This window comes from Lutra lutra, chromosome 16 (genome assembly GCF_902655055.1).
Source record: "Lutra lutra chromosome 16, mLutLut1.2, whole genome shotgun sequence".
Lineage (NCBI taxonomy): Eukaryota > Metazoa > Chordata > Mammalia > Carnivora > Mustelidae > Lutra > Lutra lutra.
Window position 1 is genome coordinate 25,568,303 of NC_062293.1, and position 67,064 is coordinate 25,635,366.

General features: G+C 57.4%; 3 protein-coding genes across 5 annotated transcripts; 1 reads left to right on the top strand and 2 right to left on the bottom strand.

The window, feature by feature from the left end:
• The first annotated feature begins 5,075 nt into the window (after positions 1-5,075).
• On the top strand, positions 5,076-20,971 carry PDK2 (pyruvate dehydrogenase kinase 2). 2 transcript variants are annotated; one of them, XM_047708083.1, is made up of 11 exons: positions 5,076-5,328; positions 7,204-7,345; positions 14,557-14,628; positions 15,010-15,194; positions 15,314-15,403; positions 15,598-15,675; positions 18,093-18,172; positions 18,262-18,360; positions 18,520-18,627; positions 19,198-19,311; positions 19,885-20,971. In XM_047708083.1, exons 1-11 carry the CDS (start codon positions 5,211-5,213, stop codon positions 20,023-20,025), a joined length of 1,227 nt encoding a protein of 408 aa, XP_047564039.1. In that variant the 5' UTR covers positions 5,076-5,210; the 3' UTR covers positions 20,026-20,971. The 2 variants fall into 2 exon arrangements, with proteins under 2 accessions (XP_047564039.1, XP_047564040.1); XM_047708084.1 differs by having other exon boundaries at positions 5,077-5,328; positions 18,096-18,172.
• A 292-nt stretch (positions 20,972-21,263) lies between these two features.
• Positions 21,264-37,765, bottom strand: SAMD14 (sterile alpha motif domain containing 14). 2 transcript variants are annotated; one of them, XM_047708081.1, is made up of 11 exons: positions 36,884-37,765; positions 33,519-33,573; positions 33,192-33,272; positions 27,586-27,752; positions 26,658-26,946; positions 25,815-25,902; positions 25,641-25,715; positions 25,399-25,558; positions 24,077-24,196; positions 23,838-23,993; positions 21,264-22,971 (listed from the first exon to the last, which is right to left on the bottom strand). In XM_047708081.1, exons 1-11 carry the CDS (start codon positions 36,890-36,892, stop codon positions 22,816-22,818), a joined length of 1,356 nt encoding a protein of 451 aa, XP_047564037.1. In that variant the 5' UTR covers positions 36,893-37,765; the 3' UTR covers positions 21,264-22,815. The 2 variants fall into 2 exon arrangements, with proteins under 2 accessions (XP_047564037.1, XP_047564038.1); XM_047708082.1 differs by lacking the exon at positions 33,192-33,272 and having other exon boundaries at positions 36,884-37,465.
• Positions 37,766-41,287: 3,522 nt separating this feature from the next.
• PPP1R9B (protein phosphatase 1 regulatory subunit 9B) lies at positions 41,288-56,801 on the bottom strand. The gene is made up of 10 exons (XM_047708079.1): positions 54,907-56,801; positions 50,891-51,023; positions 49,544-49,664; positions 47,638-47,742; positions 46,410-46,545; positions 45,650-45,802; positions 45,507-45,560; positions 42,921-43,150; positions 42,486-42,582; positions 41,288-42,285 (listed from the first exon to the last, which is right to left on the bottom strand). The coding sequence occupies exons 1-10, from the start codon at positions 56,281-56,283 to the stop codon at positions 42,232-42,234; spliced, it is 2,460 nt and encodes an 819-aa protein (XP_047564035.1). The 5' UTR covers positions 56,284-56,801; the 3' UTR covers positions 41,288-42,231.
• Between the last annotated feature and the right edge of the window lie 10,263 nt (positions 56,802-67,064).

The window sequence follows — 67,064 nt, forward strand, 5'->3', positions numbered from 1 at the left end:
TCCCAGGACAGCTTTCCTTCACAGATCTTTGCAAGGCCTCTCTCCTTGGAGGAGATGCCTTCTGGGGAGGAATGCTGTCTGAAGGAACAGAGATAGACAAGCCACGGCACAGCCCTGGGAGCACGGAGGGATGCTCAGTGGAGAAGGGGCCCGTCCTCTGCTAAGGAGCTGTTGGAAGAAGAGAGGAGACCCCACTTCTCACTGACCACTAGCATCCAGGCCTCTGAAGGCCTGGAGAGACCCCCACCCACCCATTCCCCCCACCAAGATCATGGAGGGAGCGACACTTGAATGTAGGACGGGGAGGGAGCCCTGTCCCTGCCCCATCGGCTGGACCTTGCTCTGCCCTCACCGACCATGGGTAGGGGGCCTAGAAGTGGGGTTCTTGGCTGTCCTTGGCTTTCAGAGCCAACTTAGCTCTGCCTCCTCCACCCATGGGCTAAGTAAGTCCTGAGGCCCATTCTAGAAGTTGAGGCTGGTTCCAGGAAATCTCTCCTGACCCCTGCCTTTTGCCAGTCCCCCTTTTCCAGTCCCTACCCACTTCCGTGGTACTGTAGCCGGGGAGCTCTCTCCCCCTCCTGTGCCTTCTTTGTATATAGGCTTCTCACGGCGACCAATAAACAGCTCCCGGTTTGTACGCTCTGCATCGCCCTCCCTTCACCACGCCCCCCACCCTCCCGTCCTAAACCCCTGTCCAGTCTGATGATGTCAAACAGCTGACCCCTAGGTGGAAAAAGGCAGGGGCAGAGATCTGAGAGGCTGGCGGGGTGAAGATGGATGCGGGACACACCAGTTCCTGCTCTCAGGGACATCCTGATCTAAAGGATGGTCATGGACATCTAGCTGAGATCCAGAACATAAAATCTGGGAAAACACCCAAGTAGACTGGATAGAATCCAAAATGGCTTCTTGGTGGACAGTGTGCTGGCCCTGGGGAGGGAGGTGGAGGTGGTGGCGTGCCAGGTCCAGAAGAGGCAGAAAGCTACTTGGCTGTAGAAGCAGGTGGTCCTGGATAATGGTGGAGGGAGGTTGGGTGCCGGGGTGGAGAGCCAAGAGCCCTCATCCAGTGGCTGGATTCAGATAAGAGCCTGCTTTTCTGCCTCAAGCCCACCCCTAGACACCATGATGAGTAGATCAGAGGGTGAACCAGTGACTCAAGACTAGAAAGACTGGAAGGTCATGGTATCCGCCAGTGTCTGGGCAGGAGTACCTGGCATTCTAGTCTTACAGCCTTTCCTCCAAGGGTGCTTCAGTCCCGAGCCCCCATAGCCCACAGCATTGGATCAAGCCCTCTGCTTCCCAAGGTCACTCTTCCCCACAGGCGGGAGAGAACAGAGCAGGGCTGTGCTCCCCGTGACTTCTTTGTCCTAAATTGTGGCATAGGTCCTTCTGTCAGTTGTCCTCAAAGCTATGACCTTTGGAAGACTTCACTGAAGGCTGAAAATTACTACTCAGAGAAGCCTAGCAGCAAATCCTCAATTTTAGCTGCTCCGAGAGCCCACAGACCCAGGCTATCCTCCCAGGAGCCCCTCCCAATGTCTGCCTCCGTGTCCCCCAACTTGCCTCCCTGCCCTCTGCTGCCCCCACCAGAGCCCACACCTCCCACCCCTCACTTTCCGTGCTGGGCCTGCCCTTTCGAGGGTGAATTAACAGCAGAAGGTCCAGTTCCTCCAGAAAAGCCCCAGCCCCTACCCAGAGGTCTCGGATCTAGAAATCAGAACCCCCAGGTCCTTTTCCAAAACCTGGGTTATTCACTCAGTCAGGAGTAATACTACACGTGGGGTTGGCAAAGCCCAGCTCAGGCTGAGCAGAGCTCAGGCCCACTCAGTCCTGTCCTTTGCGGACACTAACTGCTTAAGAAAAAGGTAGCATCTAGGGATCTACACATCCCTCTGACCAGTTCCACAGGCTCAGCCCCAAGGCGTGTGTGTGTGACACTGTTTATGCTTGGATGAGAACACAGTCCTCTCTCTCTCTCTCTCTCTCACACACACACACCCTGCAGTATAAATAGTCATTTTCAGGACTGGTGCTATACTTTTATAAAAGAAACATAATGGCAGGGGCACCTGGGTGGCTCAGTTGGCTAAGTATCTGCCTCTGGCTCAGGTCATGATCCCAGCGTCCTGGGTTCAAACCCCTTGACAGGCTCTCTGCTAAGCAGGGAGTCTGTTTCTCTTTCTCCCTCTGCCGTTCCCCCTGCTTGTGTTCTCTTGTGCTCTCTGTCAAACAAACTTTTTAAAAATCTTGCAAGATTTTATTTAAAAAAAAGGTAGAGAAGCAGCAATGCCCGCTTTATACAAAAAGGTCCTCGATAATGTCAAGCTTCTGGAGCTCCTTGGAGCTGTAGCACCTCCAAACTGTTCCCAAAGAGGGTCTTGGCTTTTGTGTCACTAAAAGGTGATTCTCCCCCTCTGGACACAGGTCTGGGTTGCACTTCCTCGTTCCCCTCCTTGTTGGATGAGATCATGTGACTAATTCTGGCCAATCAGTTGTGAGCAGGGACATGGCTCAATTCTGGGCTGAGACCGTTAAATGTTGGATGAGAGTCCCCACAGTTCTGCTTTCCTGATTCAGCTGCTGTAGAAGCCTGCCTTGAGATAAAATGTCTATCAGTCTGAGTTCCTGAGAATCTCCCTCCCACCACCAACCTGCCTTGTACATGTAATAGGAAATTTGGGCATGGTGGGATGGGGAGGAGCTGAACCTCAGCATCATCTAACTTAGCTTGACCAAGCCATGCCACTCCCATTATCACCCTGAGACAATCTCTGCAGAAGGAATTTTGCTCCAAGCACAGAGGCCACAATATAGAATTCCCCACTTAAGGAGAGGATCGTGGGCAATATCCTCTCCTACACCTAGTGTCAGAGTTCACAGCCTTTTCCTCATTACTTACATTTTTTAAAAGACTTATTTATTTATTTACTTATTTGAGAGAGAGCAGGGAGAGGGGCAGAGGGATAAGGAGAGACTCCTTAAGCAGATTCCCTACTAAGCCTGGCACAGGGTTCAGTCTCATGATCTTGAGATCATGACCTAAGCCCAAAACCAAGAGTCTGATACTCAACTGACTGAGCCACCCAGGCGCCCCTCCTTACTTAAATTTTGACAATAGTAATAGCTGTTAATGATTATTTATTACGTTTACATGCGAGGCACAGGGCTGGGTGTTTTTTGTTTGTTTGTTTGTTTGTTTTTAATCTAAGTACCTATATGCAACCTGAACATGGCACCCTCCAACCTCATGAGTGATTTAATCTAGCTGGAAGGATGTTTGGTGGTCCTCCCTGATGACTCTGTGGCATGTCTGCCTGGTGGTCCCCACTCTTTCTTCCTTTTTTATGTGCCTTGTGTTGTGCCCGGTGCTGGAGATAGAGCAGTGAATTATACAGACACAGCCCTGCCCTCCTGGAACTCAAAGTCTAGTGGAGGAAACAGATGAGTCAGCAGACGATTTCCACTCAGTCTGATAGGAGCCAAATGGTGCTAAGGTTGGGCAGGTCTCAAGAGCCCTTAGAGGTAGCCCAGAACCCAGCCTGGTAGGGCCGGAGACTTGAAGAATGGATAGGTGGCAAGAAGAACGAATGATCCCAGTAAAAGAGACAGCATTTGCAAGGGCTTGGAAACTGGAGGCTGGTTCAAGGCGGTAGATAAGTATGACTGGGAGTTGAGCAGGGGAATGTGGAGGGAGGAGGCTGGAGAGTTAAGCCAAAGCAGATCATGCAAGAGCTGGAAAGGCACCAGTAAGAAGCAAGAGAGCCACTGAAAGTCTGTGAGCAAGGGAAGTAACAAGTTCAGATTTGCTTTTGAGAATGATCCCTGAGCCTGTTTCCTCATCTATATGATGGGGATAATAATAGCACCAGAGAGCCGTCTGGAGAATTAAAGGAGATATTGATGCAGACAGTACCTGGCACATAGGTTATTATTCATTCAGGCTTCCCAATGGAAAGGAAGCCTGGCGCATAGCTCCTTGTTGACTGTAATCACATTCTATTACACAGTAACTACTTATTTACTTATGCAGTTACCTCCCAAACTAAGAAATGAAATGATCCGGGGAGAGGACTACCTCCTTATCCTTTCAGTGTTTCCTGTCCCCAAGACAACGCCCAGCACATATTGAGCACTCGGTCAGCGGCGCCCAGGGACTGAACAGTGAAAGAGCGAAAACATCAAAGGGACAAGACGGGACGGTGGCGGAAGGGGTTTGGAAGGGGGGTCAGGGCGTACGGCGTTTCACCACCAGAGCGCGCGCTCTGTTCCGCTGAGAGCTCAGGGCTGCTGGGGAAGGGCGGGCATCCTGGCACCCAGATCACCTGCCAGGACCTTTCTCTAAGGCAGCCCAATGCGAAGATCGTCGCTTTCTCAGGTCAAATGAGTAGCGAATAATCGAAGTGTTCTGAAAACTGCACTTGCAGCGCAGATGTTAAGGGCTGCCTCCATCACCGTCAGTCCTTAGGGTTTTGACTCCGGCCGTCTTTTCCCGAGCCGCTTGGATCTTTGTGGAAGGTGGGGGGGGGGGGGGGGGCGGGCACGTCTGTATGAGGGATTAGCATGGGCTTGCATCCTGATCCCGAAATTTGCAAACTTTCCCAGTCCGAGTCACTGTCATCCGGACTGGGAACCCAGCAGATCGCCCCCCTCAAGGAGCGCAAGTGGGGGTCAGGACAAGTGAAACAGGTCCCTTTGAGAGGGAAGCTATCCGGACAATTTCAGGGAAGGCGAGTGAAGGAGATCTGGGAGGGCGCGCGAGAGGAAGAAGTAAAAGGGAGGAGGAATGACGAAACCCTGGTGAGGCAGGGGTTAAGCCGGACTTGGCCCGGAGGAGGAAAGGGCGGAGCCAATGCTCGGGAGGCGGGCTCTCACCGCGGCCTAGCGAAAACAACAGGCCGCCCGGGGCAAGGACGGGGTTAAGGGGGCGGGTCCAGGGGGAAGCCACGTGCCGAAGCGAGAGACGATTGGCTCTGCCAGCGTTGTTTGTGAGCGGCCATTGGCGACGTCGGAGCACCGCGACGAACCGATTGGCCGGGGCTTGGAGGACTGCCCGCCCGGGGGCGGGGAGGAGGCTGCAGGTCCCAGTCGCTGGGCCGGGCTGGGCCGGGCTGGGCCGAGCTGGGCCGAGCTGAGCGCCGGTGCTGCCCGAGGGGGGACCGGAGGCCGAGCCCAAGCTGCGGCCGCCGCTGCTGCCGCCGCCGGCCGCCATCATGCGCTGGGTCCGCGCTCTGCTGAAGAATGCGTCGCTGGCAGGGGCGCCCAAGTACATCGAACACTTCAGCAAGTTCTCCCCGTCCCCGCTGTCCATAAAGCAGTTTCTGGACTTTGGTACGGAGTGGGTGGGGTGGGGGCGGCTGGCCGTGGGGGCCCGCGGAGCTCGGGGGGCGGTGAGGGAGGGGGCCCTGGCCTTGAAAATTAACGCCGAGAAGAGAGGCCCTGCGTGACAGGGAAAGGTTGCTGGGGTACAGGCAGGGAAGAGTTAAGGCGGTGGGGGGGAGGAGGGGCAGGGACTGGCCCTGAAAGGGTTAAGGTATCCTGGGGAAAAGCTCTATACTGGGCTGTCAGTGGGAAGTGGGGTCACTGAGAAGGAGGGGTCTAAGTATCTCCCTGGGCTTTGTGAAAGGTCTTGTCCAGTAAGGCACAGCAAGGAGGTGATGTTAGGGCAGGAAGGGAGTGGGGTATATCCAGACAGAAAGGGTTAATGGTGGTTATCCTAGTGACTCAGAGTGTTGGAGAAGAAATGGGGCAGGGATGCTGGTGGGAGTAACAAACAAGGCGGGATTAGGAGATGCAGACAGCTGGAAGGAGACCTGGGCTGGGGTGGGCACCCTGGGGTCAGGTTGGAACCCAGCTCTATAAGAAAAATGTCAACAGGAGGGAGGTGGTTGATGAGCACACCCCGACCCACCGAAGAAACCCCAGCTGGCCCAGTAGGCAAGGACACTTGAAGAGCAAATCTGTTTGGGCCTGGCTTCCTGTCCCCAACCCGGTGGAGGCCTGGAGCACCATGAAGTGGAGTCAGTCAGAAGGCTTGCAGCCTTGGCAGCCCCTAGGTTCCTGGGCCAGCTCACCCACCAGCAACGCCCTGGGGTTGCCTCTGGAGCAGAAGCAAGGCTGTGCCACTGTGGCCACTGAAACAGGCATTGTGTGGGCCCTGTCCCCTGTCTACGTGGCATTTCCCTGGTGCCAGCTGGGGATTAGGACAGGGTGCCCAGGTCTCTCCAGAGTTGAAGAGACAGTGCCTGGCTCAAGTTACAGCTGTCACTGAGGGGAGAGGGTGGGGAGGAGGCAACCAGGACATAGGGCCCCTGTTCTCCAGGACTTGTCTGCCTGTCCCCCTGCCCTGTTTGAGCTCCCCCCATGTAGAAAAGCCCCCTGGGCCTGTTGTCAGCCACCAGTAGCTGTCCAGTCCAAACTGGACCCCAATTATAGAAATGGGCTGGGTGGGGCTCACAGTAGAGTTTGGTCCACTTGTAGTGCAGTGGGGGAAACAGATCTTCAGAAGGGTAGTCACATGCCCTAGGTGGCAGACTTGGAAGCAGAACTTAGACTAGCATCTAGCTCTTCTGACTCTAGGCCATGGCCTTGGTCTACCACTCCCGTCTTCATCTTGAAGCCAGACTAAGGACCAAGACATTTGGGCTCCCATCCTTGGGCCCTGTGTGCCTCCCATGTGGGCATTAATGCAGGGACAGCTCTACAGTAGTCAACAAGACCAGCCTGGGTGAAGACAGACTGGGCCAGAAAGAATGCTGGGGCCCCACAGATGCCATGGGCCAGGCACAGTGCCCCTCAGCCAGGCCCAGACCTGGGAAGGCATGGTTTTCCCAGGTTCCTTTGCCCACTGATCCACCCCTCTCTACCCCTTCCACCTCTCAAAGCGAGTGTCTGCTAGGAGAGGCAGAAAGTGAAGAAGTGAGGTAACTGAGGCCAGAGCTGGCTCCAGATGGGCCTGGGAGTGGCACTGTCCCCTGTGGTTGAAGGCAAGCAGGCAGGGGGGACACAAGCTTAGAGAGGGTTGGGCAGGGTGGCGTGGCAGTGGGCGCACTGCAGGAGATCAAGAGAGCTGCTCTGCTCTGTGCCCTTGGTCACTTCTCTGAACCCTTAGGAAATGAAGGATTTAATCGACCTGACCCCTGAGATGACCTCTGGCTCCCGTGGTTTGCAGCTCTGTGGGCTCACCTCTCTCTCTCTCCCCCTCAGGGTCCAGCAATGCCTGTGAGAAAACCTCATTCACCTTCCTCAGGCAGGAGCTGCCTGTGCGCCTGGCCAACATCATGAAAGAGATCAACCTGCTTCCTGACCGAGTGCTGAGCACACCCTCGGTGCAGCTGGTCCAGAGCTGGTGAGACCCCCAGCCAGGTCCCTGTACCTCCCACTCTGCTGCCAGATGCCCCTGGGCTCCCAGAGTCTCTGTGCTTTCAGCAGCCTTGAGGGGGGTGGGGACAGAGGGGAAGCACAGGGGCTCCAAGAGGCTGGAGAGTTGCCCCAAGGTCAAGTGGAATACTAGGCCAGAGCAGGGAGTGAGCTAAAGCTCCTAGCCTCCATGTTTACCAGCCCTATGCTTACCACTCTTCCTTTCTCCAGAAACCCAGGGTCCACCCCGGGAATTGTTTTCACAGCCAAAACCCAAACCATGCCAGTATCAGCGTTTACCACCAGCTTTGGTTCTGAACACCCAGCACCTATTAGGTCCTATTTACCTGGGGACAGGCCACATTATAGGGAAACAGAAACAGGAAGAAACGAATTTTCAAATTATATAATCCAAGCTACAAGTCAGACTGTTTTGGATGTTGAGGAAACCCTCAGACGCAGGGATGGCATCGTACCCAGCCCCGAGAACTTTGGAGGGGCAAAGACCAAAAGTTGCTCTGGTAGCAGAAGGAAATCCTCAGTAAAGCTTCCTCTAGAAGTCTTTCCCAGATTAAGTAATTGGTTGACAGACACCAACGGCTGGTCACATGCGGAACAAACAAGAGTTTGCTGTGTGACTGGCACGCCGATGGCGAATCCTGGTTGGTCTTTGGTGGCACCTGTGCCAAAACGCTTTGCCGGTTCTCCTGGCTGTGGTGCAGCATGGCTGTGGTCCCCTGTTGGATTTGGGAGCAGGGGTCCGCACCTGCTGCGAGCCCAGCGCCGTGTCGGAGGCAGGAAAGCAGCATCAGGTGCCCTCCGGGAGCTACGGAGATCGTAGATGGTGGTGGGAGCAGGGAGCTGACAAAGAGTTACTTTTTTTTTTTTTTACTTTTTTTTTTTAAGATTTTATTTATTTATTTGACAGACAGAGGTCACAAGTAGGCAGAGAGGCAGGCAGAGAGAGAGAGAGAGAGGGAAGCAGGCTCTCCGCTGAGCAGAGAGCCCGACGCGGGGCTCGATCTCAGGACCCTGAGATCATGACCTGAGCCGAAGGCAAAGGCTTTAACCCACTGAGCCACCCAGGCGCCCCGACAAAGAGTTACTTTTACTGATGAACGAAAATGTTATTTAAAAAGTCACATGGGTTGGGGCTTCTTTCCTCCTCATGGTGAAAGTGTAACATGTCCGCCTGGACATTTGGAAGACACGGGAAAATAGACAGAAGAGAGTGCCTGCCACTACCCTCCACGCCATAACCGAACACTAGTCGGGTTTCAGAAGGTCCTAGCGGTGTGCTTCTAGCATCATTTCTATGCATGGATGTACGCAGAGGCAGGACTTACTCTGGTTTAATGAGATTCAGGAAGGACAGTGGCAGGTGCACAAGGCCAGGCTCCTAGCAGGCGCACACCGGGTGTCAGGTGAAGCAGAGAGTCGTGGGGACGTTGAAGTGGACGCACAGAGGAGGTGACATGTCACCAGGCCTTCCAGGGGACCGGAGTGAGCCTAGACCTAGAAAGACGGGAAGGGCATTCCAGGCCTCAGAGCTGCCTGTGCCTGGGCGTGGAGGCGGGCAGGGGCCCAGCGAGGGCCTCTGGGACCTGACTCTGTGCCAGCAGCACTGTTTGGTGCAAGCTGTGAAGGGGGACAGGGACAGAGGGCAGGGGCTGGCATTCCTATAGCCCAACCAGGTCACCCCTCACTGGGCCCTGGCCCTCGGAGGTGTGGGACATCTGAGCCAAGCAGCATCTCCCAGCGCGGGGTGGTGGGGAAGTCATGGGGTGGAGACAGAAGGTCCATCTGTTTGCTCGCTCATCCTCCAGCTCTGCCCGGTTGACTGTCCTGGCTACCTCTCCGGCGAGCCCCTGACGCCAGGACAGGCCCTTTCGCACCTCTCCCTGGACGCGGTGTTCCTAGGAGAGCTGGGGGATGTGTGTCGGGATGTGGGGGAGCAGGGAGCTGCTGAACTGCCCGTGACTCCCCCAGGAGAGGCCATTTCTGAAAACCAGTTACGCATGTATGGGCTGGGCCTGGCCTTTCTTCCCTTGAAGCTTCTAAGTCATGCCCAGCAACAGCAGGACAGAGCGAAGTTAGACAAGAGAGAGCACTTCCCAGTGGTTGATTCAGCTGAGAACAGGGCATGGGATTGCTAGAATGTCCTGATGCACGGACCAGAGCCTGCTGAGATTGTTTCCGGGGAATGGGCCTCATTGGCTGCAGCGAGAAAGCCTGAGGTCCGAGGGGAGGAGGGACTTTGTGCTGGGGACGAGGTGGCCGCCTGTGAGAGAGGGCAGACCCTCTCTAGGAGAACCCGCTGCCGGCTCGAATGCAGAAGTGGTGGTGGGCAGGTTGGCACGAGAGGAGGGGGACAGCATACCAAGGAGCCTGGCAAGAGGGCCTCTGCCCTCAGAGGCTGATGGGTAAGGAGTGAACGTTCCCTTTGGAAAATAGAAAAGTCCGGTATAAATGCTGTTCGTAGTGGAAGTGATACGAAGTAGGGAGGCTGATGGAGTTATTACTCAGCTGCAGAGAGGTTCTAGGCAAGAGTCACTGAGGACGAGTTGAGCATTCCTGCTTTTAAATAAACCTGGTGAATTGTTTCAACCAGACAGACCTGGTGCGGAGGGAGCCCATTTTGGAGGTGCCTGGAAGGCAGTAGGAAGCCATGGCCATTGGCCTCGGTGTCAGCATGCTCACCTTAGAGGCGTGGCTTCGCTGCTTGCTGGACCCTTAATCCTTGGCAGAGCCCCGGCCTCCCTGAGCCTCGGCTTCCTCACCTGTAAAAGGGGGATCTGCTCTGTTTCTAAGGGCGGACGCTACCGCTGGATGCAAAAGGGTGCAGAACTCTGTCAACACAAGCCGTGTCCCCGAGCTTCGCCACAGATGTGAGTGTGGCCAAGGTTCTCTGGGACAATGTGGTCCTCACAGCGATGGTGATGATGAAAGCAAACAGACCTGGAGGGCCTGCCATGCGTCAGGAACTGTTCTAGGCATGTCCACACGTTCCTTCAGTTAGCCTTCCTGACAGCCTTCTGCGGGAGGCCTTGTCGTTTCTCCCATTTCATAGATGAGCAGACTGAGGTTCAGAGAGGTTAGGACATGTGTGTGAGATCACTCAGGCAGCAGGTGGGAGAGCTGAGACTCCCGCCTAAGGCTGTGTGACCCGGCGGCCGCACTTGTGAGCAGAGAGGTCGAGTGCTGGGTTCTGGGGCCGTGACCTGGATCAGAGATCACCACACTCCCCGAGCGAGGCCTCAGGAGGGTAGGGTTCACCTTACTGGAATGCGCTTGCTGGCTTGGGATGTGAGAGCACGGAGCGGGCGAGAAAGGCCGTCTCAGGAGGGCGTGGAGCTGGTGGGAGCATGCTTCCAGAAAGCGGTGGGTTAAGTGAGAGTCGCAGGGTAGAATCAGATGACAGTGAGTCTTCTGTCACAGAGGTCTTGCAGGGGCTGTAGAGAAAGGGGCTGGAGGCAGTGTGGCCAGCAGCCTCTCGTGATCTCTCCCGCCAGTGGGCAAACCCAGCCTGTGGGAGACCTGCACCCACACCCTGTGGGAACCACAGCCCTTGAGAAGAACCAGTGCCATGGCGGTGGCCCCAGGGGCTGGTGCCGCGCCAGGCATGGAGTGGGGGCTGGAGTCTCACCCTCGCTGAACCCCTTGGCCTCTCTTTCCATAACCGGAGTCGAGACTGAGGATGTCAGAGTGGTACTGCTGTGAACCCCATTTTCGAGCCAGGGACTAGAGCGACTCCGTGGCCTCTGTGGGGCACAGCCGGCCATGGGACCCAAGTGTGCCTGGCTCAGGGTCTGCACTCAGCTCCCCCGCAGAAAACAGCTTCCAGACACGGGACAGGTCTGCCACCGCCCCCTCCTCACATGGCCACTGCCTTGTTCACGCTCCTGATCTGCCGCGGCTGTGGGCGCTAGTGCATGGTGTGCACACAAACACACACGCTTACACATGCTGCCGGTCACACGCCCCCTCCACCTCCCCACACAGTCCACCCCCTGCCTCCCAAATCCAGGACTCTGGGCAGGCTAGAAAGCCCCAGAAGGCAGGAGGCCTGGGCGGCCTGATTTGGGCCTGAGGTGGGCAGGCCCAGGCCTTTCCTGGGGCAGCTACATTGGGTCCCCACTGCCTGCTGGGCCTGCTCTGTCCGGCCGAGGGGGGAGGTCAGCACCACATCTGTCATTAGTCCAGGCTTCAGGCCTCCTAGGTCCAAGCCCTGTTCTTTCCCTTCAGGTTAGCGAGTTGGGCAGTCCAGCAGCCAGTGTTCCTCCTCAGTGTCTCCCCCTTTAGGACCAGATCTTGCCTGAGAGTGACATCTGGGGTACCAGGCCTCAGCGGGCTCCAGGCCAGGGCCAGCATCCTCTGGGAAGATCCTTCCCATCTTGTTGTCTCCCTGCCAAGAGCCCATGTGGAACTACTCCCCGGAAGGACCGGCCCTTCTGGCCCTTCGAGGGAGGCAGGCAGGGGTCCTCACTGTGCTTCATCGTCCAGGAGACAGAGGCCCGAGGCTGGCAGCCTTCCCCCTGCTGCGCTGGCGGGCACTGCCCATTGTCCATCCATCCTGCTGCCCTTTGCTCTACTTCCTGGCCGTGTGATCAGGCCCCGCTTCTGTTCTCTAGGGCCCTTTAGGCAGCCTCAGAGGGGTGGTGTCGACAGCTAGCCCGCTGTCCCCACCCCTGCACCTCCCGGCCCAGCAGGCAGGGCCTCCTAGCTCCCACCCCTCGTCGCTGTCTGCCCCCCCCAGCTCTTCCCCACCCCCCATCTTAGGAAGGGGTTCTGAGCCCCGCTGTCCAGCTGGTTTCCTCCTCTCCCTCTACCTACCCCAGCCTTACACACTTGCAGGTTTTCTCCCCAAATCCCCTCACCATCCCAGACTCAGGAGCCTGGAGATTGATTCTGGGCTTGGGGACAGGGGCAGGGCAGGGATTTGGAGGCACACTGCCTGCAAGAGAGAAAGAGAGAAGTCTGGCTCTGCACGGAGACCACCTCCTCTGTAGAATGGGGGCAGCACGAGCCCCCACCGCACAGGGTATCACAGAGGCACTAGGGCAGCGGCAGGCACAGAGCTGAGCGCTGTCCCAGGCCGGGGGCAACCAGGGGCAACCATTGCATATCGGCAGAGGCGCTGTTGGACCAGTGTGGATGGTGAACGGTTGGCCGTGAGGTGTGGGCGGGGAGTCAGACAGACATCGGTTTGAATCCCAGCGCCGCCCCTCACTGTGGGGCCTGGGCCATATCACCTGCTTTCTCTGAGCCGGTTTCTGGCTACAAAAAGGGGACTACCCCATGCTCCGCAAGGCTGCTGGGGGAGGGGAGACCCTGGGTAGACTCTGGGCACAGGCAGGCACTAGCAGACACCTACTCTCCAGGAAGCTTGAGGCCCTGCCTTTGGGGCGCCTCTCTGATTGTCTGCTCTGGCTGCAGGGATGGGGGGAGACTGGTCTCTCCTGCCGGGTGGGGAGGGCAGTCAGGGAGCACCAGGGCTGGGACGGCCCCATTCCTACCATCCACAGCATGAAGGCTGTCCAGCGCAGGACTTGGAGCCTACAGCCAGTACGACCAGGAGGAAGGTGTTGGGTACCCTGATGCTGGGGGCTCAGAGGACATGCTCAGCAGTGGCCGGTGTGTAAACCACCACACGTAACGGGCGCACGCATCCAGAGAGTGCTTGCTGCGCGGCAGGCACGGGGCTAAGTATCACCTTTGGCCCTCACCGCAAGATAGTGATGGAAGGAGCTAGGAAACCTCCACTTTCCTGAGGCAGAAACTCAGGCCCAGAGAGGCTTCACGACTTACCCAGGTCACACAGCCCCTAGGGACAAGCCAGGACTGGGACTCAGCAGAGCCAGCGCCCCCCCACCTTCTCCTCTAGTGTCCAAAGTGAGAGCAGCGGGGGAGAGGTGAAGGGGAATGGGTACTCTGGGCAGGGGAGCCCTCAGGGACGCTGAGGTGAGCATTCTGAGCAGACACGGCATGGGGCAGTGACAAGAGTGTGGGGGACTGAGTCTTACCACACCACCTCCCAGCCTGATGACTACTTTGGGCCTCAGTTTAGGGGCCTCTGAAATGGGGCTAATTCCTGCCTTTCTGACCTGTCAAGGTCAAAGCACTGTTGTACACAGGAATGCAGGTACCATCAAAGGCCCTTTTCTAGAGAGACCCTTAGGCCACAGAGCTCTCTGTCCCAGGGCTCTTGGCAGCCCCCGCCTCCTGCTGGCTGCAAATGTTTCTGCCACAGGGTGGCCATCTCCAGAACAACCTGTGGACTGGGCATGGTAGCAGGGGAACAGTGGGGGTCCTGGCTTACAGAGGCAGGGGGACAGTAGCTCTAGGTTGGCACTGTCTGCTGCCACAGGTGAGCCTTGCACAGGCTGGCCCCCTGCTTCCCAGCACTCCCCTAGTTCCCCAGCTCTTCTAGGTCCTGGGGAAATCGGCCTCCCACCAGGCCTGCAGATGGGGGGCGGTGGGGGGCCACACACTCCTGCTGGGCGTTTGGAGTAGAGTGAACTGTCTTGGCTCTCCGTGGGCTCTGCCCACCCCCCCCCCCCGCCGCCATGGTCAGAGCTGGGCATGCCTTTCCCCACTTCTTTGTCCTTCCCACCCCCCATTTGAAATCCACTTCCCTAGGCAGACCACACGGCCCCTGAGCAGGTGCCCAGAACGGTAGGCACTAATCTTCACTGAGCCCCTGCTCTGTGAAGTGCCCTGGGCCAGCCACTCTGCCAGGTGTGCCCCAGGAGATGCAGCAGGAACCCTGGGGGACAAATGCTAGGATCAGTTTCCATGAAGGGGCTCCGGGAGGTTAAGTGACTTGCCCCAGCCTTCTCTCTTGGCCAATAATCCACGAGACCCCGGGGACGGGCTGATCCCCAGTGCCCTCCGAAGACTGCTATTCTTAGATTGCACAGCAAAGGTGCTAGGAGGGGGACCGGCAAATGAGAGATGTTCTTGCATAACTTACTGTGTTGTCAGGGAGACTCGCATGCAGATGAAATGAATTGAGAAAAAGTGTGGTGTAGCCTGTCGGGCAGGGTGGCTCTGTGTGGGTAGGGGTGAGGCAGGTGCCGGGCAGCTCTGTGTGCCACTGCCCATGGTGGGGGGTGGGATAGGCACGGGGGCAGCTGAGTCTCTTGGGAAGGGAGCCTGGCTTGGCCTGGAGCTGAATGGCGCCCCCTCCAATGCACACAGGTATGTCCAAAGCCTCCTGGACATCATGGTGTTCCTAGATAAGGACCCGGAGGACCATCGTACACTGAGCCAGTGAGTGAAGGCCCCAGTGGGGGGTCAGGAGGGCATGGGCAGGCAAAGGGCCCTGGGTCACAGCCCTGAGGCAGAAATGTGCAGGAGGATGGGAGAAATGATCCCTGTCCTCAAGGATATCTAGTCTGAGGGTGAATTAGCCCCTGGCCTCCATGGCCCTGGGTCTGATTAGGGAGATCCAAGCTCCTGCCCCCGAGGGGATCCCCTGGCCATCGGGCAGGTGGTGGGACACTCAGGGCGGGCTCGGGAAGCAGCAGGGAGGACACTGTGTCTGTCAGGTTGGGAGGGGTTCTATGAACAAAGACTGGTGGAGAGGAGGTCAGAAGTGGGGGAGAGTCTGGGGGAGCCCCCAGTTTGGGACTAAGCCGCCATGCCCTGCAGGTTCACGGACGCCCTGGTCACCATCCGGAACCGCCACAACGACGTGGTGCCCACCATGGCACAGGGTGTGCTGGAGTACAAGGACACGTACGGCGATGACCCGGTCTCCAACCAGAATATCCAGTACTTTCTGGATCGCTTCTACCTCAGCCGCATCTCCATCCGCATGCTCATCAACCAGCACAGTGAGTGGGGCCAGGGTGCTCGGGACCGAGCGCGCCTCCCTGGCTTCATGGTGGCCGGAGTGGGGGGGGGGGGGTAGGAGGGGAACCCCACCAACAGCTCCCTGCCTTCTCGCCCACAGCCCTGATTTTTGATGGCAGCACCAACCCAGCCCACCCCAAACACATTGGCAGCATCGACCCAAACTGCAATGTCTCCGAGGTGGTAAAGGGTAAGATGTCCCCACCATGCCCAGAGACCCCCTCTGGCTGCCTTGCCAGAAGATGTGCCGTTCCCTCGTGGGTAGGGCCTCGTCTGCTTGGGTTTTTTTTTTAATGTTGGGGATGCCTTGTACCAGTGCAAGGCAGGAGGACTGCCTGCTGGGTGGACCATCCCGTTCCCTGAATGGCCATTGTCTTCTCTCAGATGCATACGATATGGCCAAGCTCCTGTGTGACAAGTATTACATGGCCTCGCCTGACTTGGAGATCCAGGAGATCAACAGTGAGTGAGGGAGGCTCTGTGTGTGTGTGTGTGTGTGTCTGTGTGTGTCTGTGTGTGTGTGTGTGTGTCTGTCTAAGGGCTCTGGAGAGAAAGATGAGATGGGGAGTCAGGAAAAGAACGGGGGGAGGGGAAAAAAAAGGAAAAGAACTGGTTGGGACAGAAGCAGAGCTATTATTGACTTATTATTAGCAGTATTATTACTAATATATTTGCTAAGTAAACATTATTAAACAGTAAACATGCCATGGAAGGTCGCTCTTCTCACGGAGGTCACGTTCTTGATGCTGGGGAGGCTGGGGAAGGGGGCCATTAGCCAGTGAGCAGATAACCAACCCACAAGCTAATCTCAGATGGTGACAAGTGACAGGGAGGAGACAAGATGAGGTCACGTGACAACGATGAGGAGGAGCAGTGTATTTACTAAGGTGTGGTTTGGGTGCCTTTTCAGAATCCAGGTGACAGTGGCATAATTAAGAGAGAGGTTTCCCTCTTTGAAGCCCCTGGGGTGGGACAGTGAAAGTTGGCTCCCCACCCTTATGTCTCGGCTCCAGCTGGAGAAGGGGAAGAGGATGGAGAAGACAGGACCCAGGGGCTGGACAGTCACTCCCCTAGGTCACCTGGCCAGGGAGGCCGGGAGTTCAGTCTCTAGCTGGGCAGCCAGGAGCCCGTTAGAACTTGGGGGAGGGAATATCTGTGACAAGAGGAGGGGAAGAAGGGATACAAGAGGATGGCTATGGGGGTCTTAACTTTGGGTGGGGTGGGTGGTCAGGGACCAGCAGGACCAGGAGGGGGGCTGGGAGATGAGTGGGGAGGGGTTGGAGACAGAGGTGAAGGCATGCAGGGCCCGTGGGCCACAGACAGGAGCTGGGATGTTGTGTGCAGCAGGGAAGCCCATTGAAGGGTTCGAAGCACAGTGATGCCAGCGTCTGATGTTTGTTTTAAGATACTTAGAGGTTGGAGGGGGTGAGCAAGATCTCAGGAAGACCAGTTAGGAGGTCACTGCAGTTATCCAGGGGATGGAAAGGCAGCAGAGATGGAAAGAAGGAAGTAGATTTGATAAATATTTTGGAGGTAGAGAGGATAGGACTTGCTGAGGAACCAGGGTCATAGGGGAAAGGAGGATCAGGGATCTGGAGGTTTCTCTACTCTTCCCCTCCCCCACCTGTTCCTCAGCCACCCTCTGCCTGTGCACTACAAACCTGAGGGCTTTTTTGCCTGGAAGTCACACTGCCCACATCTTTAAGGCCCAGTTCAAGTCCAGGTCCTCCAAAAAGCCTTCCTGGACTTTCCAGAAAACATGATTAGGCACCCAGCCCCCTGGGGCGTACCTCTGTCACGCACTGTCACTGTCTGAATCACTTGGAGGCATGGGGCACCCACGTGGCTCAGTCGGTTGGGCATCTGCCTTCAGCTTGGGTCATGATCCCAGGATCCCGGGATGGAACTCCACATCAGGCTCCCTGCTCAGTGGGGGCAGGTTGGGGAGGGGGTCTGCTACTCCCTTTCCCCCCGTTTTTGGTGTCTCTCTTTCTCTCTGTTAAATAAATAAAATCTCTTAAAATAAGTGAATAAAATAAATGAAACTTGGGGGCAGAGATGGAAGGACAGAGACAGGCTACATTCCTTCAGTATCCCTAGGGTCAAGCGCAGGGCCTGGCACATAGCTCTGGGTACAATACCCAACGTTAAAGTCACTCGTGCCTTTGTCTAGACTTGAATTTCCGAGGGCGTAGGGCTGAATTTTATTCATCTTTATGCCCCACTGCCCAGCATGGGGCTCGAGATTCCTTCGTTCGCTAATCCATGCCCAGTCATTGAGCTCCTGCTGCAAACAGAGCTCTGTGCCAGGCACCAGGAGAAGACCCGCATCCCCTCACACAAGAAGCTCTCGAGGCTAGAGCGATTCTAGAGGCAGAGTGCTGGAGTCAGAACTGTGTGCGGCAGCCCTCCCCTCTCCCCACTGGATTAAAAAGCTCTCCAGGGCCTCTGGGGTCCAGGTGAATGCTAGTAGACTGGATATAGGCTGGATAGATACTTTTTGAATGGATGAAGGGGCTAGATGAACAGTGGGTGAGTGGAAGGCTGAATCTGGACTCCGAATTCATGGGTAGATGGGATGGATGGATGTTGGGACAGATGCGTAGTTGAGGGACAGTCGGATGGTTGAATGGACACTGAAAGAGTAGCTAGAGGAATTAGTGGATGTTGCACGGATACAATGGTTGGATGGATGGACGAATGGGTGGATGGACAGACACCGTGTGATGGATGGATACCGTATGGATAGACAGGTGGGTGAACAAATGCTAGAGGATAAATGGGTGATTGGTTGAGTGCTGGGTGCTAGGTGCTGCGTCAGTGAATGCTGAATGGTGACCTCTTGACAATTTACTGATCCTTGGTCTTGACTTCCCCAGCAGCGTCCAACTCTGAACAGCCAATTCACATGGTCTATGTCCCATCTCACCTCTACCATATGCTTTTTGAACTCTTCAAGGTAAGGGGGCGGGGATGGTTCTCTGCAGCCTTGGGGGATGGTTAGGGCTAGGCCACTCTCACTCATCTCTTCTGCCTCTCCCTTCACAGAATGCCATGCGTGCCACTGTGGAAAGCCACGAGTCCAGCCTTGTCCTCCCACCTATCAAGGTCATGGTGGCCTTGGGTGAGGAAGATCTGTCCATCAAAGTATGTGGCCCTTGATTTGGGGGCCGGAGAGCACTGGGATGGGGACTTGCGCCTCTGCCAGGAGATGGGCTCAGAGGAGACCCTGGGGATGGGGACTACCAAGAGGTCAGGGGTGTCGGGGCGGGGCGTGAGCACTGAAGCCATGTCCGTCTCCCCCAGATGAGTGACCGAGGTGGGGGAGTCCCCCTGCGGAAGATTGAGCGACTCTTTAGCTACATGTACTCCACGGCGCCCACCCCCCAGCCTGGCACCGGAGGGACCCCACTGGTGAGATGGTTTCCCTCCAGTGCCCCCTGCCTCCTAAGGCCTCTTGTCTTTTCTCCTCTTCTCATCAAACTGTCACTCTCCCCATCTCTCACCTCCTCACCTCGCATGGTCTTTGTTCTTGTGTAGCTGTATGAGCATCGGTCACCGCTCCCAGTCTGGGCCCCCCTGCTCCTCCCACTCCCCCTAGACTGCAGCAAACCCCCCACCTGAGCTGCGGGTTTCTATCTGTCTCTCCTCATTTCTCCCAGTGGCACCCCACAGAGTTCAGTCATCAGCAGCTCTGTCATTCCCAGTAGAGCAGGTGGGGCTGGGTTTGGGAACTTGAGACCCAGGAGCCCCGAGACCTGTCCACACCCGCTGGCTCCCAGGGCTGAGCTCCTCCGCTACCCCCGTTGACTACCACCCGTGGCTGGGACTGCTCAGCCTTTCTGGGTCCACCAGACTGACTACCCCGACCCCTGAGGAATTCTGGGAATCCTCAGGCCCCACCCCAACTCAGCACATTGGTCCTTTTGCTCCGGGAGGCCCAGACCTGCCTCCTGGTCACTCTCCCTTCCCGCCCCCTTGTAGGCTGGCTTTGGGTACGGGCTCCCCATCTCCCGCCTCTATGCCAAGTACTTCCAGGGAGACCTGCAGCTCTTCTCCATGGAGGGCTTTGGGACCGACGCGGTCATCTATCTCAAGGTGAGGGTCCTGGTGCGGGGACCAGCTTGCGGGCTGTGCTGGCAGGTCAGCCTGCTGCTAGGTTCCATCTCCACCCCTCTACTCCTTCCAGACTGAGAATCAGAGCAAAGCTACAGTTCCCAGCCTGCAGACATCCCCACCTCGGCAGGCAGTTTAAGGAAGTCCTTGGTCCATGACTAGGACCCCTGTTTTGGGGACCTTTGACTTCTTATATGCAGAAGGAAAGAGGGCTGCCATAGAGAGCTTGTCATTCAGCTCAGGACCAGACTGAGACCCAGAGTTTGTGACCTTCTTCAAGGTCACAGTCCACCTTACCTCTGACTCCCTGACTCTTTGAGTGAATAGTCTTCTGGAATGGGCAGGAGCAAGGCACAGAAGGGACAGGTCCTTTCCTGGGTCTTTCTGGGCCAGGGTTCGTTGTCTCAGCCAGTGTCTGGCACCTAGCTGGGCTGACTCAGACATGGGGCAGCTCGTGGTCTGACACCCCCACAATCCACCCTGGGGAAAGGGTGATTGACTGAGACATGGGTGAGGCATTGGGAAGGGGGATGGGCTGACCCCGGTGCTCTCCAGGCCCTGTCCACGGACTCAGTGGAACGCCTGCCCGTCTACAACAAGTCAGCCTGGCGCCACTACCAGACCATCCAGGAGGCCGGCGACTGGTGTGTGCCCAGCACAGAGCCGAAGAACACGTCCACGTACCGGGTCAGCTAAGGGCTGCCCTGCTCCCCTGCACCTAAGAGGACAGACTGTTGTCTCTGGGATTGGCCACCACGGTGACCCTCCTTTCCCCCCACCAGGTGGGGGGAGGGCTCTCCCTAATGACCAGCTTCTGTCTCTGTGGAAGTCACTGCGGTGACCAGTCTGTGGTCTAAGTGCCAATCTCCATCTCCGCGGAGACCCCTCGGTGGTCTCCCTGGTGTTTGGTCTCTGTGGGCGGTGCCTAAGGATGGGGGGACGTCTCCATCATGATGTGGGGGGGTGGTCCCAGAGTCATGTTTCCATGACAGTGCTCCTTCTGAGACCAGAGCTGCCACTTTTCTTCCAGGGGTCCTGGGTCCCCCTCACTGCCGTCCATAGCCCTGGCCTTCCAAGCGGACACCCTGCTTGCCTTATCCCCCACCCCGGCCCATGCGGGGACTCCAGCCCTGGCCCAGGGTCAGCGCTAGCCAGGGGCCAGTGTCCCTGGGTAGAGAAAGGGGTTGCCCCCTCGGGCCCCTGTTTGGGGACATGGTCCTGCAGCCTCTCCCTCTACCCTAGGCTTAAAGGTGAAGGTTAGGAGGGGACAGTTCTCACCCAGAGCACACCCTTAAAGTGGAGGACCTGGGGAGGACCCAGAGATCAGCTGTTTAGCCAAACTGCTCAGAGCCCCTCAGGCACCTCCCGAGCCCCTCCCCGGCATGTCCTCACCCGTACACGGCCCCTTGCCCACCCCACACCCACACAGTCCCCCCTGAGCTCCAGACCCCCGTTCCCACTGTGCCTGGACATGCACGTGCTTGGGGTGGCTTTCTCCCTAGAATGCTCTATGTACATAGTTAGTTTTGTAGCTCCAAAAAGTCCCCACCCTTCCCCTTAGCACACGGGGGTTAAAGTGGTGTGCTCCTCCCAGTGGCTGTGACGATGACCGTGACATCTGCAGTAAAGAGATTGAATGAGACCGTGGCCCAGCTGCTTTCCTGGGGTGGGAGGGGGAGGGGAGAGAGCCACAGGCACAGAGGCACGCAGACCAGACCGCAGACCCTGTGACTGCCATATGACGCACTCGGGATACCCAGCCCAGGGCATGACTCAGTGCATCCCATGAGCACACCGCCAGGCAGAGCCATCCCTTCAGGACACCTGACACAGCAGCCCTGGGGGGCAGATGTGTCACCCCTCCACGCTCAGGGCCCGGCGCTGCCTCCTGCCCCAGCCCAGCTTCCCAGCGGGGGCAGACAAAGGTCACTGGCACATGGTAAGTGTTTATTGAAATAAATGGAGTACCACCCTCCCTTCACATGCAGGTGGGTGCCCATACAGCTCCTGATCGTTTCAAAGGCCTGGGTGCCTTCCGCCCTCCCCACCAGCCTCTCCAGCAGACCCTGATGGTGCCAGTGCCCCCATAGCTCAGTTTCCTGTGTGGATCCTCTCCCCATACAGATGGCAGAGAGAAGTAAAGGGCTGAGTCCCTGGGACCAGACCGTGGCCAGAGCAGGGATGGCCTTGGAGCCACAGCCCCAGAGCAGGAACGAGGAGAGGTGGCATGCACTGGGTCCTGTCCACCGCTCCGGGCAGGTGAAGGGGGAGGTGGACTCCTAACCAGAGGGCCCCCAGCCCCGCTGGTCACTGGCCAGTGCTGTACCTGAATGCTTCCTCCTCACAGGATAGATCCCAGCCCCACCCAGGGGCCTGGCCCAACCCTTCGTCATGGCCCAGAGAACCAGAGCCTGCACAGCGTGCCAGTTTTGGAACCCACTGAGACCCTGACAGGGACCAGAGCAGATGGGGGACGGCTGATGAACCCTTCCAGTAGATTCCAGGGGAACTCCTACTAGAGTTTGCCTCTCTACCTGGCTGGGGTGAGGGCTCACCTGTTCAGTGTGACCTAAGCATTGGTTAGGGGTGTTAGGGGTTCCTCTGTCACACATACCCCCAGCTCCCAAGTTGGCTCTGTCCCCAGAGAGGGCTCAGCCGTTCTTTGAGGGAGCAATAGAAGTGGGCCCTGTGTCAGGGAGTAGGTCAAAGACCAGGCCTTGAGTGGGCCCCAGGAGGGGCAGACCTGTATGGATGTCATCTCACCACTGGGACCCACAGGACCAGGAAGGGGAAAGAGAAGGACGTTTTCATCGTCCCTTCCTACTCCCAAAGTCCTGGCCAAGGTTGTGTGGGCTACCCTTGCTGCTCTCTGTGCTCTCCCGCCATGTGGAGGCTGGGAGTCTACCCTGAGTGCGGGCTGCCGCAGCACCTACCAGCCTCCCCTGGGAGCATAAGAGAGCTCTTCCAGCACACAGCCACCTTGGAGGGCTGGAGAGGAGTGACTGTCCACTCGCTCCTGCTGAGAGGTTTCCTGCCTCTCTGAGCCCTGGGACCTAGGCCTTATCTCAGAGCCTCTAGAAGGCAGACAGGCCAGCTGGCAGGCAGGTGCCCTAGCTCACGGCCGGCCAGCATGGCCATGGCCTGAGGGTAGATGATCAGACTGACCCATGTGCCTCAGGGTTCCCCGACTTGCGTCAGCCCTGGCCTCTCGGTCCTCTGCCCATAACCTGCCAGCTCCCCTAGGAACTCTGTGCCAAACAAGTCCTTAAAACTGGATTTATTACTGGGCCCTCTCCTGGGGTCTCCCTTTCTGGGGGATCTGGGTCCAGACAGTGACAGGGTGAGAGAGGGCGTGTACCCCCTGAGAGTGTGGGGCCCGGCCAGCCCAAGCTTGGCGCCCAGGCCCCGCCTCCCCGCTGAGGCCTGTGCCCACCGAGCCCGGCGGCCACCAGCGCCTGGGTGCCAGTGCCTGCCCCCCGCCCTCCCCTAGCTCTTCTTGGCCTCCTGCTCCCGGCGCCGGAGCTTCTCCCGCTGCCGTGCGGCCTTCTCCCGGGCCTTGCGCTCCTTCTCAGCGGCGGCTGCCAGCTCCTTTACCTTCCGCTTCACTAGCGTCCGGTCATGCGAGTTGCTGAGCCCCAGGCTCTGGGGAGGAATTCAAGGGTGAGGGAAAGAGCCCCAGAATCCCTTGCCAACTCTGGCCCCCAGTTCGCGGTGCCCCAGGTGGGTGTACTCTGCCTGGAGCTCAGTAGGTCCTCCCAGAAGTGTGGCCTCTGCCTCCCAGACGGGCCCATGGATCAGAACCAGGGCAGGAATTCCGAAGGGGAGCGTTTCGGAAAGAGGATGATGGAGGGTACCAGACCTTTTGCCCCCTGCCCCGACCCCTGGCAATCCTCGGCTCCCATTCCTCCACTCGGGAGTTCAGTCTTGGCACCATCCTGCCCAGCCCTCAGAGGCCCACAGATGTGGAATGACTTGCCCAGTGTCACACTGCTAGTCAGTGGCCGAGGCCCCTCCCTACTGCAGAGACTCCCTGGGGGCCTCTCCTCACCACCTCTTGCCTAAGCAATGTAGCAGAGGGTGGGGAACAGGCTAGAAACCTCTCAGTGCAGAGATCTGAGCCCACCCCCCCTCCCCGACCTCCCCTGACTACCAGCAGCCTCCAAGACTGAGAATCAGGCAAGGTGATCAGGCAGAGGCCTGCTTTCTTATGACGGCAAGGGACTCAGAGTCAAGAGTCAGGTAATCTGACTCTTGATGGTCCTAGAGGTCAATGTTAACCTGGAGCCTTGAGCTGGGGCTTGAAGGTCAAACTGAAGGACGGGGCTGGAGTTTCAAGTCTGACAGCGGACCCGTGCTAGAGTACAAAGATCAGGCCAAGGACCTTGCCCAGGTCAGAGGTCAGGGCAGTGGCCTTAGAGGCAATGAAAGATCAGGGTTTGGGGGGGATCCCAATCCTGGAAGGTTGCCTTGGGCTCCAGTTGGGTCACCGCTCTCCTCCCCTGACACACCTTCAGTTTGCTTCCATCCAGCTGCAGGAGCTGGGGCCCGTCCACCTGCCGCGCAGCGAACTCGGCGACATACTGCTCCAGGTTGAGGCTGTGCAGCCATTGGCCCACCTGCTGGCTGGTCCAGTGGTGGACCGTGGGGAGAGGTTCGTCCAGGAACTGGGGTAGAGACCAAGGATGGTGAGGGGGAAGACCTGGCCCGTGGCCTGCGCCCCAACACTCAGAGCCCAGGGCTTGCTTACCTCATCTGAAGACTGGGACAGTGTGTGGTAGGGGTAGGAGCACTTGGTCTCCTGCCGGGGACCACTGGGGATCTTGGGGCTGCTGCTAGGGGGCGTGGAGTCATCACTCAGGGTGGATTCCTAGAGAGGAAGGGTATAAGCTGCTGAGGAAACAGCTCACCCTCAAGCCCAAGGGAGTCCCCCAACCCACTGCTTGCATTTGGATGGAGCTAAGTTGGGGGCTGGGCACCAGGAGTTGCTCAGTGCCTCCTAGTCTCTGAAGCACTCACGGGAAGCATCAGGATGTAAGACCTCTCGGAGGTCGTGGGGCCAGAAATGAGGCAGAATAGTTAGCAGGAATGGCAGAAGTCTCAGACCAGGTGTCGCTTCCTGCAGGCAGCCGACCAGGATTCCCCCAGGCTAGGTCGGGGGTCCTCCCTTTGTGCCTCCCCATCATAGCCCCTAGCACCCTGGCTTCTAAGTGCCTGCCTGGGTAGAGATCAGAAGCTCTATGAAGCCCTGGGCTGTCCGTTTATCCTGCTATCCCAGGGCCCAGCACGAGGCAAGGACGAGACGGAGGGAGTCTGTGCAGATACGAAATCAGGAAGTCTCAAGTTAGACGGAACTCTTTCTCCCCTGAATTCCCAGCTTTCTGATCTCCTCAGCCCCAGTAGCACATAAGGAACAACCACAGAACAGGCATGGAGCCCGCATTGAACCCACATGGCAAGTCCCTTCTCTCTGGGCCATCAGTCGTTCATCCGGACAACTGGGATAAGCACACCTGCGCTTTGTGAAAGGAAAGCCAAAGCAGCCCTTGGAGTCTTGTCTAGAGTAGAGCGTGGCATGAGCAGAAGCAGACACTTGTGGCTGCTTCTGTCCCTGACTTCTCCCTGCTTCCTGAGCACTAGCTAGTTTGGGTCCCCTTCATCCCGATTTCCTCCAAGCCTCACCCCACCACACAGGTTGCCCGGCGCTGGGACGACTGGGATGACTGGGAGGACTGGGACGACTGGGATGGGACGTGGGGAGCCAGGCAGAAGAGCGCAAATGGGGGCGGCCTCAGGCTGGGTGGCTAACGAGGGAAGCCTGGTGCTCAGTGGGTTGAATATGGTGAATGACTCAGGGGAGGAACTACTCAGAATGTGAATGAGTGAAGAAACTGATGAATGAACTCAGAGAATGGATGAACTAGTGAATCACAGAATGGCTCCATGGATAGACAAACTGGATAGACAAACAGATAGACAAACGGACCCCAGGAATGCCTGGATCCCAGCCCCACCCCCTCACATCACCTGAGTCTGGGGCCCATATGGGGGGCAGGGAAGCCATGGACTCACCTGAGAAGCTGACTTCTTAGGGCTGAAGCCCTCATGTTTAGGGGAGCAGGTGGGCGAGGTGGTGCTGCCAGAGGATGCCGAGCCCTTGCCACTGTCTGTGAACCAGGAAAAGGGCAGGAACGGGGAGCCCCCTGACCTGCTGGACCCCTCCACTGATTCCCTGTGGAGAGAGCACCCAGCATGGGTGTGGGCACCGTGGGGTGGGCGCCCCACCCCCCCCGGAACTATGAGCGGAAGCTTACCTGCTGCCCATGGACAAGCGGTTGCTGCCCTTGTCCTTCCGGCTCTTGCTAGTGGATGCTCGACGTAAGGTGACCCTGTGAGGGAGGGTGGGGGGGAGTGGGGCAGTGCTGCCCGCTGTGCTACCCTGCACCCCAAGGCTCCAAGCCTTTGCTTCTGGCCCCTCCTCCACTCACCCCAGGTCCAGGAACTTTCGGCGAGTCTTCTTATCCAGACCGATGGTGGGGCTGGCAGGCTCAGGTGGGCTGGCATCCCGGCTGTCATCTTTTGGGGAAGAGAGGGAAGAAAATAGCCTGTGGAGTGGCTTGCCTGCCTCCTTCAGCTGCCTCTTTTGACTTAGAAGCAGGCAAGTTGGCTCGGGTGCCCTTCACTAGCTGTGTGACTTTGAAGGAATCACTCTACCTCTCTGAGCTTCTTTCGTCCCAAATATGAGGCTAACCCCTGACCCACAGGAAACAAACCTGCCTATTTCATGGAATAGCTATGAAAGCCATAAGCAAACCATGAGAAAGTAGGGACCGCTACTATTCACTGCTCATTTATCCTGACTGACTTCTAACCCAATCTTGGCTCACATGTCACTTCCTCAGAGAAGCCTTACAGGAGGCTCCCCGCAAGGTCATTTCACCCCGCTATGTGCTGCCCCCTCCCCCGCCGCAACCGTGCACTTATTACAACTTGTAACTACATATTTAATTAAGGGGTGGTTTGATCACTTCTCCCTTAAACTATAAGGAATTATTAGAATGTTTCTCCCCCAAACTGCAAGCCTCTTGAGGGCAAAGAGTGCCTCTGTTTCCCTGTGTGTCCCAGTGCCCAACAGTGACATAGTAGGCGCTGGGTAAGCGATGGAGGAAGCCACAGTGTGTTGTCCCCCCAACCCCACCCCTTCCTCGTCCCTCACCGCCCTGCCCAACTTGGTCCAACCCTCTGCTTGGCGCGGGTGCGCGGAACGACCGGAGGGGCCGCTGCAGTCCCAGGGCTCTCCAGCAGGGGACGCCGCACCGGCTGCCACTCACCTTCGCTGTGGGGCTCTGCGCGCGGGTGGCGGCGCACGAAGCTGGGCGAGCTGTCGGAGGAGGGCGCCGAGCGGGGCGGCGAGCAGGAGGCGGCGGCCAGGCCCTCGTGCGAGGCGGCGTTGTGCAGGGGCCGGTAGCGTGTGAGCGGCGAGGGCGGGGGCTCGTCTTCGTCCAGGCTGCGCCGCAACCCCGGAGGCTCCAGGCAGAAAGAGCCCCCGGCCGGGGAACCTGGGCCCGAGTGCAGAGGCGAGCGCAGCCGGTGCAGGGGGCTCCCGCATCCGTCGGTCACCTGGGGGAAGGGGCGGCCGCTCACTGCCAACCTTCTTCCCCGCTTCCCCAGGGGCTGGGAGTTGGTTTCACTCTGCAAACTGCGAGGGAGCCTCTGGGGCGAGGAGCCCGGACTGGGGTCTTGGGAAGGGAGGCTTGTCCTCGTGCCCACGGGCCATGGGGGTGGCTGGGCAGTGAGGAGTGGGGGGGGGGATTTGGCGGCGCGGGGGGGGGGGGGGGGGGGCGGGCTTCAGTCCCATAGCCTGGGGTCTAATCCCATTTCCCTCACTCCCTAACTGTGTGAGTTTGTTACTGAACCTTTCGGAGCCTCAGTCTCCCCACATGTAAGATGGGAATGATAATACCTTCCTTAAAAGTTTCAGGAGAGGGGTGGGGGGTGGGAGGTTGGGGGCACCAGGTGGTGGGTATTGTAGAGGGCACGGATTGCATGGAGCACTGGGTGTGGTGCAAAAATAATGAATATTGTTATGCTGAAAAAATAAAAAAAATTAAAAAAAAAAAAGTTTCAGGAGAGCCAGAATGAATGCGGGTAATCCCTGTTCGCCTTACTATGCCAGAAGTCTGGGACTGTGGTTTCCCTGGAAAAGGGTTTGGAGGGATTTTCGGGGTGGGGGGCAATGATTGGGTGGGTTGTCCCCACCTTGCCTCCTGGCCCATCAGAGCCTTCACCATCCTCTGCAGAGCTGGCGCTGTCCCGAAGCCTGGAGCGAGAGGGCCGGTGTCTCCGGCCCTTGGCCAGTAGTTGGGCTCGGGCCTTGTGTAAACTGCTGTCCAGTCTGACGGTCTCTGGAACAGCCAAGTCCAGGTCTGTGAACCAGGTGAAGGGGACAGAGACCAGACACGTGAGGACAGCAAGCCCAGAGGCCCCCCGCCCTCGGGCCTCCAGCATTCACACCCCCAGACATTCCACAAAGGTTTGAGTGCCCAGCACAGGGAGTACCAATGAGAGGGAGAGTGCGGTCCCTCACAGTCTCGGAGAAAGCCAGACACGTCAGCACAGAAATTAGCAGTGTGGTGGGACCTCTCACAGGCACAGAGGAGGACAGGACAGTCCTCTTTGGATGGGTCAGGGGAGGGAGCACCAAAGCCAGTCTAAGGCTGGGTGGGAGTTTGCAAGAGAGGAGGCTGGTGAGTATGCAATGCTGGGCAGTAGGGAAGTGCAGGGGCGGGGCGGGGGGGCGCCCCTTCCAGGGCCCCTGGAGGGTAGGTTTGTGGAGAGGAGGGCTGGGGATGAGACCAGACCAATGATGGTAATAACAGCTACCACTTAAGAAGAGCCTACTGTGTGCCAGAATGTTCATACATCACCTTATCTACTCAGGGAGCTAGGGACCGCGGTTACGTACAATTTACAGCTGAGCCAACTAAGGCTCAGAGAGGTTCAGTCTCTCGCCTGCAGCCACCAGCTAGCAGTGGTCTGGGCTCTGAGCCTGACTGGCCACACTGGAACTCTGGCCTGCTGTGCCATACCCAGATCTGCACTCAGACCCAGCCGGGCTGAATGGGAGCACAGTAGTGGCATCAAGGAAAACCCAGTCCCCACGCGGCCGGCCTGCCTCTCCCATCCTGGGGTCAGTGGTGCGGGGCTGGGTCCTGGATGAAGACAAGGAAGAGTAGGCAAAGCCAATGGACCGTGCGTAAACCTGACTGCTCCTAGTTTCTCTTCCTACTTGCTCCCCCTGGGGAATGAAGCCTTTGCTCTGCAGTGTCCCCAAGCTTAGGGCCTCCAGGCAGAAGAGTTTCTTTCCAAATCCAGCACGGGTTAAGACCTTTCTTCCCCATTCCCCTGCCCCACGATCTCAGGGTTCCGCCATCCCATCACTCATGCTGACCCAGCTTTGCCTGCTCCTCTTTCTCTTGTCTGCAGATACCCCCTAAGCCACCCCAGTTGCTGGCCTGGTTTCACTATCACCTACTGGTTCAGCCCTGAGCCCCCCTGAATTCCAAGCTTGGGCACCTCATCACCCACCAGGGAACTTAACGGGTCAAACACACCCGAGTCCTCAAATAATCCATCGGAATGAACCCACCACCTTGCTTCAGACTGGCTTCCCCTTTGCTCCTTGGCTCCATGAAAGGCCCATCCACCCGATGCAAACAGCCCCGAGCTACGCTTTTCCCTCAGTCCCAGCTCCAGCCAGGAGTTCCCCAGGCCCTCTGCCTCCTGGCCCCCCTCCCCTTGGATGTGCCACGGGCAGCTTCAGTGTCTGTGTCCGGCTATGACTGGCAGCTCCATCTCCCTGATGGCTCAGGCCAAGTGCTGGAGTCGCCCTTGACTCTCTTTCCCTCCCACTCTCCAAACTCATCTAGCCGCAATTCCTGTTAGCTCTACTTTCGAAATACATCTCGACATACTGAAATATTTATGGCGAAATGGTATGATGTTTTGGATTAGATTCAAATTAATCCAGGGCAATGGCAGCGGGTAGAGGTGGAAGGCCGGCCACGACCCGATGAGCCTTGAGTGACAGTCCCAGAACGCATGATGGGATGCATTTGGCTCCTCTCTGTAATTCTCACTTCCCGCAATAAAACTGCTATTTCCCTGTGTTTGTGTGTGCGCATATGCACATGTGCGCATAAACACGGAGAGGAAGAGGAGAGAGAGCAGGGAAAGAAGGGAGAAGAGGAGAGGAAGGGAAGGGAGAGAAGGGGGGTAGGAGGAGAAATCAGGGGAAGAGAGAGGAGAGGGGGACACACAGCCTCCCTGGTCTAGATCACTATCACCTCCTGCCTCAGTTATTACAGAAGCCTCCCAGCTGGTCTTCCCTTTTGCTCCCTTTCCCACTTACAGTCTATTTTCAACACCACAGCAACCAGAGTGATCCTGATAAAACATGTCAGCCCTTGTCACTACTGTGCTCAGAACCCCCCGGGGACTTCCATCTTGCAGAGTAACTGCCAAGTTCTCCCAGGGGCCTTCCGGATTCAGTCTGTGCTCCTCTTACCACTCTGAGCTTCTATTTCTCCCTCTTGTTCCCTCTACTCTGGCTATCCTAGCCTCCTGGGTCTTCCTCACACAAGCCTCACTGTACCTCAGGGCCTTTGCACTTCCTCTTCCCTTTTCCTGCAAGGCTCTTGCCACAGATTTCTACAGGGTTCTGTCCTTTGCCTCCTTCAGGCCTTTGCTTAAATGCTTTCTCTCACTGACGACTTTACTGACCACTCATTGTACAATTCCCCCCAAATCCCCAACCTGGTTTTCCCCTGCATCATGTGTCATTCTCTGGTATGCTGTCTATTTTACTGACTTAGTTCACTGTCTCTCTGCGTGTTAGAATGTCAGCTCTGTGAGGGCAGACATTCCTCTATTTTGTTCATGGCTCTCATCCAGAATTGGTATCTGGCATGTAGGAGGTGCTTAGAAAATGGGATTTTAATGAAGGAAAAAAAAAAAAAACCCACATAGTTCTGTTGATTTGCTTCCTCACAGCCCTGGAACCTGGCCTCTCCTCTCCCTGGGGACTGAACTGCCTTACTCAGGTCTTCACCGGTCCCTTCCCCAAGCCTGGCCTCAGCCTCCAGGTATCCTGTTCTCCCTGCCTTGGGCCTCCAGTCGGCCTCCCCCCCCCCACTTCCCATAGGCTAGAGGAAACCTTCTAAAGCACTTTTCTGACTTGTCCTATAACTGTTTGCTTTTGAAACCCAGGGTAAGGCTGAGGAGTGGTGAGGGGGTCCCAAAGTCAATAACATAAAATCCATGCCTCTCAGCCCTCCAGTCGGGCACCGGTGGGGAGGGGGGGTTCCAGCTCACCCCTTCAGTGTTCCCCACGTTTCCTCCTCTGTACAGCAGAGGAGGAGCCGGCTGGCCGGGGCTGAATCCAGTTCTGCCATTTGCTGCCTGGGTGACTCTGGGCAAGTTCCTTTCATTTAGGGATTGGCTTCCTCATCAGTGAAATGGGGTCATAAGAGGAGTATCTCCGTTCCAGGGTTGTGTGAGTGTCAAATAAGATGACCCAGGTAAAGTGCACAATGCAGAGGGGCGAGCTGGGGACGCAGAGAGCCTGGGGTTGGGCCTGGGGGAGAGCAGGGGCTCAGTCAGTGTTGAGGAAACCAAGTTATACTTCGGGGCCAGTGCACTGCCCCGCAGAGATGGCCTCAAGGCACAGGGAAGCACTGATGCCCACATCCGTCACATCCGTCACATCTGTCACATCCCTATCCAGTGCTCCTCTGCGGGGCACTCCTCCCCAGGACACACTCCTCATCCTGGAAGCCAGGCCCTGTGAGGGCAGTGACTGTCTCCCTGGGGCCTTGCACGCACAGAGCCTGACACACGATGGGGTCCCCGGAGTATTTGTGGAGGGGAAGAAAGAGACAGGCAGGGGCTGGGGGCTCTGTCTTAGATGAGGCAGCCTGGCTGAGGTCTGGGAGACGAGAAAGAGCCAAGGCTGTAGGAAGAGCAAGGAGCTTTCTAAGGAGAAGGGATGGTGTGGGCCAGAGGAGCCTGCAAGGAGAGGGGACTGGCCTGGCCGCTGGGGAGTGTGGACCCCCGCAGGGCCTGCTGCAGGTGTCCAGGGGTGGCAGTGGGGGCTTGGCGAGAGGCGAGGTCCTGTCAAAGGACTGCTGTTTGGGACCCCAGCCTTGACACCACTCCTCCGGCTCCTTCCAGGCCCCTGGTTTGCTTCTGGCCTTTCCAGGCCCTGGGGCTGAGCTGAGGGAGGAAGCCTTCTGTTCCCTGTTCCCCAGTGACACATGGCATCTCCAAGCACTATCAGCAAGCAGCAAGGACTGAGGACAGAACAGAATAATAAAGGCTAATACTGACTGAGCTCTCGCTGTGCTAGGCACCGGTTCTAAGAGCTTAACAATTACTAGCTCATTTAAACTCCCCACAACCCTAGGAGGAAGAGACTCCAGGATCCCCAGGGCAGCCTTAATCTGCCCCAGGGAAGGGAGGAGCCAGGGTTCCAGGTAGGCTGACTCCAGAGGCTCAGGGTGTAAGGACCAAGCCTGCTACACCTCTTCTGAGGCAGAGATGGGAGCAGCTCGTGAGTCCAACCCCTCATTTTACAGGTGGGGGAACTGAGGCTTGAAGAGGAAAGGTTTGGCCAGAGGTGCAGAGGGAGTTAAGGAAGCATCCAGTCCTCCTGGCTCCCTGTTCTTCCCGCTCTGGGCGGTGGGGCAGGGAGCTGCCCACCATCCTCTCCACGGTGCCCAGACTCCCGGGGCTGGGGAGAGGGGCCCTTCTCCCGACTCTGGGCCACATCTGGACTGCAGGCGGCTCATCTTGGAGGGTCTAGGGAGCAAAGGGGGCTGAGGCATTTCTGAAGCAAGGTGGGGGCCTGCCTCACCTCTGGACCCCTGCTCCACCTGCCTGTCTGGCCTTCCTCCATCTCAGGGTGGGTGGGTCTCTCTCGGTCTTTCTCTTTCCAGCCCTGGGCAGTGGGGAGTCGTGAATATTTAATTGCCTTGCCCGTCAGGAAGCAGGCCAGGCAGCCAGCTACCTCAGCAGGTCCGGGAGAAGGAAAACAGGAAGAGTTGGGGCTGGGGGTGGGAATGGAGGCCCAGAAGCCTAGGAGAGGGGGAGCTCGCTTCTGTTGGGCCAGGCCTGGTGCAGATGGTGAGACCCAAGAGTCTGAGGCCCAGAGCTGGCTGGAGGCTGGAGGAGTCCGTGGCCCCAGGGAGGCCAGGGAAAACAGCGTTCCTGGGAGCTGGGAGGCATGTGGCTGCACAGGGGAGAAGGTGGTGAGCTGGGGAGGGGGAGGAGGAGAGGGAAGGAAAGGGAGAGATGAGAAGCCGGGGAGCCCCTTGAGGCCGTGCACACTAACATGAGTCCCAAGGGCTATACACATGCTACAGGCATCAGGCAAGGGCTTCTGTCTCAACCTCTCCCTCCATGCTCCTCGTGGTCCTCCAAGTTCCTTATTCCCTGACTCCTCCGCCAAATCCAGCTGGGAACCAGCCTTTCCGCCCCAGTGCATGCTGGGAACCAGCCCTTCCGCCCCAGTGCATGCTGGGAACTCTGCCCTGCCTGGGCTTTGCACCACCCCCCACCCACAACGGAAAGATGGCAGGGGTACACGATGGAGCAGGCAGGTGTGCTGTGTGCACACCACCCCCCATGTGTCTAGAGCAGGCTGGCCTGGGGGCACTGCGACTCTGTTCTGTGCATTTGATTTCCACACATATCCTGTAGGCCAAGGGCCATTGCCATGAGATATGGCTGTAATGGCTGTCACTTGGGCTGGGATACAGGTGTACGGCCACCCAGTCTGGACTTCTAGTCCCAGCTCTGCCACTAACCTGCCACATGATCTTTAAAGAAGCCACTTGGGTACTCTGTGCTCTCGGCTCCTCGTCTGTACAATGGGCACTCCTCTTGGCCTTATTGCGGGGCATAAACGACATTGTGAGTTGGGGGTTTGGCCTAGCACCTGGCATGAGGCAGCACTTCATAAATGGAGACCCTTAATCGTCGTGGTTGTCCTTAGCATAGAGTGTCATGGCAGAGACTCAGGCAGCCAGGCCACAATACACACACACAAAGGCACAAAGACACACACTGAAGTCCCAGAGGGAATCCCCCCAGTGCCGGTGGCCTTGGCTAGAGTTAGAGCAAACAGAACTTACCAAAAACCTCATCCGCAGGTTCTCGTAGCTTTGAAGAAGCCATGACTCGAGAGAGCTGAGGGAAGAGAGAAAGAAAGATGATGGATAAGAGGTTCAGGTTGGTGGAGGGCAACAAGGGGGTTGCCCCTGGCTGCCTATTCCTGGCCTTCTGGCCCCTCACCTTCCCCTAGAACTCCTGCTCCAGCCCCTTGGAGAAGAAGTCATCGGAACCACAACCCAGAGGATGGGAGTTGGGGCAGAAAGCAGACATGGCAGAGTAGGGGTAGAAGCAAATTCAGAGTGTAGACACAGGCTGAGTCCTGTGGTTTTGGTCCAGGCTGATTTACTGTGTGCATTCACATGGCTCACTGAACCTTCCCTCCCCCACAATGTCTTGGGTCTTTCCATCATCAGCATTCCTTCAAAACGTTTGATCATCATAAACTGTCCAACAGCAAACCTGGGAGAGATCTTGGGAGATGATTAAATGCAATCCTCTCATTTTCCAAATAAAGAAACAGAGGGAAGAATGACTGGCTTAAGGTCACATAACAAGGCGATGGCAAACTCAGGAGCAGAATCCAGGTCCTTCCATCCATCTACCCACCCACCTACTCAGCCATCCATTTGTCCGTCTATCCATCCATCCATCCACCCTCCCATCTCTGCATCCATCAGCTCATACTAGCCCCCCCATCCATCATGCCATCCGTCACCCAGTCCTGCCTGCTCCCCGCCCCCCATCACTGGTGTGCTCACCACCTGCCTTTGAATACGAGCTGTTTGGGAACCTGGCACCATCAGCAGGGCCCCTGTTCTTGACAGACTCGCAGTTCTCCCCGTTCCAGACAGACTCACAGATGCAGAAGGGTATGAGGAGTACTCACAGCACCACAGTGGACAAATCTTTGTGCTGCAAGTATGTTCAGGCAGGAAGTGAGACGGCTTGGGACTTGGTTTGGTTTTGCTTTTTGGTGGGAAGCAAGAAGGGAGGCAGGTGGGGAAGCGGGACAGATGCAGCTGAAACAATCTGGGCAGGCTTCCCAGCAGAGGCAGGATGGCAGCAGCCCTAAACCAAGGCCTGGGAGTGAGAGGGGAAGGGGAATACCAAGCAAGGGGGGGACAAGGGGACGGGGGTTGGAGGTGGGGGAAGCTCAGCAGCAGGGGCACGCTGCAGGGCTGGGACATGATTTCCAGTTACTGCTGACACTCAGGTGCCCGTGAGCAGGGCAGGGCGCTGGGCTAGACATGCAATTGACAGGCATGGGAAGGCTAGGCCTCATGCTTGCTGGGGTCTTTTCCAACATTTCTCTCCTGATAGTACATACACACCATCTCACGGTGAGCCGTGTGGGCTTGAGATTCTTAGTATGCCCACTTTACAGATGGGAAAACTGAGGTGCAAGAGAGAAGAGGCGGAATTCAAACTCCACCTGTCTCCTGCCCTCCAGCCTTATCCTGGGGGATGGTCTGCAATTTTGGAGGGGTGCACATGAGGAGAGGACCCTGCAGGGAGAAGGGAGAAAGGGAGAGGAAGGGGAGCTGGCCAACCTGTCTAGGACTGGAAAAAGCTTCTAAACTATCTCCACCCCAAGCCCTGTGGATGATGTTTGGGGCTGAAAGCAGGAAATGAGGTGTGAGAAAGGGCCAGGGGACATGGGCCCTCCAAGAACTCTCTTGCCATTCTTGGACTCTGGGTGCTAGTAGCAAAGAAATTCTAGAACCTCTCTTCCTGCCTGAAGGGCCGTCTTGGAAAGAGGTTGCCCCTAAGAATGAGCAAAATTGCCTTGTTCAATCACAAAGCCTCAGCTGACCAGGACCCGGCTGCCCCCTCCTCCAGAAAGCTATCCTAGACAGCCCACTCTCTTCCCATTTGTCCACACAATTTCTAAATTCACCCTTTCCCAGCCACTGGAAAATAGGGGTTTTTCATACTTCACGGATTCCCTGATATGGGTCAGATCTCCTCTGCATCAGATGAGAGCTCCCTGGGGAGAAGGGAGGGTATTCCCATCAGATTAGGGACCCTCTCGAGATAAGAACGGCCTCTCCCATCAGAAAGAGGCTCTCTGAGGCCAGTAGTGGTGCCTCCTCTCTTACATTAGCTGAGAATGGAGATCCCATGTGTTCTTTATTAAAAGTCCCAGTCCAGGGTGAAGACCCCCTTGTGGACAGAGTCTTTCGGGTATCATCTGGGGTTAGGCTGGGCCTTCCAGCCCACACCTGTGTCTAATCCATCCTGATTCAGCACAAATGGCTTTCTTTCCCTCCGTCAGCTATCTGGGGTGTGTTTGGGGGATCCATCCTACACTGTTCCATGGGGAACCCTGGAAAGCAGGCCATCCAAGAGGTCACCAGGCCCCTCTCACCAAAATGGAGCTTTGGAGAAGCTCCCCTCCACCTTCACCCTCCTACACATAAACACACACACACACACACACACACATTTAACCAGGAACTGCCACGAGGTGGAAACAAACCTGTCCCTCAGGACACAGTCTGGGCACCAGGGCTACCAGGCCACTCTTTCTTACAAAAGCTTCCAGTTTCCAGAGGAGTAGCACCTGTGACCTTTGACTCTTCTCTGGGAGCACAGGAGGCTTCCTGAGAGCCAGGGAAGGAGAAAGAGAAAAGGATGCGCAAGCCCCAGAGGGGAGTGGGAACTAGGAACAGAGACAGACAGGTTGGTGGAGACTGTCCACCCGAGCTGCAGAGAGAGCCAAGAAAGGGCAGGAAAGAGATGTATTGGGCAGAGGAAGCAGTGCTGGAGGCCGGGATCCCTTGGCCCGGTTCGGACTGAGGCTCCAGGGAGGGCTTTGAGGAGAGAGCCAAGGGGCGGTTGTAGGGAGAGGCACGGGCCCCAGCGGGGCAGGGAAGAGGAAGGGGGCCCTGGAAGAGGAGAAAGAGACCGAGACAGAAGTGCAACTGGGAAAGACCGGGAAGGAAAGGCCGGGAGGGGAGGCTGGGGGTTGGGGGGCAGTAGGAGCTGGAGAAAGCGGCGCCCCCTCCCTTAGGCCTGGGATGCGGCGATGGGCGAGTGGGACAGCGCTCCCCGCACCGCGGAGGCCAGGGCACCTACCGCACTCCCAGTTGGGGCCGGGCAGGTAGTTTCTCTCCCGTCCAGCCGTCCAACTCCGCGCCGAGCAAGAAGGAGTTAAGCCCTCTCCCCCTCCCCCCACACCAGTTTTTTAAAATTAATTTCTCCGGGAGGGAGAGGATTAGGGACACAAATCCTATCTCCGCCCCCTCCCCCGACTGCCCAGCACCCCAGCTCCGCGCAGCCCCCCAGGGATGGGGAAGAAAGGCCCTATCTGACCCCACTCAGGGTCCCGCCGCGAGCCCCGGTGACCCTGGCTCTGCTAACCAGTCCACGTCGGGGTCCTCACCTCCAGCATCAATCATCTTCAGCGTCCTGCGCCGCGGGAGCCCCTCAGGCCCATGGTGCTCGGGGCGCGGGCCAGGCGGGGAGGGGCGGGGGGCCGTCACCCCGGCCGCGGGGGACTGCGGGCGGGCTCGAGCCGCTCCATCCCGGGAGAGGGGCGGGCGCGGGAGCGGGCGCCGAGGGTCCGGGAGCCGTAAGGGATGGGGGGAGCGAGAGAGGAGGAGAGGGTTTGCGGGGAGCGGGAGGCGCGGGCGGGGCTGGACCAGAGCCCTGACGGGAGGATGCTCCGTGCGCGCGCGCGTGTACGCGTGTGTGCGCGCGTGTGTGTGCGCGTGTTTGTGTGAGTGCGTGTGAGCGAGGGAGGGGGGAGGGAGAGAGGGAAGGAACCACCTCCCCGACCCGCCACCCGCCTAACGCAGGCCCCCCGCCGGGCAGGCCCACACGCGTCGCGTCGCGTCCGTTGGGGTCCGCTGGGGTCTCCCGGGAAGGGGCGGTGCGGGGGGCGCGTGGCGGGGAGGCCGGCGCCGGGAGACAAAGAGCGGGAGGGAGGGAGGGAGAAGGGGCGGAGGCGGCAGCAGGGGAGGGAAGAGGCGGCCCCGCGCGGCGGCAGGGCTAGGGGATTCCGAGTTGCCGCTACTACTCCGGCCGCGGAAGTCCGGGGCGGGGGGTGGGGGGGGGAGCAGCCCCGCCTCCGGACCCACCCGGCTTCCGCCTCTTCTGAGAGGTCTGTGCAGGCTCCCGATTCATCCAATTTTTGGACGTCCATCGAGCAATCGTGTGCGCCAAGGCCTGAGGCCATCGCGGGAAACAGGACCACCCGGGCCCAGGAGTCGGGGGCTCCTCGGGAGGGGGGGCGGGCACAGACCAGTGGGGAGGCCGTCACAGGCCCGGGTGCCCTGAGCCCCGGTTCACAGAGGACACTTCGGCGACGCCGAGACAGCGCACCGGAGGACGCCGGCGCGGCCTGGGGGTGGGTGAGGGTGAAAGTGGAGGTGATCCGGGAGCCTCCCGGGTGGAGGTGCTGTTGGCTACCAGGCAGGCCAGGACTGGGTAGAAGTGTTAGTGGGGCTGGGCGGTGGAGGGCAAGGTAGGAAGAGGAGTGAGGCTGCGAAGGTGCGGGGGTGGAGGGAATGCTTGCCATTTATCCTGGGAGCCATAGGGGAAAGTAACAGAGGAGTGAGGGGGCTCCGATTTATTTGCCTTTTAGGGAGAACTCTTTGGCTCCTCTGTGAAGAGTGGATTGGAGAGGGCAGGCCGAGGCAGGGGGAGCCTTGGTGAGGCTGATGAGAGATGAGGGCAGTAGGCGTGAAGATTGCAGATCAAGCTGAGCACTATTCAGGATACAGAGTGGAAGAAATTGATCAGATTTGGGGACCACGGGCCACCGAGGGAGGAGGGCTTGGCTTGAGGCTGGAGTCCTGGAGGGAGGGTGGGCAGGGATGAGATCACACTTGGAGTGGTGAGCTGGAGGTGGTGGCAGGCCAACCCCGGGGAGACAGTGTAATAATCAAGCTGCCATACAGTGCTGGAATCGCCCTAAGCACTTTTCCCTGATTGTCGATGTCACTCTCACAATAAACCTAGTTGTTTCTATCACCCCAGTTTGAAGAGGGGGTTAAACAGAAACTTTGAAGAATGAAAGCGATCTGTCCAAGAGCAAATGGTGAGGTTGGATAGAGGGGTCCAGAGCTCAGCAGGGCGGTACAGCCTGTAGGGACAGTTCCCTAAGGACCCTCTGGACTCTCTGTAGTCACAGATCTCCGAGGGGCTGTGGGAGGTGGTGTGTTGAGCCAGGATGGTCTTGAGGCTATGGGTGAAGACAGAATTATTAAGCTTTGAGGGCTGAAGGTAGCCTAGGATACCTGGGGGAGTTTGGGAGTCTCTGCGTGTCTTCAGAATCTGCTGGCAGCCGTGGAGTGCTGTGGAGATCTGGGGAGGCGGTGGGGACTCTGGGTGACATCCTACAGGGTTAAGTCTGGGGTTTTGAAAGAGGACATGGTTTTCAGGCCTCTGGTAAGATCTGAGTGTGTGAGGGAGTGTTATATAGGCCTGTAGGAAATAGGGAGATCATGGGTGTGTAACATCAGTGCTGGGAGGCGGGGGCGGGTTCTGTGGGAGGGTGTCTTCTAGGCCATAGGATCTGAGAGGAACCCCTGTTCCTAGTGATGCTCAAGCTTCAGGGAATTCAGAAAATGTTCCTCATTTGATTTCCCCCCCCCACCCCATGGCAAATGTTGGGGTTGTGGCAAAGCTGCTCAAACTCCTGAGAATGGAGCAGATGACAGGGCAGGGCTGAGGCCACAAGCCTCCCATGGGCCTGCCCATGGCCACTTGACATAGCCCCAAACGTGGACATAGCTCATGGTCATGTCACATCCTAGGCCTGAGAAACTCAAAGCAAACCGCACCCCGCCCCCGCCTCAGCCGTACAACACACTCGGGCTTAGAAACAGGGGACCACGTGGCCGACCATTTGGAACATACAATGTGCGGGCCCCTCATGTGATACACAGGAAAGATGGGCAGGGAGGGGGGCAGTGCGGGCAGCAGGACCTCAACCTAGAAAGAGCTCCAGTCAGACCAGCAGGAGCCATCACCACCCCACGTCGACCTTCCCACCCAGGTTGGTCAAGCCACTTCACATCTTGGAATTTCTTGGCTGGAGCCATGATCTGGATCTTTCTTCCCAGAAGCGTCCCAAAGATGAGCCACCCAGAGAAGATGCCTTGAGAGGCATGGTCACCATCCCCAGGTTTCCAGATGCCCCCCAAAGGGGGTAGCAGGCTGGATGGTCACTCTCTGGCCCTGCGGGGTAGGATTTTTGAGAGGAAGGAGTGGGAAGTCTGAATTTGGCTTGACATGAGAATTGGGTGAGAAAACTGTCCTCAAGGGAGTGGCTGCCTCAGGTACTGACTGCCAATGGAGTTCTGGTAGTGATCAGTCACCTCAGGTGCTCTCAGGGACCCATCAGAGTAACCTTGAAGAGCCTTGATGTTGGGACTTCATTCCTTCAGGCAAAAGGGAATGTTAGAATCCCCTTGGGGGCCAGGCCACTGAGCGCAAGTGCCTTATGCTTCTGTTTTCTCACACATACACACTCCAGCACCCAGAGCAAGCAAGGCAAGGCTGGTGTTGGAGACTGAGCCTTGGCCCTACCTCCCACCTGCTCTCTGCGCTCTCTGGGACTTCACCAAATCTTGTCCTTAGGACCCTGGCATCTATCTGGACTGCCAGACCCATTCTATTAGAGCTGGTGAGTTGTGCTGGCACAGAGCAGGGGCCTGGGGCTATTTACATTCTCTAGGACAGAAAGATCCTCTAGGACCCTGGGCACAAAACTGCTCTGACATTTCACCTCCCACCCACCCCCAGGTGACCTTGAATCCTTCAGGACCTTAGGCAGGGTGCCTTGTGAGAGTAGAGGCTGCTTATCCCCATGAGGTTAGACTTCTCAGGTAAGGGATCTGCGGTTCACCTTACCGTCTCACATCTAACCCAGCCTCCGAATTTTGCCAGAGGCCTCCTAAAAAGAGGCAATGCAATGGGGCTAAGGGACGCTCTAGAAACCCCAGCCCTAACCAAGAGGAATAGATAAAAAGCATGGGTGCTGATGGGGGAAATGGTGGCAAAGAGGGAGTTTGCTGAAAGCGGGAAATACAGGCTCCCCATGAGAAGGATCTTCACAGCGAAGAAGTCACCTGTAGCAGGGTACCTGGGGCACCGACAGACGACCCTATCCTTCCCCCTGCCGCCCCCACCCACGAATCAAGAAACCAGGCAGCGAGGCTCTGGGGGCTGCTTTTATGGGGACGACCTGACAGAGGGCATGGTCCGTACAAAACCGGGAACAATACATACATATATATATTATATACAGAGACGCAGTCCTGCGGGGGGGGCGGGGGCAGGGGCGGTGCCGGCCCGAGAGGCCGGAAGCGCCCCACGGCCCCGCCCACCTAGCCCCGCCCCCTCCCTCTGCCTCGGCAGGGGACGTGAAGCGCAGGGGCCCGGGTACTGAGACAGCCAGCTCTTTCAGGGGGTAGGGGCACGTCTGGGGGCGGGGGGCGGTGGGGAGGGGGCCGAGAAATACTGATAGATGGCTTGGTCTATTTACAGGGGACGAGAAGCCCAAACGGATGTGATGGGGGCTGTCTGTTTTTAAAAAATGAACAAAAATCCAGTCTGGGGCAAGGGCAGGAGGAAGAGGCAATATGAGAGATGGATCCTGAATGGGGAGGGGACCTGGGGGGGGGTGTCTCACCTCCCTTGGTCCAAGCCCCAATTTGGGGTTAAAGTGGGGAAACGGAGCGGATTTCACTTAGAAAGCAGGCTGCCAGTAGGGCAGCCCTGGTCTCCAAAAAGATGAGTAGTAGTAAAATTTTGCCCTCCAGTCAAAACCTTGGAAAATTGTGGGTGTGGGCTCAGTGAGGCTGAATTTGCGATGTTAGTACAAGGCTTCCAGGTGTGGCCCTGGGCAGGGCAGGGCCTGGCTCTCCAGTGGGAAATATTCCCCTTGCCTACGACCAAGGGCTCTGTAGCCAGGCCCCCTAAGCTGACCTCTCCTCCCTAGCCTTCCCAGGCTTGGCCAGGAAACCTGGAGCCCAGGGAGGCCACAGAACAGTTCCAGGAGGAGGAGGAGGTTATGGCTATTTGGCACCTGGGGGTGGGGAGGCACAAGGAAAAATTGAGGGCTGCTGCCCCAAGAAAGGGGGAGCTGGGAACCAGGTGTCCTGGACTCTCCCCTTTTCCTGAAGGGTGCATGAGAAATCAGTGCAGGGCCAGGCCCAGCCTCCAGGCTCAAGGGTGGGCTCTATCCCTCCTGGGTGGGGGGACCAGGATTGGGGGAGGTGTGGAGGCAGCCCCTCCCAGCGGGAGGGTCAGAATGCAACAGAGACAGCACAATGATGGGGGACAGGGAAAGGGCCAAGAAGGTAGAATCTCAAGTCAAGAGACCCAGGGGCCACCTAGGAGCCCCGTGGGCAGGGAGCAGCCTCCAGGTGGTGAGATGCTGGGAGAGCCCCCAGCCCCATTCCAGTCCAGAGACAAAGGCTGGAGGTTGTAAAGTCTGGCAGTATGGTCTGCAGGTCCTTGTGTCCATCCACCACCCAGGCCAACCCTCACGTCCCTTGGCCTCTGTGCCTCAGCCCCATAGGGCAAGAAGGAGGCCGTCCTTCCAGCCACCTCTGTCTGCCCAGGCCCTCTGGTCCCTGAAGCTGGGGGAGGTGGGGTGGAGGGTGGGGAAGTCGGGGCACCTGTCCCCAGGCTGGTAGGGGGCGGGGTGAAGTATTGAGGACAGGGGAGGGTGGACAACAGGAGGGGATTAATTATTGTCCGGTCAAGGAATGATTCCTGTTAAGTAGAATTGGAATTCCTCAGTGTTTGCAGGTTTCCTTCCAGTTCTGAGATCTGGCAAACAAAAGGGAGAGGGGGTCAGGCCTGGATACCAGGCAGGGGCCCTGCCCGTTCTGACCCCCTAATAGGGACATGACCCTGAGCCAACAGCATGACTCCCTCTCTCCCCCCAGGATGCACAGAGAAGGGACTAAAGGGGGGCTTCTCTGCTGCACCCTCCATAGGCCTCTGCCCCCAGGGCACCCTGAGCCTACCTTATCCAGGAGCTTGTCCATCTCCTCCTTCCTAGCCAGCTCTGACTCTTCCAGAACCCGGCGCTGTGCGGTCTCCTTTTTCAGGAACTCGATCTCCCTAGAGATTAGGAAGGGACACACTGTTGGTAACAGTGTAGAGTCTGACTTCCATCCAAGGAGTCTCAGGATCCTCAGCCCTGTCCTCAGCCCCACCTGGGCAGCTCTGTCCCTCTTATTTAGGTGGGGAGGCCCCAGCTCTTCCCAAAGCCTCTTGGGCCTGACTGTGCTGGCTTCCCTGCTGTCGTTCTGGGCCCAGGTACCCCCACCACGGGGCCCTCTAACTTCTGTGCTCCTTGCCTCCCTAACTCAGCTGGAGGTGGGGAGGGGCTGCCACTAATGGCCTCTCAGTCCTCCCAGGGCCAGGACCCCCCCACTCCCAGCCCCCTGACCACGTACTTCTGCTGGTAGTCCTTGATGAGGCGCTTGGCCTTGCTGTACTTGCGCTCCAGGGCCTGGTACTGGGCCTGGGTCTCCCGCAGGTGCTCGTCCACAGCTTGGCACAGGCTCTGGGCCTCGCCCCAGTAGCCCTCCAGCTTTTCCATGCGTTCCTTGTTCTCCTCCACGCTCTGCTCCAGCTGGGCCTTTTCCACCCGCCACCGTCCCTTCTCCTGCTCTAGGCTCTGCAGCTGAGGGAGGAAGGAGAGGCTATGGACTGGAGGTGGCCACAGGGAGCTGAGGAGCGCCCCCATCTGGATGACTCCCACTGATGGGGAGCCCACTCCCCCTCCAACAGCTAACTCTCCTTGGCTGAGCCTAAGAGCTAAAAGCTGGAGAGGGAAGAAGTGGGGGCTCAGCCGCAGAGCCCCCAGCCAGGACCCCCACACTGTAGCACACTCTATCGGGCAAGAGGCCCAGATTAGTCACTGACTCTGTGACCTGGGGCAAGGCAACTTCTGTCTTAAGCCTCAGTCTTCCCATCTGTGAAATGGGACCTATCCCTGCCTTGCCAAGCTCACAGGGCTCCAGGAAGATGGTACAGGCGAAAGGGCAGGCCAGAGGAGGGTCACCATTGCCCTCTGTCCCCTCTGCTGCTCTGGCTCTGCTGACCAGTCCCTGTCTCTGTGGCTTCCTCCACAATCCTGGCTCCTCTCCCACCTTGTCTCCCAGCTCCTCACAGGCACCATGCCCCAAACCCAACCCCACCTGCACAAACCTAGTCCTCCTTTCCATGATCTCACTGCCACACTGGCACTCAGCTTGTCATCCAACCTCATGGGCTGCAAATGCCACTTGCTGTCTGTGCCCCAGACACTTGGGCCTTCCCGCAGACCCTGAGAACTGCCCGGTTCCCTCTGGCCATAGGGCCTTTGCCCATGCCATTCCCTCTACCTGTAATGTCCCCACCGTCCTCCCTTCCCACCCCATGCTCAATAGTTCCCACCAGCTCAGCCCTCCACTCTCGGTTCAGTGCATCACTTCCCCGGAGAAGTCTCCTGTGATGTCCTCCAGCACCATCCCCTTCCGCACATAGCCCGCTGGCTGGATCAGCCCCTCCTCCCCTGCTCTAGGAGCTCAGCAGCTCTGTGCTCTCCTGCAGAGCCCCATGTCCACTGATAAGGGTCCGGACAGCAACAAGCGCACTAAGCTACACAAGGGCAGGGATCAAATTGGCTTCTGCGCCCTGCAGGGATGGGAGTGGTGCGTGGCACTTGGCAGGCAGTGTCTACAAGTCAAAAAGGAGGAACAGGCTTTTGACCCCCCCCCCACCCCCTTCCCGCTCTGCAACCACCCAGGAGCGTGCCTATCATCTCAACTTCAGAAACCAGCTCCAACCTGCCTTTCCTCTCCATACCCCCTGCCTGCCCTCCAGGCAACCCCAGCCACCATCCCCCCCAGGACACCGCCAGGGCCTCTGAGTGGAAGACCAAAGCCAGAGTCCTTTGTGGGGAGTCCCGACCCTGCCAGCCACAGCCCCCACCTGGTCCCCACAGGAATGGCAGCCACAGCCAGCTTCCTCCAGGGCCTCCTCCAGGCTCAGCCTCTCCCCCACCAGGGGCAGGGGTGCCCTTCCTCAGCCTCAGTCACTAACCCCTGCTTGGCCCCTCCCACCAAGGCTCAGCTGTGACCTTGCCTGTCTCCATTTGGTGGGTGGGCCATGGCCGTGCAGCCCTCACGAGCTGTCTGTCCCTGCTACACCGGAAGCCCTGTGGCAGTTGGGACGCCTCGTGTCCAGGCCCAGCAGGGGTCCAATGCAGGGCGTAACAGAAAGTGTGCAGATCAGCATGCTGGCGAGCCCCCAACATGCTTCCAGTGTCAGTGCGTGGCACATACACGTGTTTCTGTGTGTCAGGAGCGTCCCCATCTGGGAGGGTCAGCACCGGCCCCTCCACGAGAATGCGCAAGGCCTGTGACACTCTTCCAGAGAGACGGCTATGCCCGTGTGTTTCACAGCCGATGGAAGAAGAAGGGGTCTACGTCTCTACGTGTCTGGGCTGCTGCTCCCGGATATCGTGTCATGCGAGGCCTGGGTCCGCTGTCTCCATGTGACACGGAGCGGGTGTCTCCAGACATCTTGGCGAGCAGGCCTGGGGTCCATGCTGGCATGGGTCAGTGTATCTGGGTAGTTTACAATGATTGCTGGGCCTGCTTGTAGAGGACGGGTGTGGGACAGCCAGAGTGGGAGGACATCTACGGTGACCTGGTGTCCCTTGGTCTAGCAGCTGATAGCTTGACTTCTTATTCAGCACCTTTTACAAACCAGGTGCTCTGCCAAGGATTTCATACGCGTTATCTCATTGAATTCTCACAATGGAACGCACTGTTACCATCCCATTCCATGGGGCGGGAGACTGAGGCCCAGAGCAGCAAGCGGATGGTGGCACACAGGCGTCCAGAGCTCAAGGTTTTAACACTAGGCTCCCCTGCCTCAGAGGAGCTTGTTCTGTGTCTCTGTGGGTGACCGACAGTGCCAGTGTCTGCAGGGGTGAGGCTGGGGCGGGGGGGGGGGCTATCCCCCCAGCCCTCATGCCCCCTCATTCTTACCTTCCTTTTCAGCTGCTGGATCTCTGCCTCAGTCACGGCATGCTTGATCTGGAGCTGTGGGGGCAGAGAGGCAGGCACTTGGCTCTGGCTGGGTCAAGGCCCACCTCTGCCCTCCGCCACCCCAGTGACCCCCCTCTTCCCACCTCCTTGAACTTGTGCACCAGCTTCTCGGGCTCCATGTCCACAGGGGACAAGGCATCCTCGTTTTCCGCCAGCTCAAACACCTCGATGGCCATCTCGCCACCCGGGAACGTGGGACTCAGCTCCTCATCTTCGTCGGTGGCATATTCTCCTGTCTGCAAAGGGAGCGTGGAGGCTGTGTGACCTGCCCACCTCAGCCTCCCTGAGCCCTGACGAGCAGGGCTTAGACTGGCCACAGTCCGTCCGCGTCAGACTGGGAGCTACTCAGGGCTGTGGGTCACGCCTCCCCCATCAAGCTGGGGCCACCCCGGTAGCGTGGTCTGTCTTACCCCAAGAGCCCAGGGAGTCCCCTGAAGGCACAGGTAGTTCCCCCATGAGACTGGGACCCCTGAAGAAAGAGCCTGTACTTTTCCCCCCTCACGCTGTGGGTCCTCTGAGGTCTGGAGCTGCCTCCTTCAGATTAGTTCCCCGGAGGGTAGAGGCCATGCCTTCCCCTCAGAGCAGGAACTCTGAGAGAACCGTGTCTTTTTGTAGGAACAGGAAGGCTCTCTGAAGACAGAGTATGACTCGCCCGTCAGACTAAGGGCTCTTTGAAGGAAGGGTCTGTATCTCCTCCCTCAGTCTGGGGACTCCCCCAGGATAAGGCAAGGTGTCCTGGCCTCCTTCAGGAGGCTTGGGAAAGCGGCAGAGGCAGGATGGGTGTAATGCTCCGTCCAGCCACCAGGGGGCGATGATAATGCCAGCCAGGACGGGAGTCCCTACCTCCTCGTCGTCCTCCCCGTACTGGGCGTATCTCTGCTCCATCATCTCCCGCTGCCATCGCTCCTGTTCCAGGGTCTGTTGAATTAGCTGGGCCACCTCGCTCTGCTCGCCTGGACGCTCCCGGCCAATCATAAACCTGAAGGGGCACAAGCGTCATCCCCCTGCCTCTGTCTTAGGCTGGTGATACCATCCTCCCTGCTGGTGTTCTCCTCTCCACACCCAGACCCTCCCAAGGGAGGGGAAATGGGATGGCTGAGTCCAGAGGCCTGAGAGTATTAATAATGAATGGGGAAGCTGGGGGCCCTTCTTGGGTTTCCTTCCCTGGACAGCCAGAAGGCCCACTAACCCTCACTGCCAGGTTTGGGGGAGGGGTGGGATCAGTCAAACCCCCTGCTGGGCTGCAGGGGAGAGGCACTCAGGGACTGCCAGGGCTGCTCAGGGGCTGCCAGGGCCGGGGGCTCTCCCTCCACCACAGGGTAGAAAACAAGGCAGGGAGATGGGGCAGCTGACCCATCCCAGCAGCCTGCTTCCCCATTCCCCTGCCCTGGGGCTGTGGCGGGGTGTCCTGTGGGAGCTCCAAACCTCCAGGCTTCAGGAAGGGGCGGGATGATGGTGAGTGGAGATTAGGATGGAGAGGAAATAGTGGAACTTCCAGGCACTAGCCCCTCCTCTCCGCCGCCACCCACATCCTGTTTCTCTCTACCACCCTTTCCTGGGGGCAATGCCCCTTTTGGAGAGGGCAGGGAGTGGTCCCTGAGTGTTATGCCAGAGAGCGACCCAAGGAGCCTCAAACCCAGTTCCCTCGGTTGACAGGCCCCAGGGAGGCGAGTCCTCCCAGGATTACACAGCTGGTGAAGAGGGAAGGATGAAGTGCCTGTGGGGGGACCCCAATTTGGTTGGCATTCTCCCAGCACATCCCGGTTCTCCAGTGAGTGGGTCACGGGCAGGCAGGGGAAGGAGGCCAATCTGGAGGCACAGCAGACCACAGGCCTTGAAGCCCGAGTGCCGGTGGCCAGCAGCACTCAGGGGCTTGGGAGAGGATGGTGGGCGTGGGCCGGGGCTGTGGGCACGGCCGTTCCTTCAGGCAGGAAGGCCGTGGAAGCTCCTCTATGAGGTGGACCACCTAGAACCCTGTCTGGGTGTGGGCAGGCGGGCAGGGATGCGGGATGAGGACCAGGCCTCCAGTCTGCTCCCACTCCCCACCCAGTTGGGCTCTCCCGACCCTTACCGCACTCGACCCTTGGTATTCCGGAGCACGGAGGCTGCGAAGCTCTGGGTCACTCCAACCAGACTTGTACCATCCACCTCCACTAGGAGATCATTCACTTGGATCCTGGGAGAGGCCACACTGGTTAGGGGGGGCCGCCACAGGAATGGGAGTGGAGGGAGCAGTGGTCTCCCTCCGTCAGAAAGCTGAGGCTCAGTCCCCACTGGGTCCTGGCACTTTGTCTAACTGGCACAAAGTGCATGGGCCCAGAGGGTCAGGGATCAGCCAGACCCACCACGGGGCAGTGAGACCTGGGCAAGCAAATCCGACACAGGCAGGCGGGACTAAGCACACTTCCTGTGATAATCACACACTTGTCCCCTCCTCCATCACACCCGACGGAGCAGTGTGACACCCACAGAATTCATGGCCACCACGCACGTCCAAAGCACAGGTGACACACAGTCCTCTTACAGGTCTGCAGATTTTCTCCCAGATGCCTGAGAGCCCCATGGCACACTCTTGTGCTCGCCGCACCCCGAGAAAGCCCCCACCATGTGCTTGGTGCGGCAGCAGAAGCCCTGGTTCTCCACCCCAGAAGGAAAGAGGTGGGGGGCGGCAGGACCCCGGCTATCTCCTTCCTCCACTACCCTCCCCTGCGAGCTCCAGGCCTTCTCTCAGGGCTCCTCTGCAGAAGCAGAGGAAACGGCCTATTGTGAGTGGCTCTCCCCCTTGTGCCCCGCATGCGGGCCCTCTCTCCCATGTGCACACACTCCCCACGCGGCCAACAGCCAACAGGTGACCACAGGAATGGCTCTGGGAGTCCAAACTGGGGGGAGGGGGTAAGTGAAAGAGCACTGGCTGTCACCATCCTTTTGTCCACCCCTCATGCCACCTGGGCCACAGCAGGCAGAAGCTCTAGCAACATGACCCCAAAGTCACCCAGCTCCACAGGGACACCCAATTGTCTCTGTCATACGGAGGGGGTCTGGGTTTGAAAGTGCCTCCACAAGGCACCTCTGATACCAACTGCCAACTTATACCAACCCTGGGGATGCCCCAAAGCCCTTCCCCCTTTCCTCCTTGACACATACGCAGTGGAGTGGACCACAGAGGGGTCACTGGGCTACCCAGGGCTCCAGGAGGCCCTCCCGGAACCTTCTGACCCCTCCAGCCTCAGAGGCCAAACACAGACCTGCGTGCTCATACATGCGCACACACAAGGAGCAGCCTCCCCTGTGGGCAGGCCACACACCTGGACACCCCCTTTGCTCTCGAGGCTCCGGCCATGCCTGCCTGCTTTCAGTCCCCTTCCTGGAACCTTTCACACATTCTACTCCCTCAACCTAACTGCATCCTGCTCATCCTCAGGCCTTAGCGCCAACATCACTTCCTCCAGGAAGCCTTCCCTGCTATCCAGAGAGAGCAAGTCCTGCTTTTTATGCCTTCACGCCCCCCCACACCAAACTTTTCCCACATTTTCTGTGTGTCCACTTGGATGTGTGTCTGCCTCACCACAGCACATGCTTCCTGAGGGCCAGGGAAGTCGTCACTGACTCCTCTGGGCCTGCCTCCAGCCCCACCACAGAGCCAGCGACTCAGTATTTGCTGAGTGAAAATAAAATTTAAAAAGAAAAAAGTTCAGATGTATCCACCAGGAAGCCACACTGGGGCCATGATCTCCCTCCCACAGCCCACACAAGCCCCAAACCAGGGCATACGATGCCTCTGCACAGCCCCCTCCCCACATTCCAAAGAATGTAAGCGCCACGAGGGCAGGGGTCCCACTGGGTTTGTTGGCTGCCTCAACCCCTGGACCAGCACATGACTCTGGAAGGCTCCACCCACACCTGAGCCCCACACAGATAGGGGCCCCTCCCCGCTCGATGGGCAGCCTGCAGCAGACAGGAGGTGGGGGAGGGGGTACCTGCCGTCCCGGTGGGCCGCACCGCCCTCGGTCACCGTCTTCACGAAGATGCCCAGCTTCTCCAGGCCCATGTCCGCCCCGGCCCCCATGCCAATGATGCTGATGCCCAGGCCCTCAGAGTCTGTGGAGCAGAAAGTCGGGACAGGCGGATGTTGGGGGGTGAGAGTGAGGTTAGGCGTCCCAGACAGGGCTTGCAGGGGACAGAGTGAGAGGCCCCCCCCCATCCCCCGCCTCACCCCAGGGCACGGCCCGACCTCAAGCAGCAGTCCCCACACTTAGGGGAGGTCCACAACGGGGCAGGGACACCGTCCCGTCCACCCCATCTTTGCCAAGCCAACTGGGAAGCTCCTGGTTTGCCCCCTGCCCTTTGCCCCTTGCAAGAACACATGAGCAACAGGGTGTGTGGCGGGTGGCCTGGGGTGGGGGTGGGGGTAGCAGGGGGGGGGTGGCAGGGTCTAGAGACAACTGTATACACAGATGAGGGGCAGAGAGGGGTGGAATGGCATGGGGGTAGCCACAATGGGGTTCTTCTCTACGCAGACTCACCCATGGAGTCTCCATGACCCAAGACCTCCTGCTCGTCTTTCCAGAGCTGTCCCCTCCTGTCTCATGGGCTCTGACATCCAAACTCTTATCTCCCCCCACCAACAGGCTCTTCCTGCCGCCACTCCCGCCTGGGGCCTCCAAGTCACCTGGATTCCTCCCTACCCCCCTCACTGTCTCGGCCAGAGCCCAAAAACCACCAGCTCCTGCAGATTCTACCTCCCAAGGATCTCTCGAGCACACCCACTCCCCACACGGCCAGCAACTCGTCCACACCACCGTGGGCTCTCTCCATCCACTTGGGACCCTTCTCCCCATAGTACAACCTGAGGTGGTCTTTCTCAGATCCCTTGCCCACGCCTTGCCACAGTTTCCCGTCCATGTGAGAGAACAGTGTCCTCCACGTGGTCTGTGAGGCCCTGAGTGTCCTTCTTGCTCCGGTGATCAACATCTCGCCAAGCCCCTCCTCTCTTTCCCACACACTCTCCTCAATTCCCATCTTCAGAGCTCAACGCAAGCATGACTTGCTTGGGGACCCCAGTGACCCGAGTCCATGTGCTATCTCAGTGCCCCTCCCGCCCCTGCCTAGCACCTACTACAGTGTATAAGGACACACTGAGCCGTGACCGCTGCTCCCTCACTGCATGGCCCTGGGGACCTGGCACTCGCAGGAGCGCAGGGTGTGGCGGGGGTTGGTGGCGGCAGCTCTGGCTGCTGGAGTCTACGCGGCTGGCGGTGCTGACAGGGGCCCAGGGCAGGGCTGGCACCAGAGAGGAGACCCCTGCGCCTCCTGCAGCCTCTCACCCTTCTCCAGCTCCACGGGGAACAGCTCCAGCCTCTCTACCCGCTTCTCCAGCTCATACTCAGCCGAGGCGGCCATGGGGTCCACGTCCTCGTTGCGCCGGTCGTAGTCCTCGTTGGAGTAGGTGCTGAACACCTGCAGAGGGGCTGCTCATCAGAGGCAGGGGCAGAGCTGGGGCCCGGGGGCCGCCACAGCAGGTGCCCGGCACCCCTCGGCATTCCTGTCCTGCTGCAGGCCTCCCCCTGCCCCGACGTGACCCCAGCTCTGATGGCAGGCCCTTCTGGTGCTCCAGCCCACGGGGCAATGGAGAAAGGGACAAATTGGCCACATCTACACCATTATTCTCTCCCACAGCCGCAACTGGTGTGAGCGTGGCTGCTGTAGAAAGAAAGGAAGGGCAATCCTCGAGAAACAAGCCGACTCAGGAGGCCAGATCCCCAGGTCTGAGGCAGACCAAGAGACGGGGGCAGAAGGAAACATGGGGACCCAGAGAGCCAGACAGAGGCAGACGCAGCCAGTAGGAGAGTGGAAAGAACAGGCTGAGCAGGAGCAGGGGGCAGAGGAGGAGGGGAGTAAGAATGGAGAAAATCCTGGAGGAGGCCAGATGGGGAGAGGAGGGGAGGGGGTGTGAATGCGGGGACAGCAGAGGGAGGAGGAGAGAGAGAAACAGAGGAAGATGGAGGGGCACCCAGGACCCACCTGACCTGAACGTCTAAAGTTGAGGCTGGGGTGGTGGAAGGAAGCAGGAACGGTCACCTCCACCCCACCACCCCCAAGAAAGGGGCAGCCCTCCCCTTGAGGTGCAGGACATGAATGGGGCAGAATGCCAGACCCACATGACCTTGCCTACAAGGCCAGACCTCAGTTTCCCTCCAGAGAAGCAGCTCCAAGGTGTGCCCCTATCCCCAGTGCACTAGAAGGCCTAGGCCAGAGGCCCAGGACCCTAGTGAAAGCAAGGAGCTGGGGGAGCAGGCAGCCTCTCTGACTTTGTCCCCAGTGAACCCGGCCTGCCTGGGTGCCCCAAGGCCAGCCCTACCTTGTTGTCCCCTGTGTCTCTCTGCTGTCTCCTTCCTGGGTCTCTCAGCGAGATGAGGAATTCTAACCCTCCTCCAGAACAGAGAGACTAGGGCAGGGGCTCTGGGGGAGTGCCTAATTCTGGGTCCAGGCGGGGTACCCCCGGTGGGAGGTTAATGAGTGCCATTTGGGGTACCATGACATGTTCACGCTTCGCTGCCTGCAGCGACAGGTTGGCACCACTTGGAGCCAAGCAGGCGCGAGGAAGGGGTGGGCAGCTCTATCAGACAGCCAGGACTGAGGCCTGAGCAGCTGGAGTGGAGCACCGTGTCCCCAAGGCCCCTGCTGGGGCTCCCTGTCCTCTAGGAGCAGGTCCATGGGCACCGTCGCAGGCAGCAGACTTGTGTCCCAGCCTTTGTCTGGGTTCACCCGGTGTCATCTCCCAGTCCCCCTCACCCGAGCCTCTCCCCGGTGGGCTTTCACAAGATGAGAAGTGTGGCTGGGAAGGGCCTGTGTGGTCACTTCACTCACTGCCCTCGATTTCACGACAGCAGAGAAATCCGAGCGCAGGCCCTTAGAGCTCCTCGCCTGCTGGGCAGGGGTCAGACTGCCCTCCTGACATCTGGGGCATCTGGCCTCCGCGCCCCCTGGCAGGAGGGGCCACCCAGTCTGCACACAGTAGAAGATGCCAGGTCTACTGCCAAGGTCACCTGGCTCAGCCAGTGGTGGGGCAGGGTGAGACTGCACCCAGCTGAGCCCTGGTGGCTCGGTCACCTGTGACTCCGTCCCCCTTGCACTCAGGTCCTGGGCCTGGCAAGCCAGCTTTGGCCTGCTTTTGCATCTGGTGGTCTGGGTCAACAAAACCCCTCCCCAATGAGTGTGCACAAGCCAGAGGACACACTGTGACCTCCAGAATGCCCTCCCAGCCTGCCCTGTGCTTTGCCCGCCCCTCTCTTCTCAGCTGATCAAACCCTGCCCCTTGCAGGACTATGGCTCTGAGGCCCCAGACCACCCCTCACGTTGCCCACCATGATGTGCCCAGCCTATCGGTGGCTTGTGCCCAGTCCCCTGCCCCAAGTGACAACATGGAATTGGGCTCTCTATCCTCCGCAGAAGACGCCATAAAGGCAACAACTGGGTCATCCGCAGGGCACCAGACCCAGGAATCCGCATCAACACAGGGTGGGGGGCCGGAAGGGGGAAAAACGGGGACCCACTGTCCAGGGTGGGGAGAAGGAAATCCCCAGCAAAGTCAAAAGTCAGACACACCAAGGAGGCACCACAGACCACTGGCTCCCACACTCCTGTGAGCAGCAGTCACCAGGGAGTTGGGGAGCACTGCTCCGAATCATGTGCTATTTTTACCCAAAAATCAGGGTAAGGTGTCAAATATAGACAGTCAAAGGCCCAGGACTGAAAAACCAAACTCCATCTCTGATCAGGCTGCTCAGAGAACTGGTCATGGTGGTGCTGGTTGGGATTGGGGGTTGGGGGGTCCTGATTCCCTCAGTGGTCCCCACCTCCTCCTCAGATCCCAAGAAACACCCTCATCCTCAATTCCATCCAGGGTTCCTTAGCTGTCAGGACAGGGAGGGCAGAGAAAGGACTTGTAAGGTCACAGCCCCAGAAGGGGGAGTGCTGGCCTAGCGGGAGTAGCACCTTTTCAGGCCTCTGCTGGGGCGGGGGCGGGGAGCCGGGCAGCCGCTGATGTTCTAGGAGGGCTGGGAAGAATCGTGGGCAGCCTCGGTGTCCAGAAGCAGTTATGGAAACTTTGAGCAAACAGACAAGGACTTGGCTGGGGAGGGATAAAGGCAGGGTCCAGGCCTAGGAGAGTCTAGGGCCTGGACAACCCCGTGCAGCCAAGCTGGTGCTGGGCAGCCTGGGGCACTGAGAAAGGGCTATCTAGGCTAGATGTGCCAGCCAAGACTGGAGGGTGGCAGGAAGCAGGGGTGACCTAGGGCTCTTAGTTCTTCCCGGGAATGCCCCCCCCCCCCCCCGCATCGGCACTGTTGTGAGCATCTCGGGGCACTGGCACAAGCCACAGACCAACTGCTAAGACTGCTGGTGGGGATGCGGACACTGAGACCCCCAAAGGGGGCAGCTCCCATCCATCTTTCAGGGCACCCAGAGAATGTGGCAAGAGCACTTGGAGTTCGCCAAGGCCATGGGAGGTCTGCCCTACCCAGCAGCCAAGAGCAAAGGTATGTGGGCAGCTGCCAGGCATCCTGGGGGCTTTCCCAGCCCCACCCCTCTCTCCGGTGCCCTGCCCCTGCCCGAGGCCCAGCCCCTTCATGAGCCAGGCCAGGGGCCTGCTGCCTGCTGAACCCAACACCTCCACCTCCCCAGCTGGCCCAGCACAGACCCCAGGGAACAGGGCCCCAGTGCCAGGCCTTTCCCCCACCCCCAGTCACATGGCCCCAGCTCAGCTCACCCTCAAAGATCTGCTTCCCTCTTTCACTTCTGCAAACTTGGGGTGGGGGCTACAGATAGGACCGAGGAGGGTTGGTCCCCTACACCTTCGTTTTAGGAAGTTCTTGGCTCCTCCCTCCTCTATAGGGGAAACGCAGGGGGTGTTCCTAAGCTCCCCCATCTCTCCCCCCCAGTGGAGTAAGGACCAATGTGGGGAGGGTCTCCTGAGGGGACACACACACACACACACACACACACACGCCTTCCAACCACCCAAGCCCTAGCCTCTGGAGAAAGAGCGCCTGGGAGAGGAAGGGGAAGCAGGTGTCCCAGGATGTGGGTGCCGCAGAGCCAGGGCGAGGCATCAGAGGAACCTGAGGACAGGTCAGGGCAGGCCGCCCTCATCTCGGGCCTGAAAATCGTCCCCTTCTGACAAACAGCTGGAACTCCCCCACGCCCCCTCGGGGTGGTAACTTCTGGGAAGGGGGCTGGGTGGCAGGGGCTGACTCAGCCTGCCAAACCCGGCTGGTGAGGCGGGGGCGACAACGTGCACGTGGCAGGGGCGGCGCGGGGGCGGGGAGGGGGGCTCACTTACTTGGATGGGCGCTGTGCTGAAATGGATCTTCCGGCTCGGGGCTGGGTCCTCTTCTTCCGAGAGCCCTGGGATCTCCACGCACCCCGACTCGGGCTCGTAGGGGGGCTCCCCATCCTCCTCGTCTTCTTCGTCGTCCTCCTCCAGGGCACTGCCCCCAGAGTCCTCCCCCAGCCCACTGTAAGCGCTCACGTCCACCAAGTCCGCCTCCGAAAAGTCCTCCTTCTTGGACTCATCCGCCTCCTCAGGGGCCAAGTCCGGGGCCCGGCCGTTGCCCACCCCTCTCTCAGGCGCCGCCACCGTCGCCGTGGCCTCCTCGGGGGCCGCCTGGGCCTTCTGCTCCTCGCGCGCGGGGCTGGCAGTGGTTGCCAAGGCGCTGCCATTCTCCAGGGCCGCGTGGACCGTCACCTCCGCCTGAATCACCTCCCCGGGCGCCGCCTCGGCCTCCGACTCCCCGCTCTCCTCCACCTCCACGGGCTTAATCTTGCGCACCTCCCGGGGCTTGGGGGGCGGCCGGGCAGGGGCCACTCGGTGCTGCGGAGGCTGCTGCCCTGCGGGGCCGCGTTCCTTCTCGGCCGGCGCATCCCCCGACGGCGCGGGCGGCGGCGGCGGCGGCGGCTGGAACACCCGGGACCGCTTACTGACCAGCTTCGAGTTGACCTGGGGAGCCCCGGCGGCCGCAGCCCTGGGGAGCCCGGGCCCACGGTGGAGGCCGGTCCTCGAGTCGGCCTTCTCAAAGACGGCGCTGAGCTGGCTGACCGTCGGGGACACGGCGTCGGCGTCCAGCTTGTCCAGCGCCTCGGTGCTGCCGTTGAAGCGCACCACGACGTCCAGCTTCCGGTCCTGCAGGCCGGCGCGCTCCTGCCTCAGCAGCCGCCGCGCCACAGCCTCCTTGTCGCTGCCCGCGGCCGCTGGGACGCTCCGTTCGAACAGCTTCCGCGTCTCCTGCAGCCGGGACGGCGGGTGCGGCGGCGGCGCGGGCTGCGCCGAGGGCGCGGGCTTGGAGTCGAAGCGGCTCACGCGCTCCGACACGCTGGTGCCCAGCTTGAGCAGGGCGCTATGGTCCACGTTCTCGTTCAGGCTGCTGGCCCGCGGCAGCGACAGGCGCACGCCGCGCTCGGGCGCCCGCGGGGCCTCCGTGGGGCCCGCGCCGCCGCCCGCCTCGCCCGGCGGCCCCGCCGTCGTGCCCATCTGCAGGAACATACTTTTGATGCGGTGGACGTTGGAGCCATATTTCTTGTGGTGGGCCGCCTTGGGCGCCTCGTCGGGCCCGGGCGCTTCGGGCGGCTTCAGCGCCTGGATGCCCGCCTCGTAGGCGCTGCGGTGCGGGGAGGCGCTCCGGAGGGGACCCCCGGGCCCCCGCGGCTCCGTCTTCATCATGGTGGGGGGAGACGGGGGAGCATCCCCTCGCTTCCCGCTCCCCCCCTCCAACAGGCGGCTGGCCAAGTCGGGACCACCGCCCCCTCCCCCCCCCGAAAAGAAACCCCGGAAGGCCTTTTTTAGGCTCCCCCCAAACCGAGCTGCCAAAAACAGTTAACCCCGCTTAAAAAAAAAAAAAAAAGGAATAAAAAAAATCGCCGAGCGCCCTGTGTGGGTCGCCTCCCCCAATCCAGCTGCCACAGACAGCCAGCCCCTCTTTCAGAGCCCGAGCGGCCTGCTACGGTCGCCCCCACCCAAATTAGAGAAGCGGCGGCCGGGGCCGGTGGGACCGCGCGCCCTGCCCGCGAAGCAGCGGCGGAGGCGCCGGCTCACATCGTCCGAGGCGGTGTCAGCGGGGCTGGCAGCCCGGGCGTCCCCCACCCCGGCCGGGGGCCTCGGCTCTCGGGGGGCCCGGCACCCCGGCGCCCATGGCTGCTCGGCCGGCCCGGGCCGCTCTGCCGCCGCGCCACCCTCCCTCCCTCCCTCCCCCCCGCGCCCCGAGCCTCGGTCTTTCTCTGGCTCTGCCGGAGCGGCGGCTGCCCGACACCAAGCGGCTGCCCTTCTCGCCGCCGCCGCTGGGGGACTGGCACCTCTGGGTCCTAAAGGGATCGGATTTCCGGGGCCGGAGTCTGTGAGCCCTCCCCTTCCCCTCCTCCGGAATGGATCCCCTCCGCTGCCCGTCCCTCTCCGACTGCCTGACGCTGACCCCCCGGTCCTGGCCTGTCCTCTTCAGCCCTTCCAACCCAACCTCTGACTGCGGCTCCTCACAACCCACAAAAGCACAGCCCCACCAAATATTAGGGGAGGCATGCCAGCCCCAGTGGTCTCAGTGTGGGCCCTTCTCCTACCCAAATGGGAAGGGAGATTAGTGGGGCGGAGCAAAGGATGGTTGCCTTCAAGGTCCTTGGAGTTCCCCAGTGTGGTTCAAGACTGGCAGCATCTAAAACGCTGGGCACTTGAAAATTTTTTAAATCCAGATTTCTGGGCCCTCTCCAAACTTTGGGAAGCAGAAGCTCAGAGGCTGGCCCAGGAATCTGCATTTTAACAATTTCTCCAGGAGAACCTTTTGCAATCTTCCAAGGTGTGAAAGTTTAGCCCAGGTTTGCTGGCCTTTTGGTTGAGGAGGAAGAACAGAGAAAGGAAATGGTCCTCATCCCCCAGGTGGCAGCCCAAAGCTGGCCTTTGCCCTTTGGCAGTTTGAAAGGGGGTGTCCTGTCACCAGTCTGCTTTGCGCCCAGGCTGCAAGGGAGGGGCGGAATCCCTGTCCTCAAGCCCCTGCCCGCGCACCCTTGCGTCTTAAACAGGAAGATGGCGTTTGGGAGGAGGATTCTGGAGGCCTGGGGCCAAAGTTTCACCAGTGAGAGCTCTGGCTTGGGTCTCTGATGTAAAGGCTCCCGGCCACTGTGTGCAAGTGTGTGTTAGGGAGGCAGGGGGAAAGATGGTAGTGACTACCCATTCCCTGTCCTGGCAACCCAGAAAGCTGTGGTGATGCTCTCGCCAACCCCCATATGATACACAGAAAGGAGTCTGGGGCAGCCCCCGACCTGTCCCCAGCTGCCAGGGCTGGGAGTTAAGGTCCACCCCCTAGACCGTGACGGGTCCAGATGCACTACTTCAAGCCACAGATCCCAGGAAATGGCGAACAGTGTGGACCCTAGGACCCAGAGAACAACTCAGGCACAAAGCCTCCCCCCCACTCCCAGCTGCTTCCTGCATCTCAGGCCTTCCTGCGGTCTCTGCCTCCTCCCCCGCCCTCTTCTCTTCCATCCTCTTCCTCTTCATCCCAATCTCCCACTCTCTCCCCAGCCTGCCTAGAAGGGCTGTTGTAGGGAATCCTCCCACCCCTCCACTGTAGGGGTGTCTGTGGGTTTTGCGGGATATAAGCCGGTTAGCACGTGCAAAAGAGCGTGGGGGATGGGGTGTGGGAAGCTGCCTGGGAATCCTGAATATTGGGATGGGGAGGGGCCTTGGAACCACAGGATTGGATCCTGAGGCTAAGGGAGGGGAAGATCTGGGCTCTGAGCAGAGACCGGAAATGAACCCAGACTTCAGGCTTTCCAGTGCCACCTGCCTCTTTGCCTAGCAGCCCAGAACGTTTCACCCTCGCCGATTTTATACTTTGGGATGGGACAGACTGAAGAAGCCAGCCTCAACCTTCCCCTCCCTCCTAACCCTTTATAGAAGACCTTCCAGGAACAAGCTTTGGGACTTGGGTTTCCAAGTTCAAAGTCTGAGGCTTGAAACCTGCTCCCCCTCAGGCCCCCCAACCCCACTGTTGACTCTGGGGGAGACAGAAACCTCACTTAGTTGAGGGATGGGAGTTTGGGCTTTGTCCCCAGAAGTTCTTGTGTGGACTGGAGGAGGGTGCAGGCCCCTGGGTGTTCTGCCCAGAATCTCCCACACCCTTTAGTGAGTCATCTTAACTGGTCCCAGCCCAAGGGGTCTGGGCCCACGCTTCTGGCCAGGTGGGAAAGCCAGCTCCTAAGGGCGGGGGGAGGAGCTGAGAACCAGCAGTCAGGCCCAGTGACCCTGGGACCCCAAACACCTCCAGCAGCAGCTTGGGGTGAACTGGAATTTCTGGGATGCTTGGATCTCCCTTGTCCTGAGACTTCCAAGGGAGAAACCCTTTTAAGTGCTTTGGGATGCCGGAGGGTGGAGTCCGCCTGAGGGATGGCTGAGGCTAATGAGCAGGATTATTATTTCATGGGCTCCTGGTTAGCTCAGTGACACCCACAGCCAGAATTCCCAAAGAAGCTTTTATGGAGCAATAAGTGCTTTACTGGGGTCAGGCTGACTGGCCTGCAAGAGACTAGGGTGGGGAATGGAGTATTATCTCCTCCATGCCCTCCCTGCCTGCCTGGAGCAGAAATCCCACCTGCCAGGAGGGTGAGGAGAGCAGACTGGGGGGATCATCATCCAGCTGGAAAGGTTTAAACCTAATTTTCATTCCTCTGGCTGTGATCCGCACCTCTCCTGTTCAGCAACCTGCGCTGACTTAACCATCCTTTCTATTGTCCTTCATGGAGAAGGCCTTGATGGCCAAGTAGCCTGTTGGTCTTTAAATGGTGGTCCTTGGGGTGCCTGCGTGGCTCAATCAGTTAAACCTCAGTCTTCAGCTCAGGTCATGATCCCAGGGTCCTGGGATTGACTCCAGCATCCATCAGGCTCGTTGCTCAGCGGGGAGCCTGCTTCTCCCTCTGCCTGCTCTGCCTGCCTCTTCCCCTGCTTGCTCCCGCCCTCTCTTCCTGACAAATAAATAAAATCTTAAGAAAAAAAAAATGTTTGAAAAAAATGGTGGTCCTTCCTCACCTAGCCTGGAAGAGAGGGCGAGGTTCCCAAAGCTGACCCAGGAGCTAGGCTGCCGGAGTTCAAGTCCTGGTTCTACCACTTGCTAGCTGTGTGACCTTGGAAAAGTCATTTGGTGTTTCTGTCCCCGAAAGGATAAACTGAAGAAAGTGGCTGGAACACAGAAGGTAGGGAGTGTGGGGAAGGAGATGCCTTTCCCAGTCCTTGCTAAAAATGCTGGAGGCTTCTACAGGGAGAGATAATCTGCCCTTGACTCTTCCCCTGATAGAGCCCCTCCCTGTTTTCCCTTCTACCTCTGGATCTGATGAGGGCCCTCTGACACTGTTTCTCAAGGCTTGCCAGTTTTAAACACCAGGTGTAACGGGTGATGAAGGCAGGGAGATCTGTGATAAGTCCCAAGCTCTCAGTGCCCTGGGCTCGGCCTGGGCTGGGTGCCAGGCTGGCTTCTCTTCCCAGCCCTGGGGCCTTGAGACTTGGCCTCTGAACATTGTGTTTCTGTGGCCACAATCATCTGAGCAGAGGCTGGCCTGGACCCTTCCCTTCGACCATTTTGTAGGGAGCCAGTGGTCCCTGCCCCAATCTCTCCCCTTCATCTGTCCTCCTCTGCCTGGGACTTGGGCAGATAAGAACATGCTGGAAAGGCATATGTGTTGTTACATGACTGCAAGAGGAAAACTTAAGTCCAGGATATCAGTGCTGGAGGGGCCTTCCATGGCCCTTAGTTGACCCGTTCCCAAGGGGAGTGAGGAGGGCTGAGACATGTAGAGGGAAGTGACTTATCCAGTTTTAGAGGAAAGACCAGGCTGTGGTTCACAAGGTCTGAAGTGAATCATAGCTTCACCCGGTTGCCAGGTGACCTGGGGTTGGTCATTTCCCCTCCCCAAGCCTAATTTCCTCAAAAAGCTCAATTTGAATGTTTGAGTGTGTCTCCTGAGCTCAGAGACCCCGGGTCTCGCCTGCTCTATGTGGGACAGAGCAGAATAGGGGCCCCGGAGCCAGACTGTTTTTGTTCCCAACCTGTCACTCCCCAGTGAAGGGACTGCAACAAATTTCTTCATCTGTAAAACAGAGACAACAGAGTTGATGATTAAATGAGCTCTGTGAGGGCCTTATGCATTCAGAACAGCTCTTGGCACAAAGCAGGAGCTCAGTGAGTCTGCTCTTACTGATAGCAAGTGTACGGGAACACGCATGGAGGTGTGTGCCCATGTGTGAGCAGGTGTGGCCCAAATGGGCGTCAGTGTTCGCCTCCCTGTGTGGGCCTTCACAAGACTTCCGGCTTCTTGGTTCCTTCTAAGGTCACGTCTATGGAAATCAGAGACAGATGCGTCTCCTGCCTGCAGCTCTTCCAAATTTTCTGGGGTCATTTCTAGAGAGACGGTGTCCTCTCTTCTCTACTTGCCAAAGACTTTTCACTCCTGCCTCTTGGTGCCTCAACTCCCCCAATGCCTGTACAGAGACAGGGGTCCCTTGGGATCCACCCACAGAAGGAGGAGTCAGGGTGTGTGTGTGTGTGTGTGTGTGTTGGGATGTGGGGAAGGGGTGGGACACAGGAAAGATTTCTCCAACTCATCAGTTGCCTTTAAAAAAAGCCTATATTTAGCCAGGCTTACAAGGCCTGTAAATATGTATTTTGCAACCCAGACAGCCATAGCTGTGGGAGCTCTGGAGATATGCAGGGAGGTCAAAGAAAAAAATTACCCGGAAAGATTGGGCAATATAGTTTGTCATCAGCAGATTCGAAGGACTCTTTCTACTGCCGGCTCCAACTGCTAATAATATACATTCCTGTGTTTTGATGGTGGTTTCTATTTTTCATCTGCTCTCTGGATCTTGAGCAGTGGGTGCCTGTGGAGGAGACTGGCTCTGAGTTACTTTCCTCCACGAGCCTTTGTCTCACCTGCTCTGGGGCCAGGAGAAGAGCATCTTGCCCAGACCAGCTCCTTTCCCGACTGGCACTGCCAGGCTCAGTACCCCGCAGTACCTGAACAGCAGCAACCTCCAGAGGCCACAGCCCTCCCATCTCCTACACTCAACCCCTTGTACTTAAGGTGACCTTGAGGGGACAAATCCTGCCGCTTCAGAGCAGCACTCTTTGAGACAACTCTTCTTTCTTTAAAAAAAAAAGCATGCATATACATACGATATATATCTGTTATATTCATTTTAGTTTGAAAAGTTTCTTCAAAAGGAAGAAAAGTTCAGAGAATCACATAACAAAGAGAATTTAAAAATACCGGGGCGCCTGGGTGGCTCAGTGGGTTAAGTGGTTGCCTTCGGCCCAGGTCATGATCCTGGAGTCCTGGGATCAAGTCCTGAGTCAGGCTCCCTGCTCTTTGGGGAGTCTGCTCATCCTCCTTCCCTGCCCCTACTCATGCTTTCTCTCACCCTCTCTCAAATAAATAAATAAAATCTTAAAAAAAAAAAGAAGAGAATTTATAAATGCTAGCATTTTTGCTTCAGGTTCTTCCATAGGAAAGGGCATGAAAGTTGGTTCTTTCTCTTTGTCTTGGTCCCATTGTCTATAATACCTACTATCACAAATTTGGGATGCACCTTTTATAGTCCATAATTTATTATTATTATTTAAAGATTGTATTTATTATTTATGAGAGAGAGAGAGCACTTGCGTGTGAGCAGGGGGAGGGGCAGAGGGACAAACAGACTCCCCCTCTGAGCGGGGAGCCCCACAAAGTGAGGGCTTCCATCCCAGGACCCTGAGATCACGACCAGAGCTGAAATCAGACACTTAACCAACTGAGCCACCCAGGTGCCACCATTATTATTATTATTTTTAACTGTAAAATACGTAAAATAACACAAAATTTGCTCTTTTAACCATTTTCGGCGTCCAGGAGCACGAAGTACATTCCCATTGCTGTGCAACCATCACCACCATCCATCTCCAGAACTTTCTCATCTTCCCAACTGAAACTCCATGCCCGTTAAACACCGACTCTCCATGTCTTCCTCCCCTCAGCCCCTGGCAACCGCCGTCCTACTTCCTGCATCTATGAATGTGACAACTCTTGGTACCTCATGGAAGGAGAATCACATAGCATTTGTCCCTCTGTGCCTGGCTTATTTCGCTTAGCATAATAACCTCAAGATTGATCCAAGCTCTAACATCAGAATTCCCTTCCTTCATAAGTCTAGCCCATAATTTGATGTTTTCCCTACGCACTCAAATATTGCAAAACTAGCAGACAGTAATACTTTCTGTATTATTAATATGTACAAGACAACCACCTTACTTGCCTCGTTTTTTTCCATTCGGTGTGTTTTTCCCAATAGAGCCACACTGGTGATACCTGTGACTTTGATTCCTTCACTTTAACTTGTGTTTGGTATTTCATCGTGGAGCTAAGCCACCATTCATTTATCGGTTCCTCCATTGAAGGGCACTGGGCATGTTGCTGCGTTCTGCCGTCATAAACGGGACTGTGGTGAGCACCCTTGTACAGGCGTGAAGCCACCTGGAGAGCAGACACCTCAGAGCAGGGAGACAGGCTTGTGGGCAGGCACACTTTCTACTTGGCTAGCTCTGCCTGACCACTCTCTCCAGCGACAGCCCCCCTTTATGCTCTTGCCACCAGCCTTGTATGGGGCATCCTGTCTGGCCACATCCTTGCTCACATCTGCTCTTGTGAGACTAGCTATTGAACCATCTATCTATCTATCTATCTGTCTATCTATCTATTTATCTATCTATCTATCTTTCTTTCTTCCTTTCTTTCTATCTTTTAAAATTTTTATTTATTTATTTGATAGAGCCAGAGAGAGAGGGAACACAAGCAGGGTGGTGGGAAAGGGAGACGCAGACTCCCCGCTGAGCAGGGAGCTGGATGCAGGACTTGATCCCAGGACCTTGGGACTGTGACCCAAGCCCAAGGCAGACACTTAACGACTGAGCTGAGCCACTCAGGCGCCCCTCTGGCTTGATACGAGTTATAGAAACCCCAACTAGATGCGGTTTAAGCAAAAAAGGAATTTTATGATCTCACATAACAAGAAGTCTTAGGGTTGGTTAAATTCAGAATCTCAGCTCTGACCATCAAGAACCAGGTTCTTCCCATCTTTCCACAAAATCCTCCTCACTGTGTTGGCTTGCATATTAGAACGGTCCCCTCAATTGTCCACAGTGGTGGCCTCCCCTCAGTTTTCTTGTGCAGACAAATGTCCAGAGGTAGAAGAAAGGGGACATTTTCTTCCTAGTGTATCTTTCCCAGAGGCCCCAGAGCAGATCTCCCTTCTGGTCTCCAGTCTCCATATGTGTCCATACCTAAACCAATCACTGACCAGAGGAACTGAATTATTGTACTATATTTAGACCAATCACCATTCACCTGATGCAGCTGGCCCCGCCTCCCCAAAAGCCTAGACTCTGGATTCCTGAACCAGACCAAGGTTCCATTATCAGGGAAGAAGGAAAGGAATGTTATTTAGGGTGGTACGCAAAAGGTCTGGGCTTTCCTTGATTTGTAGGAGTTCTTTATATATCTTGGATACTAACCTTTTAGTTGTTTATTTATATTTATTCTAATATATTTTTTTTAGTACAGTTGCACACGCTACATTGTTTTCAGGTCCTTTTGTCTGTTTCACATGCTGCTGACATGGTCACCCAGGCTGTTGCTTGTCTTGTAACTTTGTTTATAATTTCATACCAGAAAGCTTTTTCTTTTCTTTTCCTTTTTTATGTAATATAGTAAAATCAATCTTTTGTGAGTTGCGTCTTGTCTGAGAACTCTTTTCCTACCCTGAGATTGCCTACATTTTCTTCTAAGTATTTTGAAGTTTTGTTTCTTTCACTTTTAGTTCTTTAATCCATCTGGAATTAATATTTATGGATGGTGTGAGGATTTTTCATTCGAAAAGCCGACTGTCACAACACTTTTTATTAGTCTGTTCCCTCTCACTGAGTCGCAATGCGACTGACATCATAAATCACATTTCCCACATAAGCTTGGATCTGGTTCTGGGCACTCTATTCTATTGATCTCTTTGTCTAGCCCGGCACCAATACACATTGTTTTAATTACTATCGCTTCCAAATAGGTCTTGGTATCTGTTAGGGGCTTATTCTTTCTTAAATTGTCTAGCCTTTTCTTGGTCCTTGGCTCTTCTGTATGAATTTTAGAACAGGCTTGCCTAACTCTCTGAAAAATCCTACTGGGATATTCATTGAACTCTCATTGAATCAGAAGATTAATATGGAGAGAATTGTCTTGCTGACATTAAGAATCTCATCCCTAAATTGAATACATCTCTCCACTTACTCCTTTTAAAGCCTATGGTTTTTATAGTTTTACAACCTATCGTTTTACTTCATAAGTATCTGTGAGTTTTTTCGGGGTTCCGTACAATTTTAATTTTAGTGTTAATGATTTATTTTTTAAAAGATATTACAGCTTCTACAAACTTACTGTTAGTGTATAGAAACACTGTTGGAGTTCGTATTTTATTTATATTTGGATATTAACTTTCGTCCAACAACCTTGCTGATCTATCTTAAGAACCCTAATAACATGCCTGTAGACCCTCTTGGATTTTCTATATAAATAATTATACCATCCGCAAAAAATGTCAAAGATTTTTTGTTTCTTTTATTTTCCTAATCCTTCCATCGCTGAGAGGTGGTGGCTTTTAAATCTGACTTCTCCCAGCTCTCGGGCTGTGGGGGTGGCCTGGCCCTGGGCAGCTACAGTCTTGCGCCTTCAGTTCTAAATAAATAAAAGACCCCTTACTCTCTCCAGAGCTTTACAATTTACAAAGCACTTTCGCTTTCACTATCTCATTGATCCTTATTACCCCCACTTTACAGAGCGGGAGTGTCTCTCCTCCTTGTCCAGAGATCTAGCTGGGCAGAACACTGTGCTCTGAGCCCTTTGACAGTCCCTCCCTTTCTCTGTTTCTCCCCTAAGCTGTAAAGTTTGGCTAGGGATGGTGTCTGGTATTCTCAGACTCAGGATTGATGGCTCTGGGCAGTCACAAGGCTCAAGGAACCTCTTTGAGGGCTGAAGGCCAAAGATTTAAAAAAAAAGGGAGGAGGAATCTGGGTACATTTAGGTCCTCGGACTCGTGCCCCCAAAGGTCGCGAAGAGTGGGGAAATAGAGACATGTCCTTGGAAGTCGGAGGGTTGATACAAATGATGGGGATGGTGGGAAAGAGGGCAGTGTCCCGCCCCCGGCAGCTAGGCGGATCTCCTCTCGGCTTGGGAAAACATCCTCTGGACCCGGAAGGGGAGGACGAAGTAAGGCTCGGGGCCGTGGGCCTCCTCCTGCGTCGCCCCCTCTAGCTGCAGTGCTCAGCAAACACTTCTGACGCGCAACCTCAACCCGGGGCGGAGCGCTCCCGCCCCCCCATCCGACCCCCGCCCTGTCCCCGCTCTGTTCCAGTATTGCGCAGGCGCAGGTCCAAGCTGCAGCCGCGAACGCGCCCTCTCGTGGCTGACTGACGGATCGCATCCTTTGTTGAGGCGCTGGGGGGGCGGCGAAGAGGAGGGGGAGGAAGATGGGGGTGGAGTCTGGGAGGCAGATGCGACAATCAGATCACAATGATGAGAATCCCTTTCCTTTGTCCCTCATGACAACATATAATCCCCCGTTGTAGATGCAGATGAAGAAAATATGGTCCTCAGAAATCAAGAGGTTCATAAAGACAGAAGTGGAAGGAGAGAGTTGGGGAGATGAAGCATTCATTCAGTCAATCATTCATTCATTCAGAAGATATTCACTGAGATGGGGAGAGCCAGAGACAAAGGACCAGAGGAATTAAATCGGGACACTGACAAGCGGAGATCCGGCAGAGAGCTGGGGAGACAGGTGTGAAGAGGCAGAGACCTGACCCACCTGTCCCCCCAGACGGATGCTCCAACAGGTGAGGGCCACCTCAGGAGCTCAAGAAGGGACAGTCAAGGACCAGGAGGGGACTCTTGTCACAACAGACTGAAGCAATCAAATATGCCTAAAGCCATAAATTCATAATTAGGCTACTGTTTTTGAAAAGCTAACGGGCTGAGGTTTGAGGGATGCTGGAGAATCAATTCATTATTTCAAAATTGGCAAATATAGGAACAGAATCAAGTATTTATCCTATCTTTTTCCCTAGGAGCTACAACACTCAGTAACCAACTAGTAAGCGAGGCACAGTTTCCGTGTCGAGAATTATTCTGACTAATAAAGGAAGGAGTGATTGGATGTGAGTATCACCATTTGCAGGGTGAGGGGCAGGGGACTGATGGATGAGGCACAGAGCATCACAGTTCCTGTACTTCTGGATGGAAGAAGCAATCCCACCATCTGTGAAGTGGTCTTGCCAAGGAAAATAGAACCTACACCTGATCAGGATTTTCAATCCAACTACAATTTACAGGAAAAAACAATGTACAGGAAATACAATTTACAGGAAGTACAGAGGTCAGAGAGACGAGTTA

Bases quoted from the DNA above. Each gene is read 5' to 3' on its own strand.
- PDK2 (XM_047708083.1), top strand. From the start codon at position 5,211: ATGCGCTGGGTCCGCGCTCTGCTGAAGAATGCGTCGCTGGCAGGGGCG. The intron at 7,346-14,556 runs GTGAGACCCCCA...CAATGCACACAG, and splicing joins GTGCAGCTGGTCCAGAGCTG to GTATGTCCAAAGCCTCCTGG. The intron at 19,312-19,884 runs GTGAGGGTCCTG...GGTGCTCTCCAG, and splicing joins ACGCGGTCATCTATCTCAAG to GCCCTGTCCACGGACTCAGT.
- SAMD14 (XM_047708081.1), bottom strand. The intron at 33,273-33,518 runs GTAAGTTCTGTT...CCCCGCAATAAG, and splicing joins ACCTGCGGATGAGGTTTTTG to GCCAAGAGGAGTGCCCATTG. The intron at 25,903-26,657 runs GTGAGTGGCAGC...CTTCCCCAAAAG, and splicing joins CGCAGAGCCCCACAGCGAAG to ATGACAGCCGGGATGCCAGC.
- PPP1R9B (XM_047708079.1), bottom strand. From the start codon at position 56,283: ATGATGAAGACGGAGCCGCGGGGGCCCGGGGGTCCCCTCCGGAGCGCC. The intron at 43,151-45,506 runs GTAAGAATGAGG...TTCCTCCCTCAG, and splicing joins TCCAGCAGCTGAAAAGGAAG to CTGCAGAGCCTAGAGCAGGA. The intron at 42,286-42,485 runs GTAGGCTCAGGG...TTTGTTTGCCAG, and splicing joins TGGACAAGCTCCTGGATAAG to ATCTCAGAACTGGAAGGAAA.